The following is a 72,089-nucleotide window of genomic DNA, read 5'->3' as shown; positions in this document are numbered from 1 at the left end:
AAGTATTTTACCATAAAGTAAAAATAATATATTGATAATCTTCATTAGTTTAAGGAATTTCCTCTTAATTTCTATTCCACTACAAGCTTTTTTCTCTATCACCTGAATGGATATTAAATATTATCAAAAGATTTTTTGTACCAATGAATAATCTCATGATTAGTATTTTTTATTCTGATAATTACACTGAATGATTGTCAAATGTGAAAACTTTACATTTCTGAACTAAATTGAACTTGAGTATATGCATTTGGTTGATTTTATTTTACTTGAGATTTTTACATCTATGTTCCTGGGAGAGATTTCAAGATATAGTGTATGGTTTGGTGGTGGTTTAGTTGCAAAGTTATGTACAACTCTTGCAACTGCATGGACTGTAAACCACCAGGCTCCTTTGTCCATGGGATTTCTCAAGTGAGAATACTGGAGTGGGTTGCCTTTTCCTTTTCCAGGGGATCAAATCTGGGTCTCTTGCATTGCATGTGGATTTCTTACTGACTGAGCCACCAGGGAAGCCCCAGTATATGGTTTATACTAGCCAAAAAAAAAAAAAAAAAAAAAAAGGCTCAAGCTGGTTCTAGAAAAGGCAGAGGAACCAGAGATCAAATTGCCAACATCTGCTGGATCACAGAAAAAGCAAGAGAGTTCCAGAAAAATATCTATTTCTGCTTTATTGACTATGCCAAAGCCTTTGACTGTGTGGATCACAATAAACTGTGGAAAATTCTGAAAGAGATGGGAATACCAGACCATCCGACCTGTCTCTTAAGAAACCTATATGCAGGTCAGGAAGCAAAGGCTAGAACTAGACATTGAAAAACAGACTGGTTCCAAATAGGAAAAGGAGTATGTCAAGACTGTATATTGTCACCCTGCTTATTTAACTTATATGCAAAGTATATCATGAAAAACACTGGGCTGGGAGAAGCACAAGCTGGAATCAAGATTGCGGGGAGAAATATCAATAACCTCAGATATGCAGATGACACCACCCTTACTGCAGAAATTGAAGAACCTCTTGATGAAAGTGAAGGAGGAGAATGGAAAATTTGGCTTAAAGCTCAACATTCAGAAAACTAAGATCATGGCATCTGGTCCCATCACTTCATGGCAGATAGATGGGAAAACAGTGGAAACAGTGTCAGACTTTATTTTTGGGGGCTCCAAAATCACTGCAGATGGTGATCGCAGCCATGAAATTAAAAGACACTTACTCCTTTGAAGGAAAGTTACGACCAAACTAGATAGCATATTCAAAAGCAGAGACATTACTTTGCCAAAAAAGGTCCGTCTAGTCAAGGCTATGGTTTTTCCAGTGGTCATGTATGGATGTGAGAGTTGGACTGTGAAGAAAGCTGAGCACCAAAGAATTGATGCTTTTGAACTGTGGTGTTGGAGAAGACTCTTGAGAGTCCCTTGGACTGCAAGGAGATCCAACCAGTCCATCCTAAAGGAGATCAATCCTGGGTGTTCATTGGAAGTACTGATGCTGAAGCTGAAACTCAATACTTTGGCCACCTCATGGGAAGAGTTGACTCATTGGAAAAGACCCTAATGCTAGGAGGGATTGGGGACAGGAGGAGAAAGGGACTACAGAGGATGAGATGGCTGGATGGCATCACCGACTCGATGGACATGGGTTTGGGTAGACTCTGGGAGTTAGTGATAGACAAGGAGGCCTGGCGTGCTGTGGCCTGGCATGAGTCGGACATGACTGAGTGACTGAACTGAACTGAGCCCCCCCCCAAAAAAAAATGAGTTGAGGGTGTTTATTCTTATCTATTCCATGTAATCTCTTTGTGCAGTTTGGAGCAATTTCCACTTTAAGAGTTTGGCAGAATCTATCAGTGACATTAAAGGACCCAGATACTTAATGTGATAAGTATTGGGGAAGTTTGAAAATGGGTTGGAAAATAATTTCCAGACACAGAGTATTTCAGTAAGGAATCAGTTTATTAAGAACAAAGAATAGAGATAATGTGGGCACTGTGAGTCCAGTGGGTCAATACCTCCTGATAGACCAAGGAAAGCTGACACTTTTTGTGGGTTAGTATCCAACTTCCCTGATAGCTCAAGAATCCACCTGGTATGGTATTGGTAAAGAATCCACCTGCAATGTAGGAGACCTTGGTTTGATTCCTGGATTGGGAAGATTCACTTGAGAACGGATAGGCTACCCACTCCAGTATTCTTGGGCTTCCCTGGGGGCTTACCTGGTAAAGAATCCAACTGCAATGCCAATTTGTATAGCCTCAAGGCAAAGAAAGTTCCTGGTGGGAGACTGGCATTAGATGACTGGTTAGGGGACTATTGGGTGACTACTGGGGTGGGCACTTTTGCTAATTTGGAGTCAGGAAGCTTGCTGTTGATGATGAGGGTGTCTTTCGGCAACATTTACAGAGGCTGTCAGTCAGTTCCAGACATATTCCTTGGTTCTGGGCTCTACTTCTGTGACCTTGATGGAAGGCCTTGCACCTGTGGCCTTAGGGCAGAACTCAACAAGAAATGTTAATTAAAATTCATTTTCTTGAGAATTAAATAACTTTTTCTTCTTATGTCAGTTTTAGTATGTATTTTATAGGATTTTTCCCATTTTGTTTAAATTCTCAAATTATGTTATGAACATAACATAATTTACAGAATTCTCTTATCTTTAATGTCTGTCTGAGAAACATCCAGATTTCAATTCTTAAGATTGTTTGTATCTTGTTTTTATTTATTCATAAATTTCATCAAGGAATATTATTTTTCACAGTCTTTTGTGCTTAGCTATTACTAAATTTTAAAGATGAATGCTTATCTTATAAATATTCAGCCTATGAACATTTTAAATGCTATATATTTTGAATGCTATATATTTCATCCAAGCACTGAAAAGCTACATCCACAAGCTTTGACTTGAAGTATTTTTATTTCCTCCAGTTCAAATATTTTTTCTAATATTCACGGGATTTCTTGATTGATTTACTTTTTATTTAGAAATGTGTTTCTTGACTTCTAAACATTTAGATATTTTCTAGGTTTTAATTTTTAGGAATGGAACAAAAATGGGAGAAATACTACTAAAGCAATAAGCACAAATGTAAAGGGCAAATATTCTGCCTGCATGTGTATTACAAAAATAGTCCCAGGGAAGAAAACAGTCACAGCAATAGATAACCTGAGTTGGGGTAAGGGCATAATAATTTTCACCCATTATGTTACTTATCTTTAGAACATTCCCATAAATAATGTAGGTCAGAAACTATTCCAAAGGCTTTATATATTTTATATACACTGATCCTTAGTATAGTAATTGTATCCTTCATGAGAGGACATGTTAGCAGCAGAACTGAGAAAGGATTCAGAAAATTCTTAAGCTTGTATGTTGGGAATTTCACTAAGATTACTAAAAATCTCTCTGTGATATATAACCTATACAATATTTATTTTCCTCTAGGTAAAATAAGTGTTTGGTTCTGTGTATACCTTTTTACCTTCATTACCTATAGTCTGCCAAAATTAGTCAAAAACAGTTTTTTGTTGTCAAACCACAGGCATTTTTTTTAAGGTTAGCTGTTTAACGCCCTCTTCATAAAGAAAGTAGAGTTTATATTCAGCCTTTGACAGGTTCCCATAGACTTAGAACATATAGACTTTACTGTCCAATTTACTTATTTGAATCATTGTTCCAAAACATCCTGTGTAGTCAGAATCTAGTATCTAATTCCGATGGACACAATCATGAACAAAGTTATTAAAAATCATTAATAGTCAGTTTGGCATGGAACTTAACAAATATATATATTTACACATATTTGAATATTTATACATACTATATCTCATATCAGAAATGGTTTATATCCTGAAGGAACAAATCAGTTCCTTACAATATTACCTAGAAAAATTCTTCAACTTTTACATCTCTAGCTCTCTAAAAGCATTTCTTAGTGAAATGGTCAAAGGTTTTGCTTTTTTCTTTCCATAATCTTTCTTTCCTCATTGCATCAAAAGTGAAGTGCACCCAGAGATTCATTGATAGAAGCCTAAAATCTGCAAGGACAGAGAATAGAAGTCGTTGGACACCTTTCTTTCAGGCTAAGTAAGTGCTTGTCAGGGCGTAGGTCCCAGACTTAGTCACTTGATCCCCATTTGTCAACCTCTGGAAAAAGGTAAATGGTACAGATTTCACATGTCACAGGGTAAAAGCCTCCTGACTTACGAGAACATTCAGTTATGTATGTTCTCATAATCTTCCATAATCCAAGATTGCTTATTCAAGAAATGCATCTTTCCAAGGGCCTTTCTGAAAGCATTCTTCATGTCCTTATTCCTGAGGCTGAAAATGAGAGGGCTGAGGAAAGGGGTGACGACAGTGTAGGGAACTGCGATCACTGTGTCATCTCCCCCTGATGCTTCTGGCTTCAGATACACAATAGATGCAAAACCAAAGTGGATGATGACCACTGTGAGGTGGGAGGCACAGGTAGAAAAGGCCTTCTGCTTGCCCTCAGCTGACGGGATCTTGAGGACAGTGGAAAGAATGAAAATGTAAGTAAGGATAATGAGCAGAAAGGTGCCCATCAAGCCTGACACTGAGATTGCTGTTACAATGAATTCTGTGAGGTCACTGTCTAGACAGGACAGCCTCACAATAGCCCTCATATGACAGAAGAAGTGTTTGACAAGGTTGGGACTACAGAAAGAGCCCCTGAATATCAATGCAATCTCTGTCACAGAAATAAAGAAGCCAGCAGCCCAAGCAGAGACCACAAGTTTTCCACACGCCATATTGGTCATAAGCAAAGGATATCTGAGAGGGTTGCAGATGGCCAGGAAGCGATCATATCCCATCAAAGTGAGAAGGATACAGTGAGTGCCGCCAAGTCCCAAGAAGAAATACATCTGCAAGCCACAACCTATGACTGAAATGCTTCTTTTCTTGGCCAGGAGATCTGCCAGCATCCTGGGGATAATGGTCAGAGTGTAGCAGGTCTCAGAGAAAGAGAGTGCACTAAGGAAGAGGTACATGGGTGTGTGGAGACGTCTGTCCACCCAAGTTAGACCCATGATGGTCAGGTTACCTGTGAGGGTGAGAAGGTAGAGGCAAAAGAAAACCACAAAGAGGAATGTCTGTGCATGTGGGTAAACAGAAAAGCCAACAAAAATGAACTCTTTCAGGACGGTCTGATTGATCTTCATTGTTGAATTTTCTGAAATATGAAAGACAAATAAATATTAAACTTTCCTTTTGATATTTGGCAAAACTAATACAGTTATGTAAAGTTTAAAAATAAAATAAAATTAAAAAAAAACTTTCCTTTTTTTAAACTTTCCATTATTTTTTGAAATGTTGGTTTAAATAGATAAATAGTGAAATTTTCAATTTTTTAAAAAATCATTTTATTTGTTTATTTATGTTTGTTCGTGCTGGTTCATCGTTGTTGCACGTGGGATTTTTTTAGTTGCAGCGAGCAGCGACTGCTCTGGTTGCACGCATGGTTTCTCATTGTGGTGCCTTGTCTTGTTGAGGCATGCAGGATCTAGAGCATATGTTCAGTAGTTGTGGCACATGGGTTTATTTGCCCTGTGGCATGTGGAATCTTCCTGGACAAAGGATCAAACCATGTCTCCTGCATTGGCAGGTGGACTCCCAACCACTGGACCACCAGAGAAGTCCAAGTTTACAATTTCTGATAGATCATTTAGTTTGGCAATTCACCATGTGTATGTAGGTGATGTTTTTTCCAATATACTATTTGTTTCTGCAAACAAATACCCATTACTTTTTATGGCTCTTTCTTGCCCTTATTAATGATTTTAATGGCCCATAATACTAACAGGACAGAAAATATTCTAATTCATGTCCAGATGAAGGAAATTCAGATGAATTTGGTGACTCAGCTTTGGATTTGACTCTAAACCCTGAAAAAAACTATCAAGTAGTTAATAGACAGAGTCACTGTCTGACTCAGAAACTTCCTATGTATAATGTTGTCTAACTGTCTAAGGGGTGAAGGTTGATTGTTAACTTCCTAGCTATTTTGGGACTATATTTGGACAATGACTTACAACTATAAGAGAATCCCATTGTCATTATCCCTTCTTGGAGAAATTGGTTAAGACCTAAATATTAAAGAAAAGTGAAGACCATGTCCTTCTATTTATCTCTAAATCATTGTTAAGAATTCCTTCTACCTGTAGAGCCATTTATAAGCTGAGATTCTTAAATTCTCATGACTCTTTACAATAACTCTATAACAAAGGCAGTCTTATGGTTTGTAAACTAAGATTACATAGGTTCCCCAAAAGGAAAATATATTGGCAGAATAAGAAGTTGTTTTAATAGCTCCATGGTGTAAACCCAAGCTATTTCTAACTCACTACTTGCAGAACAGCCTGGCTTCACACAGTAGGCCATATTCCTTCCAAGACAGCCCCCCCATCAAATTTGTTTTCACAGACACAGTTAAATTCAGAAGAATTTTGATAATGCAAAGGATCAGTGATTCAAATTCAAAGTAGCCCCTTCCTTATCCAGTCCTTACTCAACTGTGTGGTAAATTACTACTTGGAGAATCATCCTCAGTAGAATAAGAATATTAGAATCTCCTACTTTTGGCATATTCTGGGTGTTTGTGTTTGTGAAGGGGATGAGGGTACTCTACCTCACCCTCAGTTCTCTCTGAAGTTATTGCTAAATCAAACTGTTTCAAAATTAGTTTGGAATATGGATCCACTGATAAAATAATACATTACTATTTAAAGTCAAAGAGAAATAGTAAATTTGAAGAAAATGTAGTGAATTGATCATGAAGAAAACAGTCAAACCATATCAAGAATAATTTCCTACCTTGTGTATTTTATCAGGGCTCCAAAGCCAATTCAGTGTCAGTTATATTCTTATATGATAGTCTTGACATTGTTGGAAAAATGTTTTGTTCATAACTCAAAAAAGGTAAAGATCAACTTACTATGAACATCATTGGTCAAAGACTCCAGATTTTTGACTTTATCATTGCTAGTTTAGTGACACTGGGAAAGTTCCTGTACATTCCAGTTTCAAATTTCCCCACCTGGCAAGTAAGGAAAGAGGTCCTGACTATGCCCCTTAGTTTTCTGTGGTTCCAGAGTTTCTGACACGAGGTGTAAAGTTAGGCCACATGTGCTGTGATCAGTTCCCAACACTCACTGAATTATAATGGCTTAGAGCCTTTCCTTCTAACACTTTAAAGATGTTATCTGCTAATCACCTGTTTGAAGTTCCTCAGCTCTAGAGGTTTGTTTCTGGTTAAGAGATCCTCAGAGATTTCTCTCTTCTTCATCAGAGAGAGGAAAAGAACTTTCTCACTCAACTTTGTAATTTGCTCTCATTAGTTACAGGGGTTTGTATAATATGTAACTTGTCTTCTGGGAGTCTCTGGGGATTTAAAACTTGCAGAGTCTATATTCTGCTCATAACCAAGGCTTCCTGCTACTCCCTTAGTTTTGTTTTGCTGAAGAGTGGAATAAACTGTATCCCTAATACTCATTCAATTTGTTCTTCCCCTCACCATAAACACACTTTGTCCCTTTAGTCCCAGAGTCCACTCCTGGTGTGAACAAAAAATATCGTCTGCCTTTTTTAGTAAATAAGGAATGTTTCTTGCCTTCAAATCATCAAGTCATGAACCACTGAATCTCACCCCACAAATGGTGCACCCGGAGGGGAATTCAAAATGAAGAAATTTAGGATACTGGCCCTTGATAGTTAAGATGAATACCAAAGGAATAATTTCATTGATCTCAGACTCTTACATCTTCCCATTTACAGAAAAACATTAAAATTGATTTCAGATGTCTGGGATTTCTTTGTGATTAGCAGTAATCTTTTGATTTTTCACCTACATTTTTTTTTTCTCAAAACTCCTACATATACTGGCTCCTCCCTTACCTCTTCAGAACAATATCTAAAAACTATCTGAAAAGCTGTAAACCTGGCTATTTTCCTCAGAAAGTTCACCAAATAAAGCATATTCTCAGCTTTTGGGTTGTGTATTTTTTCAGTCAACCCTGAGCATTTAAGAAAAGCTCACTGTATTTAAAGTGGGCGAAATCAGAAAAGTATGAGTAATAGTTTCTTCTTACAAGGATTAATATTTTGATGGAGGAGAGAAGATAGTACAGATGAAAAGGGGATTGCACTGTAGTGAGCTGAAGACCCAAACATTGATAGACAAGATAGAGGAACTGGATCAAAGGTCAGAGAAGATGCCATGGAGAAGAAGTATTCTCTCTACAAAAAAAAAAAAAAAAAAGGATTACAAGCAACTGTACCTTAAAAAATTAGATGATGCTATAGGGAGTAGGAAAACTGCAGTTCTGTTTTCATTTTTAGCCTAAAGTTGTGAGGAGATGCTAAATCTTAGAAAACATAGAAGGTTGTTTATCATGAGAAAATCAATAACAAGATCAGTCAACATATTAAGCTCAAAGAAGAGGCAGATATTGCAACAGAAATTTAGAAGTGTTGGCCTGGGTCTTAGGTCTGTCTTCAGATGATGAACCTTGTAGTCATAAAAATTTATAAATATAATGAGTGCAGATGTGATAGATTTCACTTGAGAAACATAATCTACCAAAATAGTGGACTATGAACAGGAAAAGCTTGAGAAATAGCCATTGGTGGACCAAAGAAAGAAAAGACCAAATGCTGGCCAAGAAAAGAATCACAAAAGTGCAGTGTTCTTGAGGGAGAACGACTAGATGGTTTCAGAAATGGGAGGGAGATGAGAAATTCAACAGAAAGAGATACCTCTGTACTTCTCCCTGGGGATGGAGAAAAATATGTCTAATTATCTTTTACTGAGCATTTTAATATACTGGACACATTATGAAAAGTTTTATAAATATATCATTTAATTATATTAACAATACAATATGGCTATAACCTTACTACCAAGACCACAAAATTAAAGTGGCTGAAATGAAACAGTATACTGTTCTCTCATAAAAGTGCAATGACAAGCAGTTTGTGATTAGCAGGGCTAGAAAGACAGTTAAACTTCACAAGGTTATATAAGTCACAGGTGGGAGAATTGGTTCTGCCATCTTCAAGTTAAGGTTATCATTGCTGAGTCCAAAGCTGATTTTTAAAAAATTTCAGTTATTGTAATTTTCAAGTCCAGCATTTCACTTAGTTTTTTTTTTAAATTTATTTTCTTTATTCATATTCTGTATTTATCATTTCATGATAGCTTCCTTTATTTCTTTAATCATTAATTTTAGGTATCTGAAAATATTTTTAATGGCTACTTTGAATTTTTGTCTTTTTTATTAAAATATAGTTGATTTACAATGTTGTGCTAGATCCTGGTATAAAGTTATTCCGATATATATATATTTTTTTTCTTTTTCATATAGTTTCAACTATGGGTTATTGTAAGATGTTGAATATTGTTCCCAGTGCTATACAGTAGGAACTTGTTTTTTATCATTTTATATATAGTAGTTTATATCTACTAATCCCAAACTCCTAATTTATCCTTCCCCCATTCCCCTTGGTAACCATAATTTTGTTAGTTTGTTTTCTTTGTCTCTGTGAAGCTGTTTTTGTTTTGTAAATAAGATCATTTGAATTATATTTTAGATTCCACATTTAAGTGATATCATATGATACTTGTCTTATTCAGTCTGATTTACTTCACTTAATATCATAATCTCTAGGTCCATCCATATTGCTGCAAATGACATTGTTTCTTTCTTTTTTGTGGCTGAGGATTCTCCTCCACTTCTTTATGCATTTAACTGGCAGTGAGCATTTAGGTTGTTTCCACGCCCTGGTTTTGTAAATACTGCTACAAAGAACATTGGGGTGTGTGTATATATCTTTTCAAATTAGAGTTTTTCTCTTGATATATGCCCAGGAGTGGGATTGCTGGATTATATGGTAACTCTGTTTTTAGTTTTTTAAATAAAGTTTTTGTCTTTTAAACACAGAATCTAGTCACACTCACAAGGTAGCTTCTGTTGCCTAATATTTTTTTCAGGTAGTTGGTAATATCTCCATGTTTCTGGTGATGGACAGGGAAGCCTGGCCTGCTGCTGTCCATGGGGTGTCAAAGTGTTGGACATGGCTGAACGACTGAACCATGTTTTTTTGCATGTTTTTCCCAATGAGTCAACTCTTTGCATGAGGTGACCGAAGTATTGGAGTTTCAGCTTTAGCATCAGTCCTTCCAATGAACACCCAGGACTGATCTCCTTTAGGATGGACTGGTTGGATCTCCTTGCAGTCCAAGGGACTCTCAAGAGTCTTCTCCAACACAACAATTCAAAAGCATCAATTCTTCAGTGCTCAGCTTTCTTCAGAGTCCAACTCTCACTAATTGTCTCTCTCTCCACAAGAAGAATGTGCATTTCTTGAAAGAACAAATTGCATTTGTTCCTTGAAGTTTTCATTACACATAGAGGGGAAAAATGAACATCTTTCCCATTTTGGAAGAAAACAGAAGCCACTGACCTCCTACTTTATTCCTTCATCGGTTCCATACTATATTTCTCATTGACAGGAATAAATAGCTTCTTCCCATTAAAAATTTTATTAGTAAAATAATTTAAAAAAATTGAAAGTAAAGGACTCAAACTTTTCAATGTGAAATATAATTAAAATTCAATTTCTTGACAATTAAATGTTTCACTTTTGTGTTTGTTTTAGCATGTATCTTATGTTGTATCTTATAGAATTTTCCAACTTTATGTAAATCCTCATATTTATATTCATGAAATCATTCACAGTATTCACTCATCTTTAATGTCTCTGTGACCTGAGAAATAACTCAATTCCATTCCCATAGTTGTTTATTTGTGTCATCTGTCTTTATTCCCTAGTCAATCTCATCAAAGAATAACATAATTTACCAATATTTTCAATACTCCAACCTCTGACTTTTTTGAACCACTGGTGGCTTCCCTGATGGCTCAGCAGTAAAGAATCTGCCTACAGTTCAGGAGACATGGGTTTGATCCCTGGGTCAGGAAGATACCCTAGAAAAGGAAATGGCAACCCACTTCAGTAGTCTTACCTGGGAAATCCCATGGAGAAAGGCATCTAGTGGGCTACAGTTCATGGGGATACAAAAGTCGGACATGGGTTAATGATTAGAAAGCAACAATCACATACTAATATATATTTAATCTCTGCCCTTATATTTATTTTTTCTTCACAGTCTTTCTGTGTTTAGCTATTCCTTTACTAAATTATTGAGACAAATGTTTATCTTACAAATTTGCTTTCTATATACTTTTCTAATATGCATTTTGAGCACTACATATTTCATCCAAACACTGAAAAGATATATCCAAAAGTTTTGTTCTGTAGTATTTTTAATTCTTACAATTCAAATCTTCTTTTCTAATAGCCACGGGATTTCTTATTTTGATTCACTGTTTATTTAGAAGTGTGTTTCTTGACTTCTAACCATATAGGTATTTCTAGATTCTATTTACTCAAATTGGCTTTTTCTAGCTTAACAATCTATGCTAAGTAGCACCTAGCAATCCCTGCCATGATCACCATGTCAGATGTATGCAGGTTAACTGGCCCAAATTCAAGTCAGGAACTTGAGTCTACACTTAACATTTTATCTTCTATACTCACTCTGAGTGAGCAGATTATTATATTTATGTCCAGGATGTATAACTTCTCTAGATTGACTAAGCAGTTCTCAAGGGTGGAACACTTTCATCACTGAAGCAGTGATCACAGATGAAGGAGGGGTAAATATTCTGCCTGCACATGTGTTACAAAAATGGTCTCAGGGAAGAAAGGAGAATCATGGTAAGAATTAACCTAATCAGTGCAAGTACATAATCATTTTTATCCATTATCTTACCTATCTTTACATGATCCCTATAAATAATCTAGGTTGGAAATTACTCCAGACTTTATATACATTTTATATATACAAACCATAAGTACAGTGGTTATAACCTTCATGAGAGGACATGAATTTGGTTAGTAGCAGAACTGAAAAAGGATTCAGCCCCAGGCTTGTATGCTGGAATTTTCCATAAGATCCCTTGCTAATTTTCTGTGATATGTAACTTCCACAGTATTTCTTACTTTCTTTTAGGTAATATAAAGATTTGATGCTGTGTTATCTAGTTTCCTTTATTACATATAAGATGTCTGTAAAAATTATTTCAAAACACTTTTTCATGTCACACTCATCAATACCATGAGAGTTTTTCAAACATTTGCTGTTTAGTGCCTTCATCTTAAAGAAAATGGAGGTTATTTCCAGCTGTCAACATAGATTCCCCCACTTCAGGGCAGTAGGCACTTCTGCCCTGTTGACTTATTTGAATCAACATTCCAACACATCCTGTAAATTCAGAAGCTAGCATCTGAAAATCATTAAGGAACACCATCATAAACAGTGTTATTAAAAATTTTTAATAATCAGTATGATATGGTACTTAACAAATATAGATGTCAATTCAGATATGCACAGATAAAGAGATTATGATTACTACATAGTGAACCTCCTATTAAAGTGGTTTATCTCCTGGGAGACACAATTCAGTGCCTCACAGCATTGCCTATATACATTATTCAAAATTCACATTTCTAGATATCTTTAAACATTTCTGAATATAGTGGTCACTCGTGGTATTTTTTCCTTCCACAATCGTTTTTATTCCACTTCATCAAAGGTGCAATAAACCCAGAGGTTGATTGGTAGAAGCCTAGTATCTTCAGAGACTGATATCAAAGTAGAATTAGAGAACTGATAGTACTAGTAAAAGTAGAGTTGAGTATAGTAGATGTAAAAGATGCAGAATGAAAAGAGATAGACAACTTCCTTAATAAGATAAATCAATTCTTGGGTCCTAGACTCAGTCACTTGATCTCAATATGCCAACCCCTGGAAAAAGGCAAATGGTACAGGCTTCTTAGATATCATAGGGTAAATCCCTTACTGACATCTAGGAATATTCAATCATGCAGCAATAAACCAAGATTATTTATTCAAGGAATTTGTTTTTCCGAGTACCTTTCTGAAAGCATTCTTCATGTCCTTATTCCTGAGGCTGAAAATGAGAGGGCTGAGGAAAGGAGTGACGACAGTGTAGGGGATTGCTATGAGTGTGTCATCTCCCCCTGATGCTTCTGGCTTCAGATAAACAATAGATGCAAAACCAAAGTGGATGATGACCACTGTGAGGTGGGAGGCACAGGTAGAAAATGCTTTCTGCTTGCCCTCAGCTGAAGGGATCCTAAGAACAGTAGAGAGAATGAACACATAAGTGAGTATGATAAGCAGGAAGGTGCCTATCAAGCCTGAAACTGAGATTGCTGTTACAATGAATTCTGTGAGTTTGCTGTCTAGACAGGACAGCCTCACAACAGCCCTCATATGACAGAAGAAGTGTTTGACAAGGTTGGGACTGCAGAAAGAGCCCCTGAATATCATTCCAGTCTCTGTCACAGAGATAAAGAAGCCTGCAACCCAAGCAGAGACCACAAGTTTTCCACATGCCATATTGGTCATAAGAAAAGGATATCTGAGAGGGTTGCAGATGGCCAAGAAGCGATCATATCCCATCAAAGTGAGAATGAAACAATTAGTGCCACCAAGTCCCAAGAAGAACAGTCTTATGGACTCTGTGGGAGAGGGAGAGGGTGGGAAGATTTGGGAGAATGGCATTGAAACATGTAAATATCATGTATGAAATGAGTTGCCAGTCCAGGTTCGATGCATGATACTGGATGCTTGGGGCTGGTGCACTGGGACGACCCAGAGGGATGGAATGGGGAGGGAGGAGGGAGGAGGGTTCAGGATGGGGAACACATGTAAACCTGTGGCGGATTCATTTTGATATTTGGCAAATCTAATACAGTTATGTAAAGTTTAAAAATAAAATAAAATTTAAAAAAAAAAAAAAAAAAAGAAGGAACTCATTTGTAAGCCACAACCTATGACTGAAATGCTTCTGTACTTGACGAGGAGATCTGCCAACATCTTGGGGATAATGGTCAGAGTGTAGCAGGTCTCAGAGAAAGAGAGTGCACTAAGGAAGAGGTACATGGGTGTGTGGAGACGTCTGTCCACCCAAGTTAGACCCATGATGGCCAGATTACCTGTGAGGGTGGGAAGGTAGAGGCAAAAGAAAACCACAAAGAGGAATGTCTGCGCATGTGGGTAGCCAGAAAAGCCAACAAGAATGAACTCTTCCAGGACTGTTTGGTTGATCTTCATTGTTTGGACATCTGAAATCTAAAAGAAACAACAAACAAATGTTATATTTTCCAGTATTAGTTGACATTTTTTTCTGTGAATAAGACAAATGTTTGATGTTAAAATTACAAACTGATTCTTTTTTTTAAATGGACATATAATTAATTTACAATGTTAGTTTTAAGTGTACAGCAAAATGATTCAGTTTTATATATTTGTATATTTATATAAACACATCTTAATCAGATTCTTTTCCATCATAGGTTATTATAAGACGTTGAGTATAATTCCCTGTGCTATAGAGTAGGTTGCTGTTCTTTACAATTTTACATATAATCATGAAAGTGAAAGTTACTCAGTTGTGTCCGACTCTTTGCAACCCCATGGACTATATAGTCCATGGAATTCTCCAGGCCAATGGGTAGCCTTTCCCTTCTCCAGGGGATCTTCCCAAGCCAGGGATTGAACCCAGGTCTCCCGCATTGCAGGCAAATTCTTTACCAGCTGAGCCAGAAAGGAAGCCCATGGGTGTATGTTAATCCCAGACTCAATTTATCTCTCTTCCCCACCCCTGCTATCCCTTTTGATAATCATAAGCTTGTTTTCTAAGTTTGTGAGTTTATTTTTTTGTAAATAAGTTAATTTGTATCACTTTCTAGAGTCCACATATAAGTCATGTTATGTTTGTCATTTCTGTCTGACTTACTTCACTTAATATGATCATCTCTGTCCATCCATGATGATGCAAATGGCATTATTTCACTTTTTTTATGGCTTAGTAATTCCATTGCATATATGTATGTGCTGTGTTCTGCTAAGCCACCTCACTCATATCTGACTCTTTTATCCTTTACTCTGCTGATGGAAATTTAAACTGCTTCTATGTCTTGGTTAATGTAATTAGTGCATGAATCTTTTCAAATTAACTTTTTCTCTGGATATATGCCCAGGAGAGGGCTTGCACGATCATATAGTAACTCTAATATTAGTTTCTTTAAAGAACCTCTATACTGTTCTCTGTAGTGGCTGCACTAATTTATTGGTTATTTATTGGTTTATTTAGTTTAGCAAAATAACTGTGTGTATGGACATAGTGTATTTTCATAATTTTCATTAACTTTTTTCTTCTTTGTTGAGCAACCAATTTCAATTACTTATTATGGCTTTTTCTGGCTTATTTTTAAATGGATTTTCTTATCTGATAACTTAAAAAGGACAGAAACTTCTATGATTCACGTGCATAAGGTGACTCAGAGTTGAATCAGATTCTGAACCCTGAAATCACTGCTCAGTAGTTAATAGAATCAGAGTCTAACACAATAAATTACACATATAATATTGTATATAAATATCTAATGAGTGAAGGTTGATATTTGACTTCTTAGGAATTTGTGGACTACATTTGGTTGATGGCTTATGATTGTAAGAGAAGTTCAAAGCTATTAGCAATTCTTGGAGAAGAGAGGCCTTTAAATGCTAAAAGTAAAGAACATGCTCCCTTCCTTCTACTCTGAAGAGAGGGAGGGAAGATAGAATACAAAAACCCTTACAATACTTTTGATTAATTAGAATATATGTATAATTGTCAGGTAACAATTGACATTTTACCCATGTCTTCAAAGCCAAGCTCAGTATATGAACAAGGTAAATGTTAATGAGTTTATGTGTTCTTTGATAATTCTGCTGCTGAGGCTGCTAAGTCGCTTCAGTCGTGTCCGACTCTGTGCAACCCCATAGACGGCAGCCCACCAGGCTTCCCCGTCTCTGGGATTCTCCTGGCAAGAACACTGGAGTGGGTTGCCATTTCCTTCTCCAATACTGAAAGTGAAAAGTGAAAGTGAAGTCGCTCAGTCGTGTCTGACTCTAGCGACCCCATGGACTGCAGCCTACCAGGCTCCTCCATCCATGGGATTTTTCCAGGCAAGAGTACTGGAGTGGGGTGCCATTGCCTTTTCCTTGATAATTCTACATCTTATTTAATATCATCCTTCTTGAACTTCCACAACATATTTTTCTTTATATTTAATACATCTCCTCATCTTTGTTTGTATTGACCTGTGATTTTCCCTTAACTACACATCAACATAATCAGTAACTCAATTGTATAGCACACATTTTGTGAATTCTTTCATATGTTCATTAAATTTATTCTTCACAGTACAAAATAAATAAAATAGGACAACTATGAAATGTATAGACCAGGTGTGATTATTTTATTCATTTTTAGAAATAAGATAATTGCATCTCTGAAGCATCGTATTTGTAACAGGAATCAAACTGTTTTGACTTAAATGGTACATTCTTTCTATTTCTCAATATTTTCTCCTTGAGGAAACAGACTATGAGTGAAATATATCTGTATTTCTAGGATAATAGCATTTTAAGAAGAAAATAATTTACAGTAATTGTTGAATAAGTAAGTTTTTTAAAGTTTTGAATATAAAAAATTTCTATTTCACTTTGTTATTCAGCAATATACAGTGTGTGATCTTGGTCATTAAGATGAATAGACTTTTCATTATTCATTAGATTTGGTTCAGGCTAAGATTAAGCATTCTCACAGGAGACTTCTCATTATAGTTTTGATTTGCTTTTCTCTATTAATTAGTGATGTAGAACATCTTTTCATGTGATTTTTGGCCATCTGTGTCTCATTTGGAGAACTGTCTATTTAAGCCTTCCACCCATTTTTTGATTGGATTTCTTGATTTTTGATATAGAGCTGTATGAGCTATCTGTGTATTTTGGAGGTTAATCCTTTGGCAGTTGCTCTGTTTGCAAATAGTTTCTCCCATTTTGTGGGTTGTATTTTCATTTTGTCTATGGGTTCCAGAGCTGCCTTTGTTTGAGTTTAACTAGGTCCCATTTGCTTATTTTGTTTTATTTTCATTCATCTAGAAAGTAGATCCAAAAAGATAGCATCTCACACTGATCCAAAAAGATCACCTCACATCATCAAAAAGTCTACAAATAGTAAATGCTGGAGAGCTTGTGGAGAAAAGGGAACCCTTCTACACTGCTGGTGGGAATGTAAATTTTTACAATCACTGTGGAAAACGGTATATATGTTATTTAAAACAACAGCAACAAAAAAAAGCTAAAAATAGAACTTCCATATGATCTAGCAGTCTCAGTCTTTGGCATATATCCAGAGAAAACCCTAATCTGAAAAGATACATACACCACAATGTTCATTAAAGCAATATTCACAATAGCCAAGACATTGAAGCAAATTAAATGTCTTTCAACAGAGAAATGGGTAAAGAAGATGTAGAGCACACACGTACATATGTTTATGTATATATATGTGGAATATTACTCAGTATTATTGAATATTATTAAATCTCAAAAAAGATTGAAATAATGTCATTTGTAACAAATGGATGGACCTAGAGATTATCAGAATGAGTGAGGTCATACCAAAAAAATACAAATATCATATGATATCACTTATATGTGGAATCTTAAAGAAATGATTCAAATGAACTTATTTACAAAATTAAACAGACTCACAGACTTTGAAAACAAACTTATGGTTAGCAAACAGGAAGCATGAAGGGGGAGGGATAAATCAGAAATTTTAGATTAACATATACTGACTATATAAAATAGATCATCAACAAGAGCCTACTAAATTGCACAGGAAATTCTACTCGGTATTTTATAATAACCATATAGGAAAAGAATCTGAAAAGGAATGGATTATATATAACAAATCACTTAGCTATACACCTGAAACTAACACAACATTGTAAATCAACTATACTCCATATAAAATTAAAAATTATGTTTTTTGCTTTTGTTTTAAACATTTTCATGGGAGAATCTCTCTGGTCACTAAGCGTGAGAAAAGGCAGTAGCACAATGGTCTAAATTACAAATGTTTCCATGAATAATTCACAACCTACGGACTCTACCTCATAGGTCCCTTGGACTCTTTTGTGCTTTTAGATCTGACAAGAATTTTATTATTTCATAGTCACACAGGAGTCACATAACCTAATCTTTTCTGTGAAGTCTTTTTCCATTCCTGTTTTCTTCTCTCATTGTATCCATACCTTCTTATCTGTGAGTAACTCTCTTCTGAAGAGAAGACTGGAGTATTTCTCTGACTTCTTTCCTAAGCATATATTAAGTTGAAGAACATTGAATTCATCCTTGGGCTACATCAATACAGCCTTTTAGGTAAGCCTCCTAGTATTCAAACACAGCATGAGTCTCCTTGGTGTACAAATCTTCACTTGCAAATAATTTTTCCTATAAATAGCTTTCTGAAGCATTCTGGACTGTTTCAAAAGAACTTATCTCTCTGTCAGAAAATGCCGCTTTCCTCTGTTTCTCCCTAAGCCGTTGTGAAAACTTCCATCAGTACAGCAATCTACATACAAAGGTTCTTAAATTCTCATGACTATTCACAGTAAATATGTAATAATGCAATTATTCAGATTATTTAGTTAATCACTAAAGGATTAACTAAGTACCACCAAGTGGGAAAATACATGCACACACACATGTAATATATATATATATAATTTGTGTATATATTTATATTTATTACATGTAATCATAAAAATAATTTTGTTGTTCAGTCACTCAGTCATGTCCTATTCTTTGCAACTCCATGGACTGTAGCATATCAAGCTTCCCTGTCCTTCACTATCTCCCAGAGTTTGCTCAAACTCATGTCCATTAAGACGGTGATGCTACCTAACCATCTAATCCTCTGCTGCCCTCTTCTGCTTTTACCTTTAATCTTTCCCATCATCAGAGTCTTTTCCAGTATGTACTTATGATATTGCATACACCTCATCCTACCCTCAGCTATCTCTGAAGTTGTCATTACATCAATTATTTTCTAATTTAATTTGGGATATGGATCCACTGACAAGAGAAATATGTGCTCTTTCCAAAGTTAAGAGAAATAATTTAGAGGAAATGTAGTGACAATTAATTATGATGAAAAGAGAGTCAAACCATCTAGAATAGTTTCCTACCTTGTTTATTTTATGAAACTTCCAAAGCCAATTCAGAGATACAGTTACATTCTTCTAAGATAGTCTCCACATTGATATAAACATGCTGTGTTCTTCACTCAAAAAGAAGCAAAGATCAACTTATTGTGAAAATCACTGGTCAAAGACTGGATTCTTGACTTTATCACTTATACTTTAGTGACCTCAGGAAAGTCCCTGTACCTTCTGAGTCTGAGTCTCCCCACCTAGGAGGTAAAAAAGGAGGTCCTGGTTTTGTGCACTTCAGCTCTCTATGATTCTGGAGTTTTTTGACAAGAGTTTTGAGGCTAGGCCATGATGCTATGATCAGTTTCCAACACTCACTAAATTGCAATAATTTAGAGCCTTTCTTTCTACCCCTTTGGAAATATTGTCTGATAATTATGAGGGCTTGAGGTTCCCCAGCTCTAGAGGTTTAATTCTGGTTAGGAGACCATGAGGGATTTTCTCTTCTTTCATCAGAGAGAGAGAAAAGTTTCTCTCTCAATTTTGTAATTTGCTCTCATTAGTTACAGGATTTGTATAACATGTGACTTAAGCTCTTCTAGGAATCTTTGGGGATTTAAAGTTTGCAGAGTTCATATTTTGTCCATAACCAAAGGTTCCTGCAACTTTATAAGTTTTGTTTTGGCAGGATGGAAGTAAACTGCATCCTTAATGCTCATTCAATTCACTTTTTCACTCACCATAATATTTTCCTTCTTTTTTGTTATGTAAACTTTTCATTTTGTATTTGGGTATATCCAGTTTACAATGTTGTGATAGTTTTGAGTGGACAGTGAGGGGATTCAGTCATACATTCTCCCCCAAACCCCACTCCCATTCAGTCTGTCACATAATATTGATCAGCGTTCCATGTGCTATACAGTAGGTACTTCTTGGCTAACCATTTTAAATATAACAGAGTGTACATGTCCATCCCAAATCAGTTCAGTCCAGTTGCTCAGTTGTGTCTGACTCTTTGTGACCCCAGGGACTTCATCATGCCAGGCTTCCCTGTCCTTCATCAACTCTCAGTCCTTGCTCAAACTCATGTCCATCAAGTCATAATACCATTCAACCATCTCATCCTCTGTCGTCCCCTTCTCCTATTGCCCTTAATCCTCCCAGCATCAGGGTCTTTTCTAATGAGTCAGTTCTTCACATCAAGTGGCCAAAGTATTGAAGCTTCAGCTTCAGCATCAGTACTTCCAATGAATATTCAGGGTTGCTTTTCTTTAGGATTAACTGATTTGATCTCCTTGATGTCCAAGGGACTCAAGAGTCTTCTCCAACACCATAGCTCAAAAATATCAGTTCTTCAGTGCTCAGCTTTCTTTATAGTCCAACTCTCACACATGACTACTGGAAAAACCATAGCTTTGACTAGACAGAACTTTTTTTTAATTTAAATTTATTTATTTTAACTGGAGGCTAATTACTTTACAATATTGTATTGGTTTTGCCATGATGTAGATGGAACTTTTTTGGCAAAATAATGTCTCTGCTTTTTCTTATGCTATGTCGGTCATAGCTTTTCTTCCAAGGAGCAAGTGTCTTTTAATTTCATGGCTGCAGTCACAATCTGCAGTGATTTTGGAGCCCAAGAAAACAAAGTCTGTCAGTGTTTCCTTTGTTTTCCCATCTGTTTGCCATGAAGTGATGGGACCAGATTCCATGATCTTCGTTTTTTCAAAGCTGAGTTTTAAGCCAGCTCTTTCACTCTCCTCTTACACTTTTATCAAGAGGCTCTTTAGTTCTTCTTCACTTTCTGCCATAAGGGTGGTGTCATCTGCATATCTGAGGTTATTGATATTTCTCCCAGCAATCTTAATCCCAACCTGTGCTTCATCAGTGTGGCATTTCACATGAGGTACTATGCATATAAAATAAGCAGGGTGACAATACACAGCCTTGACATACTCCTTTCCCAATTTGGAACCAGTCCATTGTTCCATGTCTAGTTCTAACTGTTGCTTCTTGACCTGCTTACAGATTTCTCAGGAGAGGGGTAAGGTGGTCTTGTATTCACATCTCTTGAAGAATTTTCCAGTTTGATGTGATCCACACAGTCAAAGGCTTTGGCATAGTCAATAAAACATAAGTAGGTGTTTTTTTTAATGTTTTCCTTCTAATCATTGACTTCTTCCTGGTGTATTGACTAAGAGCTTACAACTGTACTATAAAAGAAATTAGAAAAGTAGAAGGAATAGTATCTTCTTAGAGGGATTTATATCTTGGTGTAAGAAATGTTTTGGACCCAAATTGAATCTGCTTACCCATTCCCAGTAAAGCCAGTGTACTGACTTTTAGTGTGATGAAGGAAAGTGCAGCATTTATTGCAAGGCCAAGCAAGGAGCATGGGTAGCTGTGCTTAAAAACCTGAACTCCCCAAGGATTTCAGATAAGAATTTTTAAAGTCAAATTGAGGGAGAGGGTTGCAGAGTGTGTAATCAGCTCATGAACAATTCTCTTATTTTTTGATGGTGAGATGACAGGGTAGTATCACAAAGGTTAACATCATTAACCCTCAGTCTCCATTCAGTTTGGGAGTTACAAGCTTATGGTCATCATGCAATTAACTTCTTCCACATGGTGGGAGTTTCAATATTTGTAAAACAACTCAGGAATATATGTCAGACGCTGTTATTTATGCCCTTTAGGGAGCGAGTAAATATTCTCTGACTCTGCCATATGGCTAATATATTGTTTAAATTGTTTTGAGTTCTCCTGACAAAATTGTTATTTTTGGAACTACAAGTTCACATTATTCCAATTATTAACAATTGAGCCAACTCTTTTGTGACTCAGGGAAGCTTTTCTGCAAATAAGCAGTCAGAGTACATGCTGGGAGGGAAGACCCTATATGGTCCTGCTTGATTACAATCTTCCATTTTCTTTGATATTCCCCAGTCTTCATGGAAAACAAGTGCAGGGCAAGAAAGAGAATAACATTATGGATAAAGGTGTTAATATAAATTGACAGAGGAACTTGGTTTTAGGGGGATTCATTTTTAGAATGAAGGTAGAGCCAATATAAGTGTTCAAAAGCAGAGACATTACTTTGCCAACAAAGGTCCATCTAGTCAAGGCTATGGTTTTTCCTGTGGTCATATATGGATGTGAGAGTTGGACTGTGAAGAAAGCTGAGCTCTGAAGAATTGATGCTTTTGAACTGTGGTGTTGGAGAAGACTCTTGAGAGTCCCTTGGACTGCAAGGAGATCCAACCAGTCCATTCTGAAGGAGATCAGCCCTGGGTGTTCTTTGGAAGGAATGATGCTAACGCTGAAACTCCAGTACTTTGGCCACCTCATGCGAAGAGTTGACTCATCGGAAAAGACTCTGATGCTGGGAGGGATTGGGGGCAGGAGGAGAAGGGGACGACAGAGGATGAGATGGCTGGATGGCATCACTGACTCGATGGCCGTGAGTCTGAGTGAACTCCGGGAGATGGTGATGGACAGGGAGGCCTGGCATGCTGCGATTCATGGGGTCGCAAAGAGTTGGACACGACTGAGCGACTGAACTGAACTGAACTGAACTGACTGATGCTGCAGTATGCTGAGGACTCAGTGGTCAGACAAAATAAAACCAGAGTATGGACCAGAGTAATTGGAGAAGGTGCCATGGAGAAATGTTGGAAACACTTCTAAAATAAGAAATATTAGTATTTTAATTCATGATGGAATAAAATATATCTTTGTAGTCCAACACTTCCACTGATGTTATGACTACATAGTTGTATGGATATGTAGATACATTGATATAGTGAGACAGAGATTTTTAAAACCTTTAAAGAATATATATGGATGATCAAGAATCATTTGAAAATATGCTAAGCTTTATGAGATTTTAGAAAACACAAATTAAAAGCACATTGCTATTCTACTACAGAACTATTAGAATGTCTTTAAAAAATGTCTTTAAAATGTCTTTGAAAAAAAAGATTTGTCATACTAGTATTAGTGACGATTTGGAAAATCTATAACTTGACTTCTGTTGTCAATATAAAAATGACAAAATATACTGGAATTTTGGTGAACATCTTGACAAATTTTTTAAAAGTTCAGTTTACTCACAGTCTAGATTAAATGTTATGTATTTGTTTTCCCCTCTAAATACAGCCAAATAACTTGGGAATAATTCAACAGATAACTATAAATGATTCTGAAAAGTGAAAAGGAGAATATGAATTGGCTAGGGACTTCAAGACTTGAAGGTACCACAATGAGTTCCCAAATATTTTATTACTATTTTATCACCCACTAGTTCTATGTACAGAAACTAAGAGTAAAATTGATTCCCAACTTCATTATATATATAATATATATACATTATAATATATGTATATATATAATGCAATGCTTTTCAAAATTCTCAGAAAAGTTTTTTTTTGAGAGAAAGACAAAATTATTATATAATTCATATGGAACGTCATAAGTCCCTGAACATCTACAATAATCTTGAAAAAGAAGAATAAAATGAAAGTAATCACCCCATCCAATATTAACACCTACTGTACAGCTACTTAAGACACAATGCTATTGGCAGAATTAATTAAAGAGTCTGACTCCATATTTTGGATATTTTGGCTTTCTGGTGGTTCATAGCCTTTACATCCCTTCCTCTTCTCCTGCCACACTTCTGCCTCTTCCCTTCTCCTTCTGGGCAAGCTGATAAAAAAGTCCAGTGCCCCAACCATGAAAGCTTCTGCATGGATAATACTCACCTTGTATTCACCCCCAAGTTGTCATAAAACTGCCAAACCAGTCTCCTTTTCCCACTGTCTGAGGTCATTTAAAATATCTCTTTGGGAAATGCCCTTTATATTGAGAGCCGCCATTCTTTGTAAGAGGAGGTAAATAATCTCTCTATGTGATTTTTTTTTATATTACATATATTGATATTTTATGTACTTCTGTAGCTCATTTAAACATATTTAATGGAATTTGTTACCTTGCATTTTTACATTTAAAACTTATCTTTTATTTACTCTATGAACTTTATTGGTATATGTATATGTATAAACTATAAACATATTTATATTTTACATATGTACTTATAAGTTTTCAATTGATCATCATATCAAAGTTCTCTGCAAGAAAAATGTTTATAGGTTAATTTTTTTAAATGTTTTAATATATTTGGGGTAAGAGAGAAATGTTAATAAATGTAAATAAAAATTTGATATAAAAGTTATCCCTAAATAAAAGTGATGCTTTGAAAATTTACCTAACATATCCATGACTAATATTTCTTTTTGCTGAAACAAAATTGATTTGGATCATTTTCATTCCATTTTTATAAATAAAGATAGCTCAATGTTCTGAATTTCTTCTAAGCTATATTTCATTAGTAGCCTAATGGTTTATCATTAAATGTGATGTTTAACAGTTTATTGGCGAACAGTATCATTACTTCCTTTTTCTATTATTTTTAGAAACAATGACATGAAATTTACTGGGCTTGCAAAAAATTCATTGTCTATCATGAATATTCAACTTTTCAATTTCTGAGAAATACTATAATGATAGAATTTTCAATTATAATTATCAGTTATAAACATTTTATAAGCATCAGTTCTTCAGTGCTCTCCCTTCTTTATGGTCTACTTCTTACATCCATACATGACTACTGGAAAAACCATAGTTTTGACTATAATGACCCTTGTTGGCAAAGTGACATCTCTGCTTTTTACCATACTGTCTAGGTTTGTCATAGCTTTTATGTGTATGACTGTATGTCTGCGTCTGTATACACTATAGTGTGGTAACCACCAAAATTTTAATTTCTCTTCATCACCATGCAGTTCATCCCATTTACCCATTTTCCCTCCCCTTGGCTGCTACTTCCCATCTGGTAACTACTATTCTGTGTTTATTTTTGTTTGGACTGGTTTGTTCATTTATTTTACTTATTTATTTGTTCTCATATTTTATATCAAAAGGTTTCAAAATGAGAACATATGCAAAATGATAGTTGAGACACAACTGAGGTTATAATATAATGGGATTGTTTTATAGCACATATGTCATATTTTAGAAACTATCATATCAATTTTTATACTTAATTTAAACTACACTTGCCATAAAAAATGGAAATAAGTATTCAGTTAATAATAGTCATAAACAGAAAACCATGACTCACCAAACCATTGAACTTCATATTTCACTTAAAAAAATCATAAACCAATATAATTTTATAATGTATATTTTTTTCAAACAAATATTTCAAATGCTTTCTTCAATGTAAAGTCATTATCCAAGAAGATTTGTCATTTTACTATATGTAATTTTTATTATGAAATCAATATGTTTTTAAACATTGAGGTATCCTTTATGTTTAAAAAACTTTTTTTTATTTTTAAATTTTTTTGTTTGTGCTCTTTTCGTGACTGTATGAAGGCTTTTTCTAGTTCTGGTGAGCAGGGAGCTATTCTTCATTGCAGTGGCTTCTATTGTCACAGAGCACCGGCTTAGGTGCATGGTCTTCAGTAGTTGTGACACACAAGCTCAGTCATTGATGACTCGCAGGCTTTAAAGCTCAGGCTCAGTAGTTGTGGTGCAGGGGCTTAGTTGCTCCAGGGCATTTGGAATCTTCCTGGACCAGGGATCAAACCTATGTCCCCTGCATTAGCAAGTGGATTCTTATCCACTGTACCACCAGGGAAGTCCCAAGGTACTTTATATACAGCATAATGTACAGATCATGAGAGTAGATTTCTAGCTTTTTCATAAATAAAACACACACTTTTATTTGTTGTTATTAAAAATTTCAAACACATTCTAGTGTTTAAGGCTTTCTACTGCTGGTGGAGTCTGAAGGTTTGTGCAGAAAAACTGAGTACCTATTTTCTTTTCTTTCTTACTGTGTATATTTAGATATACAACTTAATGATTTGCTGTATGTATACATTATAAAATATTAATAATTACAACAACTAAGTCAATTAAATATCCATAACCTCACACAATTGCCATTACCATTTGTGCATGTGTCTGTGTGTGTGTGTTTGTGTATTAGTGAGAAAACTTAAGATATATCCCATTGGTAAGTTTCAAGTATGAAGTTCAGTATTTTCACCTACAGTCACTGTCCTATACATTAGATCTCCAGAATTTATCTTGTATAACTGAAACTTATACACCTTGATAACATCTCTCCATTTCTCCTTTGCCACATATCCTTATTATAACCACCATTCTATAGTCTGTTTCTATACATTTGATTATTTTGGATTCCAAATATAAGTGAGGTCATAAAGTATTTGTCTTTCTGTGCCTGGCTTATTTCACTTAGCATAGTGTCCTCCAAGTCCATTATGTTGTCACAAATAGTAGCATTTCCTTCTTTTCTAAGGATAAATAATATTCTATTGGATGTGTATACAGTTTCTTTGTAGGTTATTCTGTTGATGGACATTTATATCATATCATGTATAACTCAGATACATTCATATCTTAATTATTGTGAATAATGCCACAATGTACATAGGAGTGCAGGTATCTTTTCCACCATGGGATTTAAATTTCTTTATGTAAGTTTTATACGGAGGTATAATAGCTGGCTTATATGGTAGTTTTAATTTTTAGTATATTGAGGAAGTTTATTCAGTTTAGTTGCTCAGTCATGTCTGACTCTTTGTGACCCCCATGGACTGCAGCTCACCAGGCTTTCCTATCCATCACCAACTCCCAGAGCTTGCTCAAACTCATGTTCATCTAGTCGGTGATGCCATCCAACCATTTCATCCTCTGTCATCCCCTTCTCCTCCCACCCTCAATCTTTCCCAGCATCAGGGTCTTTTCCAATGAGTCAGTTCTTCGCATCAGGTGGCCAAAGTATTGGAGTTTCAGCTTCAGCATCAGTCTTTCCAATGAATAGTCAGGACTGATTTTCTTTAGGACTGACTGGTTTGATCTCCTTGCAGTCCAAGGGACTCTCAAGAGTCTTTTCCAACACCACAGTTCAAAAGCATCAATAAAAAGCTTGGGACTGGTGCACTGGGATGACCCAGAGGGATGGTATGAGGAGGGAGGTGGGAGGGGGGTTCAGGATAGGGAACACGTGTACACCCTTGGCAGATGCATGTTGATGTATGGCAAAACCAATACAATATTGTAAAGTAAAATAATAATAATAATAAAAAGAAGCTTATTACTGTTTTCTATAATGCTTGTATAAATTTACATTCCTGCCAACAGTATTTCAGAGTTAACATTTCTCATATCCTCACCAACACTTACTATTTTTGTGTTTTGATTAACAGCCATCCTAAGAGGTATCAGATAACATTTCATGTTGAGTTGTGTTTCCCTGAGGATTAGCGCTATTGAACACACTTTTATACCTTTGGTCATTTGTGTCTCCCTTTATTTTATTTGTTTGCTTTTTCTATGAGCTCTTTATATATTTTGGACAGTAATTCTTTATCAGAAATAAAGGTTGCAAATATTTTGTTTCCATGTACATGTTAGTCATTTGAATGTCTTATTTGAGAAAAAAAAATCTGTTCTGCTTGTCATTTTAAAATTAATTTGTGTGGGTTTTATTTATTTATATTTATGCTCTTGAGTTCTATGAGTTCTTATATTTTGCTCTTAACCCCTTATCAGATAAAAGGCTTCCAAATATTTTCTCCCATTTTTCATTAATGGGAGAAAAATTTTGATCTTTTCTGTGTGGAAGGCCTTTATTTTTAGATAGCCTCACTTGTTTGTTTTTCATTTTGTTCCTTCTGCTTTTGTTTTGTATCCAAAAAATTATTGCCAAAGTCAATCTGGAGGAAATTGTCCCTCATATTTTCTTCTAGATGTTTTATGGTTTTCTCTCTTTTATTTAAGTCTTTAATCCACTTAGGGTTAGTTTTTGTGAGTAGAATAAAGATAATGCTCCATTATAATTTTCTTGTACTTTAATAAACAATTTTCCCAGGACCATTTATATAAAAGATTGTCCTTTCTCCACTGAATATTCTTGGTTCTCCTGTCAAATATAAGTTGTCCATATATGTGTACGTTTATTTCTGGGCTCTGAATTCTGTCTTAGTGATCTATGTGCCTGTTTTTATGCTGTTGTGATTCTCATAGTTCTGTAATATAATTTGAAACCAAGAACTTTGGTGCCTTCAGCTTCACTCTTCCTAAGATTTCTTTGTTTTTGTTTTTTTTTTTTAATTTTATTTTATTTTTAAACTTTACATAATTGTATTAGTTTTGCCAAATATCAAAATGAATCCGCCACAGGTATACATGTGTTCCCCATCCTGAACCCTCCTCCCTCCTCCCTCCCCATTCCATCCCTCTGGGTCGTCCCAGTGCACCAGCCCCAAGCATCCAGTATCGCGCATCGAACCTGGACTGGCAACTCGTATTTCTTTGGATTTTCAAAGTCTTTTCAGGGTCCATGTAAATTTTAGGATTGTTTTTTCTATTTCTGTGAAAATGATATTTAAATTTTCATAGATATTTCATTGTATCTATAGATGGATGGATATTTTAACAGTATTATTTCTTGCAATCTGTGAATCAGAATACCTATTTACCAAGGTCTTCTTCAGTTTCTTTCATCAGTGTCTTATAGTTTTCAGTGTATCTTTCACCTCTTGTTTAAATTTATTCCTAAGTAAATATATTGGTTTTGATGCTATTGTAGTTGGAATGGTTTTCTTTATCACTTTTCAGATAATTCATTGTTACTTTATTGAAACAATATTGATTTTTCTCCTTCCAGTTTTATTGAGATATAATATACATATAGTACAATTTAAATTTAAGGTGAATAGTGATAATTTGATTTACATATATCATAAAGTTATTACCACAATAAATTTAGTTATTATTCATCATCTCATATAAAAACAAAATTAAAGGAATAGGAAAATTATTTTCTTTGTGATGTGGACCCTTATAACTTACTCTCTTAACAATTTTCATATGTAACATAGAGCAACATTAATCATATTTATCATGTTGTGTATTACATCCTTACTATTTATTTATCTTATAAATGGAAGATTGTACCTTTTGAAAGTCTTCACCCATCCCCAACTCCCACTTCTAAAAGCAACAAATCTTATCTATTTTTTTTTGAAACTGTTTGCCTGTCCAAGAATAATTGAGCTACAACACTATGTTAGTTCCTGAAGCACAATATAGTGTTTTGATATTTCTTTTTTTTAATTTATTATTTTTTTAAAATTTTAATTGCAGGCTAATTACTTTAGAATATTGTGGTGATTTTTGCCATACATTGACATGAATCAGCCACGGGTGTACATGTGTTCCCAATCCTGACCCTCCCTCCCACCTCTCTCCCCAGTGCACCAGCCCTGAAAACCCTGTCTTATGCATTGAGCCTGGACTGGCAATCTGTTCCACATATGATTATATACATGTTTCAATGCTATTCTCTCAAATCATCCCACCCTCACCTTCTTCAACAGAGTCCAAAGACTGTGCTTTACATCTCTGTCTCTTTTGCTGTCTCGCATATAGGATCATCGTTACCACCTTTTTAAATTCCATATATATGTGTTAATATACTGTATTGGCGTTTTTCTTTCTGACTTACTTCGCTCTGTATAATAGGCTCCAGTTTTATCCACCTCATTAGAACTGATTCAAATGCATTCTTTTTAATAGTTAAGTAATATTCCATTGTGTATATGCACCACAGCTTTCTTATCCATTCATCTGCTGATGGACATCTAGGTTGCTTCCATGTCCTGGCTATTGCAAACAGTGCTGCGATAAACATTGGGGTACACAGGTCTCTTTCAATTCTGGTTTCCTCGGTATGTATGCCCAGTAGTGGGATTGCTGGGTCATATGGCAGTGCTATTTCCAGTCTTTTAAGGAATCTCCACACTGTTCTCCATAGTGGCTGTACTACTTTGCATTCCCACCAACAGTGTAAGAAGGATCCTTTTTCTCCTCACCCTCTCCAGCATTTACTGTTTCTAGACTTTTTGACAGCAGCCATTCTGACCGCCATGAGATGGTACCTCATTGTGGTTTTGATTTGCATTTCTCTGATAATGAGTGATGTTGAGTATCTTTTCGTGTGTTTGTTAGCAATCTGTATGTCTTCTTTGGGGAAATGTCTGTTTAGTTCTCTGGCCCATTTTTTGATTGAGTCATTTATTTTTCTGGAATTGAGCTGCAGGAGTTGCTTGTATGTTTTTGAGATTAATTCTTTGTCAGTTGCTTCATTTGCTATTATTTTCTCTCATTCTAAAGGCTGTCTTTTTATCTTGCTATAGTTTCCTTCATTGTGCAAAAGCTTTTAAGTTTAATTAGGTCCCATTTGTTTATTTTTGCTTTTATTTCCATTACTCTGGGAGATGGGTCATAGAGAATCCTGCTATGATTTATGTCAGAGAGTGTTTTGCCTATGTTTTCCTCTAGGAGTCTTGTAGTTTCTTGTCTTCCATTTAGATCTTTAATTCATTTTGAGTCTATTTTTGTGTATGGTGTTAGAAAGTATTCTAGTTTCATTCTTTTAAAAGTGGTTGACCAGTTTTCCCAGCACCACTTGTTAAAGAGATTGTCTTTTCTCTCCTGTATATTCTTGCCTCTTTTGTCAAAGATAAAGTCTCCATAGGTGTGTGGATTTATCTCTGGGCTTTCTATTACATTCCATTGATCTATGTTTCTGTCTTTGTGCCAGGACCATACTGTCTTGATGACTGTTGCTTTGTAGTATAGCCTGAAGTCAGGTAGGTTGATTCCTCCAGTTCTGTTCTTCTTTCTCAAGATTGCATTGGCTATTCGAGGGTTTTTTTGTATTTCCATACAAATTGTGAAATTATTTGTTCTAATTCTCTGAAAAATACTATTGGTAGCTTGATAGGGATTGCATTGAATCTGTAGAAATATCAATAACCTCAGATATGCAGATGACACCACCCTTATGGCAGAAAGTGAAGAGGAATTAAAAAGCCTCTTGATGAAAGTGAAAGTGGAGAGTGAAAAAAGTTGCCTTAAAGCTCAACATTCAGAAAATGAAGATCATGGCATCTGGGCCCATCACTTCATGGGAAATAGAAAACAGTGTCAGACTTTATTTTTTTGAGCTCCAAAATCACTGAAGATGGTGACTGCAGCCATGAAATTAAAAGACGCTTACTCCTTGGAAGGAAAGTTGTGACCAACCTAGACAGCATATTGAAAAGCAGAGACATTACTTTGCCAACAAAGGTCCATCTAGTCAAGGCTATGGTTTTCCCTATGGTCATGTATAGATGTGAGAGTTGGACTGTGAAGAAGGCTGAGCCCAAAGAATTGATGCTTTTGAACTGTGGTGTTGGAGAAGACTCTTGAGAGTCCCTTGGACTGCAAGGAGATCCAACCAGTCCATCCCAAAGGAGATCAGCCCTGCGATTTCTTTGGAAGGAATGATGCTAAAGCTGAAACTCCAGTACTTTGGCCACATCATGCGAAGAGTTGACTCATTGGAAAAGACTGTGATGCTGGGAGGGATTGGGGGCAGGAGGAGAAGGGGATGACAGAGGATGAGATGGCTGGATGGCATCACTGACTCGATGGCCGTGAGTCTGAGTGAACTCCGGGAGATGGTGATGGACAGGGAGGCCTGGCATGCTGCGATTCATGGGGTCGCAAAAAGTCAGACACGACTGAGCGACTGAACTGAACTGACTGATAATAGATACTTGGAAGTTTTTTACTTTAAAATATAGTCATACTCATGGACAGTTTTTATTTTTTTCCTTATTTGTTTTTCTGATAATGGGCAATATCTTCTTATTTCTTTCCATGTCTCCTATTTTGTTGTTGTTGTTGATGAAAACTAAATATTTTAGGTAATACATCTTAGAAACTCTGTTTTTTTGTCCTCTTTCTTCAAACACACACAAACACTTCACCTTTTTTCTGTTATTCACTTTTATATCTGGTTAGTGACTGACTTGATTATTTTATCCAATTATAGCCCCCTCCTAATGTGTTAGGTCTCTGATGTTATTCTTCAGGGGCACAGCTTGATAAAGCTCATGATCACCTCAGATGAAAGTGATTTTAATAACACTCACTTTGAATGTCTTTTTCCTAGCCATATACACCTACTAACTTGATGACTGTTTTATTTTTCAACTTTACCCTGTAATATAATTTGCTCCATAAAAGAATAAAACAAATTCTGCCCCCTTTAGGGGAATAGATCCTGAGATCAGTGTTTGAGATTTATTCTGACCCAGGGAGGACTCCACCTGCCTGTCTCTTTCCCTTATATAGATAGCTCCTTGGATGAGGCTGAGACATTGAGGTAGAGCAGACTTATCTGGGGACATTGACCAACAATATGACTGAAACTTCTAGCAGTTTTTTTTCAGTTCAGAGTCTCCTCTGTGCTCTCATAGATCTGTGAAAAATTTAATCTGTGTTATATCATAATTGTCTGTCTCTACACAAGAAGAATGTGAGTTTCTTGAGAGTAAAATCTGTATATTTTGTGTTTTCATCATGGTACAGCACATTCTTGAACACTTAATTCTAAATATCTAGAGAAAAAAGAAATGGCCACTTTTCGCATTTGGGTGAATTATCTTCTGTTTTATACCTTTATTGATTCCTTATTTTAATACTTTATTGACAGGAGTATATATCTAACAGTTTCCCATTAAGGGACTTTCCTAGTAAGAAAAATTTGAAATGTCTAATTAGAAACAGTGCCAAAAAAAAAAAAAAAAAAAAAGTCTTTTAATCCTAACCTGTCTCTTAGGTTGTTGAAGGAACATATAATCTAAAGGGGAAAAGACGAGTGCCACATGTATTCTGAAGTATTGAGTTACAGTTATTCATTTAATTGCCATATGCTAATACTCTGTTTGAGGATTTTGCAATCTATCTATCTATTGCATTATTAGTGAATATTTGAGTAATTCTCAGCTTTGAATTATTGCAAATATTCCTTCTATGAACACTATAATACATGTCTCATGGTACACTTGTGCATACAATTACCTAGAAGGTATACCTAAGAGTAGAAAACTGGGCCATGAGGTAAGAGTATCTACAAAATAAGTGTGTAATAGCATAGTGCATTCTAAAGTACCTGGATCAGTATACCTTGTCACCAGAACCATAAAATAGTTCTTGTTAGTCCACAGCTTCATTCACTTGTGAATCCATTCTTTAAATTCAAAACAAATAAGAGGCTGTGTTGTGATATTTTATTGGGATTTTAACGTTCATTATCATCCTTACTAATGAGATTAAACACATTTTCACACGTTTATTGGACATTGCAGTATTTTCTTTTATGAAGGATCTATTTATAAGTCTTGACCATTTTTACTATTGACTGGATTGTTGATTGTTTAGCTAGTGATTTTTGTATACACTATGTAAGAGCCTTTTCCCAATAATAGATGAGGCATCCATTTTCTCTCATTCTATGGATTTCTTTATTTACATGTCATATTATAAAATAAAACATCAGTACAGAACATCAACCAAACAAATCCATATCTTAGTGAATTTTTGTGAGGCAAACATTTCTATAAATACAACTCAGAACAAGAAAAGAAATTTTCTAGCCAGGAATCCCTCCAGGTATCCCTCTGTATCACAGTCCCCCATCCTCCAAAAGTAACCACTATTCCCAATTTTATATTAATTAGTTTCTCAATTTTTTTTTTTAGTTTTATAAGTCTTATGTATCTTTTTGCTGAATGGCACTTTTTAGATTAACAAAATTTCTCAAGTTCAATGTAATTTCTTTCATTTCCAAATAAGAGTGCTTTTTGAGTTTAAGCAACTTTTTCTTAATCTAATGTTATTGTGAAGGTTTACTTTTACATCATCCTTTAAGAAATTCATTGTTTGCACTTGAAATTTAGGCTTTGATATTCAGAAATGATTTTTTGCTGTGTATGCATAGGCTTTCTTTTTTGCATATATATATTCTATTCTCCTAGAATTAGTTTTTGAAAAGTCTGCTGTTTACTCCTTGCTATACAAACTTATATTTGTTCAAGCAAGTTTTTAGGTGTGCATATGAGTTCAGCAGCTCTCTCTTCCTGTCTTTTGGTTTGTTTGTCACCTGGGTCAGTAGTTGCATAATTCTTGCTGTTCAGGCTGACTAAATCATGCCTGACTCTTTGCAACTTTGTGGACTGCAACATGCCAGGCTCCTCTGACCTCTACTATCATGCAGAGTTTGTTCAAAGTTAAATCCATTGAGTCGGTGATGCTATCTAACCATCTCATCCTCTGCCAACTCCTTCTCCTTTGCCTTCCTTTTTCCCAGGATTAGGATCCTTTCCAATGAATCGGCTGGCTCTTCACATCAGGTGGCCAAAGTATTGAACCTTCAGCTTCAGCATCAGTCCTTCCAATGAATATTTGGGGTTGATTACCCTTAGAATTGATTGGTTTGATCTCCCTACAGTCCACAGGAATCTCAAGAGTCTTCTCCAGCACCACAATTCAAAAGCATCAGTTCTTTGGTGCTCATCCTTCTTTATGGTTCAACTCTCACCTCTGTTAATGATTACTGAAAAAACCATAGCTTTGACTATAAGGGATCTTTGCCAGCACAATGATATCTCTACTTTTTAATAAGCTATCTAAGTTTGTCATCATTTTCTCTCCAAGGAGCAATTGTCTTTTAATTTCATTGCTGCAGTCACCATCTGCAGTGATTTTGGAGCCCAGGAAAATAATACCTGTCACTGCTTTCACCTTTTCCCCATCTATTTGCCATGAAGTAATGGGACAAGATGCCATGATTTTAGCTTTTTTAATGTTCAGTTTCAAGCCAGCTTTTTCATTATCCTCTTTCACCTCATCAAGAGGCTCTTTAGCTCTTTTTCACTTTATGCACTTAGGATGGTATAATCTGCATATGTGAGGTGAGTGATATTTCTCCTGGCAATCTTGAATCTTGTGATTCACCCAGCCTGGTATTTCACATGATGTAATCTGCATATAAGTTAAGTAAACAGTGACAATACATAGCTTTTTTGTAGTTCTTCTTCAAATGTTGAAACAGTCAGTTGTTCCATGTCTGTTTCTGTTGCTTCTTGGCCTGCATACAGGTTTCTCAGGAAACAGGTATGGTAGTCTGGTACTCCTATCTGTAAAGAATTTCCCAAAGTTTGTTGTGATCCATACAGTTAAAGTCTTTAGCATAGTCAGTGAAGTAGAAGCAGATTTTTTTTTTCTGGTATTCCCTTGACTTTTCTATGATCCAATGGATGTTGGTGATTTGATCTTGATTCCTCTGCCTCTTTGAAACCCAACTTGAACATCCGAAAGTTCTTGATTCACATATTATTGAAGCCTAGCTTGAAGAAGTTAAGCCATAACCTTGCTAGCATGTGAAATGAGTACAATTGTATGGTAGTTTGAGCATTCTTTGGCATTGTCCTTCTTTGGGATTGGAATGAAAACGGACCTTTTCAAGTCCTGTGGCCACTGTTGAGTTTTCCAAATTTGCTGGCATATTGAGTGCAGCACTTTCACAGCATCATCTTTCAGGATTTGAAATAATTCAGCTGGAATCCCATCATACTCATTAGCTTTGCTTGTAGCAATGCTTCCTAAGGGCCACTTGACTTCATACTCCAGGATGTCTAGCTCTAGGAGAATGACCACACCATAATAGTTATCCAAGTCATTAAAACCTTTTTTGTATAGTTCTTGTGTTTACTTGCTACCTCTTCTTAATCTCTTCTGCTTCTGTTAGATTCTTGCAGTTTCTGTCCTTTATTGTGCACATATTTGCATGAAATGTTCTCTTGGTATCTCTAATTTTCTTGAAGAGATCTCTAGTATGTCCATTCTACTGTTACCCTCTATTTCTTTGCATTGTTCACATAAGAAGGCTTTCTTCTCTCTCCTTGCTATTCTTAGGAAATATGCATTCAGTTGGATACATCTGTCCCTTTCTCCTTTGCCTTTTGCTTCTTTTCTTTTCTCAGCTATGTTAGGCTTCCTCAGACAACCACTTTGCCTTCTTGCATTTCTTTTTCTTGGTGATGGTTTTGGGCATATCCTCCTGTACAATGTTACAAACTTCTGCCCATAGTTCTTCAGGCACTCTGTCTACCAAATCTAATCCTTTGAGTTCATTTGTCACCTCCACTGTATAATCATAAGAGATTTGATTTAGGTCATACCTAAATCATAAAGTAGGTTTACCCAACTTTCTTCAATTTCAGCCTGAATTTTTCAATAATGAGCTGATTATCTGAGCCACAGTCAGCTTCAGGTCTTGTTTTTGCTGACTTGATGGAGTCAGAAGTATAGAGCTTCTCCATCTTGTTACAAAGAATATAATCAATCTGATTTCGGTATTGACCATCTGGTAATGTCCATGTGTACAGTCCTCTCTTGGGTTGTTTGTAAAGGGTGTGTGCTATGACCATTGTGTTCTCTTGACAAAACTGTTAGCCTTTACCCTATTTCATTTTATACTCCAAGGCCAAATTTGCCAGTTTATTGCTTGACTTCCTATGTAATTAGTTGTAAAATTAGTCTTGATATTTAGTAAAACAATTCATGTTAACTTGTTTTTCATGAATGTGTTGGCTATTTAAAATCCATATAAATTTGAAATTATTAATACCTCATAGTTTTCACATACCAAAAAGGAAACTATTGGAGTCTCCATTGGGATATTTTTGTAATATACACCTGTATGGAGAGAACTGATATCTGTACATTGTTGAGTCTTCTAGCCCATGATATTACATATGTCATACTTTCCATAGTATTTCTGATTTTCTTCTGGATAATACAAAAATTTGACATTGTTTTTATCTAGTTTCCTTCATTACACACTGTATATCTGCCAGAATTAATGCAAAACAACTTTTATTGCTGCATCCATCAATAGCATGACATGATTTGTTTCTTAAACATTTGTTATTTAATACTTTCATCTTACAGAAAAAAAGAGGTTATTTCTAGACCTGAATATGAATTTCCCCAGGAAAAGAACATGTAGGCTCTACTGTCCTACTTATTTGAATCAGTATTCCAAAATATCTTGTATATACATTCAGAAGCTAGCATCTGAGAATAATTGAAGAAAAATGTCATGAACAGTGTTATCAAAAACCTTTCATAATTGATATGGCATGGGAATAAAAAACATAGATTACCAATTCAGATATGCATAAATATAAGTTTTTGATTACTCCATAGTATATCTTCTATTAGAAATGGTTTATCTTGTGGGAGGTTCAAACCAGTGCCTCATAACATTACCTAGAAAAATTCTTCAACTTTTATATCTCTAGATATTTTGTACTATCTATTAGTGTAGTGATCATAGGTGTTGGCTTTGTCAATCTTGCTTTTCCTACTTTATCTAACATCAAAACACCTAGTGACTGATTGGCAGAATCCTAAAATCTGCAGGGACAGATAGCAGAAATCATTGGACAACTTCCTTAGCAAGCTAAGAAAGTGCTTGTCAAAGCTTATGTCCCAGACTCAGTCACATGATTCCCATATGTCAACCTCTGGAAAAGGCAGATGGTAAAGGCTTCTCTACATGTCACAGGGCAAATCCTTCTGTTACATATGGGGACATACAATTATGCAGCAATAATTCAAGGTTGTTTATTCAAGGAACTGGACTTTCCTCAAAGAAGGTCTCAAAGAAGGAGAGTGCAATAAGGAAGAGGTACAGGGGGGTGTGGGGACATCTGTCCACCCATGTTAGACCCATGATGGCCAGATTACCTGTGAAGGTGAGAAGGTAGAGGCAGAAGAAAACCACAAAGAGGAATGTCTGTGCATGTTTGAGTAAACTTCAGCAGTTGGTGATGGACAGGGAGGCCTGGCATGCTGCAATTCATGGGGTTGCAAAGAGTCGGACATGACTGAGCGATTTAAATGAATTGAAAATTAAGCATTCTCTGGTAGAATCGGTCTGGTCACTGAGAGAGAGGCAACAGGTAAATGGTCTAAATTAAAAATATTTCCTGGAATTAATCAACTTCAGACTCTGCCTTATAGGTCCATTGAAATCTGATGGATTCTCTTGTCCTCTTAGACCTGATGAAACCTTTATTCTTTCAGAGTTATACATGAATCACAAGACCTAACCTTGTCTATGAACCTTTTCATCTTTCCTGTTTCCCTTGCTCACTGTATCCACACTTTCTTATTTGTGAGCAATTTTCTCCCAAATAGAAGATTAGGGTATTTTTCTGCCTTTCTGCCTAATGATATATTATGAGGGACAATGTCCACATGATCTTCAGGCTTTCTCATGAGGCTTTAGGCAAGCTTCCTTAGTACTCAAACTCAATGTGTGTCTCCTAGTGATCCAATCCCAGACTTGTGGCTAATTTTAGCACTTTCCCCTATAAACAGCTTACTGAAGGACTCTGAACTGTTTCAGAAGACATCCTCTCCCAGTAAGAACACATTGAGTCCCAACATGCCCCTATTTATCCCTAAGTCACTGTGAAAAATCTAGAGAGCAATTCTTAAGATGGTTAATAGAAAATATATAATTAAGAAATTATATGGATTGTGAAACTAAAGGATTAATAAGTATCCAAAGGTGAAATATGTATTTTTATATTTATTACATATATATGCATTGCTAATATATGTACATTCTAATTACCTATTAATATTTATATATAAATTATTTATAGTTAATATATTTTGTATGCATGCATGTGTGCTAAGTCACATCATTGTGTCTGACTCTTTGCAACCCTATAGCTCCTCTGTCTATAGGATTCTTCCAGCAAGAATACTGGATTGTGTAGCCATGTTCTCCTCCAGGGGATCTTCCTGACCCAGTGATCAAACTCACATCTCTTGTGTCTCCTGCATTGGCAGGAGGATTGTTTAACAGTAGTGCCACCCGGGAAGCCCACATATTTTGCACACACACACACACACACACACATATATATATATATATATATATATATATATATATATATATATATATATTCAAAGCAATACCTGATATCCCAGCTGAAAAAAAAAATAATAACCAAACTTTTTCTAGTACATAATGTGAAAAACAGCAGGATTTCATACATTTGGCCATATTTCCTTCAAAATTGCCCAGAAAGCTTATTTTCCAAGCCATAGTAAAATTCAGAAGCATTTCGAAAATGTTATTAGTCAACAATTCAAATTCCAAGGCAAGCTCTTTATTTTCTTTCCATAATTCTGTGCAAAACACTTGATTTGTTTGCAGTGGTACAGTCTGAATGTCAGACCACTCCCCCTTCGGGCTTATTTTGAATATATATATTTGGGGGTGGTGGTGAGAACTCTATACTCTCCCTACCCTCAGTTATCTCTCAAGTTGTCTCTAAATTAACATCTCATATTTAATCTGCAATATGGATTTACTGACAAAAGTAATACATACCCTTTTGAAAGTCAAAGAGAAATGGTAATTTGGAGAAAATGTAGTGATTATTAATCACGAAGAAAGAGTCGAACCATCAAAAGTAGTTTCCTACCTCCTGTATTTTACCAGGGCTCCAAAGCCAATTTAGTGCTACAGGTATATTCTTCCAAGATAGCCTTCATATTGTTGGAAGCATGCTTTATTCTTTGGTCAAAGAGGCAAAGATCAACTTAGCATGAAAAAGCACTGGCCAAAGACACAAGATTCTTAACTTTTTCATTGCTACTTTAATAATCTTGGGAAAATACCTGTGCCTTTTGCATCCAAGTTTCCCCACCTGGGAAGTGAGGAAAACAATCCTGATTTTGTACATTTCAAATTTCTATGGCTCAGAGTTTTTTGGGTTTTTTTTGTTTTTTGTTTTTAATTTTATTTTATTTTTAAACTTTACATAACTCTATTAGTTTTGCCAAATATCAAAATGAATCCGCCACAGGTATACATGTGTTCCCCATCCTGAACCCTCCTCCCTCCTCCCTCCCCATTCCATCCCTCTGGGTCGTCCCAGTGCACCAGCCCCAAGCATCCAGTATCGTGCTTCAAACCTGGACTGGCAACTCGTTTCATACATGATATTTTACATGCTCAGAGTTTTTTGACATGAGATGTGAGGCTAGGCCACTTGTACTATTAAACAGGCACCAACACTCACTAGACAGCAATAGTTTAGAGCCTTTCCTTCTATCCCTTTAGATATATTGACTGATATTAATAATTATGAGGGCTTGAGGCTCCTCAGCTCTAGAGGTTTAATTCTGGTTAGGAGACCCTGAGGGATTTTCTCTTCTTTAATCAGAGGGAAAAAAATAACTTTCTCTCTCAACTTTGCAATTCTCATTAGTTGCAGAGCTTTGTGTAGCATGTGACTTGTAAAACTCTTCTGGGACTCTCTGGGAGTTTAAAACTTGCTAAGTTCATATTCTGCTCATAACCAAGGCTTCCTGCTACTTCTTAAGTTTTATTTTGGTAGGAAATAGAGTGAATTCCATCCCTAATGCTCATTCAATTCATTCTTCCACTCATCATAAACACTTTTCCCTTAATCATGTAATCTTTCCCTGGGTATTATTGAAGGGCTTACATTGTTTAAAGCCTGTACTACGGGAGAACTCAGAAAAGTATAATGAATGATTTCTTCTTGCAGGGATTTATACTTCAGTGGAAGATATGCGACCAAACCAAATTTTGGTCTGCTGGTCTGTGCACAGTAAAGCTAATTTACTGACACTAGGTTGTGATGAAGAAAAGCGCAGCATTTACTGCAAAGCTGAGCAATGACATGGGTTGCTAATGCTGAAAAATCTGATATCCCTGATAGATTCAAGGAAGACTTTTAAAAGGCAAGTTGAGAGAAAGGACTACAAGTTGTGCGATGGATTCATTCACCATTGTCTGACTGGATGTAACAGGATGATGTCACACGTATTAACATCATCAGTCCTCAGGCTCCAGCTAATGTGGGGCTGATTGTTCATGATCATCATACAATTAGCTTCTTCTACTTGGTGGGGGTTTTAGTATCTCAAAACAAATCAGAAATATGTGCCAAAAACTCTTATCTAATTCCTTCATGGAGGAGCTAAAGATTCTGTGACTCTGATATGTTACTGTTACATTTATTTATTTAAATTGTCACCAGTTCTCCCAGCCCAGGTGCTAATTTTTTCTTTCTGTATGTTCACTTTCTTCCAGTCATTAGCATTTGAGTCAGCCTTTTGTAACCCAGAAGAGGCTGATCAACTAATGTTTTTCTCAAAAAAAAAAAAAAAAAAAAAAAAAGAAGAAGAAGAAGAAAAAAGAAGCAGGCAGAAGACATTGAGGGGATGGTCTTTCCTTTAGGATATAGAGTCTTGCTTGCTTACAACCCGCTTTTCTGATATTCCCCAATCATAAGAAGGAACAAATGCACAATAAGAAAGGAAATAAAGTTATGGATAGAAAGGTTAATCATAAACTTGGCAATAGAACTTGGTTTTAGGGACACATGATTACAGAATAATGATAGTGCCACGGTAAAATGGATCATATTGTAGAGTGTTGAGGACTCAGCACTCAAGTAAGATAAGAGAAAATGGACCAGAATGGTCAGAGCAGATGTCATGGAGAAATGTTGTGAAGATTTCTAAAATAAGAGCTGGTGTATTCTAGTTCACAGTTAAGAAAAACTATTTTGTTGTAGCCCAATACTTCCAGTGATGTATTGACTGTGTAAAATTGGTTAAACATATTTTTAAAATATTATATCTAGGTAGATAGATATAATGACATTGAAATTTTTAAACATTTGAAGAAAATAAATGGATCTGTAATAAACACCTAGAAAGATGCTAAGAATTATGAGTCATTAGGAAATACAAATTAAAAGCACAATGTTATTGTACTACATAACTATTAGAATGTCTGAAAATTAAAGAAAAGAGATTGGTTGGTTAAAATTTAAAAGAACTATCACTAATACACTGCTCTGAAGATATAAAAATTATAAAAATATGTTGGCATTTTGGCAAACTGTCTGCTAACTTTTTAAAAATTTTAACCTATGCAATTTCCAAACCAAAAAAAAAAAAAAAAGTTATATATTCAATTGTCTCTGCTCTTCTCTCTAAATTAAAAAAAAAAAAAAAACTTTGAAGTAATTCAACACATAATCATGACTGTGAAAGGTGAAAAGGATAAGACGAATTGCTTAGGAATCTCAGGACTTGTAGAATGTTATGTATTATGTTACACAGAATGTTACACAGTGTGTTCCAAATACTTTATTTTATGTCTCATATACTGAATGGGGATGTGGAACATCCTGCAAACTTCACTCCAAGTTGTTCCTAAGAATAAGAAAAAAAAGGAAATAAAAGTAAAGGAAAAACAGAATTAAAAATCATTTGTTTCTGTACAAAAAGATAGGAAATCAACAGGAACTTAATCGGGAAACACAGAGCCATTGAGTGAGGACCCAAATCTACCTGCAGCTGTAGAATCAGCAGACCTGAGGTTCAAACTCAGTCTCACCTCATGCATGACAGCCAGGTCTGACTGCCTACGATAGCATTGCTAGCAGCACCTGGAGGATAACCCATCTACATCAAGATGAACAGTATCCTGTACCACAAGAAAAAGTTCAAGAACTTTAAAAGGATGGAAGTTGTGCAAAGGTTTTCACGGTTTTCCAAGCTGATGAATCAAGTTTGAAATCAATAGCAGAGACAACGGGAAAATACATAAGCAAGTGAAAATTAAACAATCAATTTCTAAATAATCCATGGGTCATAGAGGAGGTCTCAAACAAAGTAAAAATGTATATAGCTGAATGAAAGTAAAATTACAACTCATTAAACTTCTGGGGTACAGCTAAGCAGCTCTAAAAGGGACTTTAGAGAAGAGGGAAAGTCTCAAATAATCTAAATTCTAAGTTGAAATTAGAAAAAGAGGATGAAAATTTATTCAGAACTTCATTTTGTATTAAATGCAATGCCTTTAAAAATCCCAGAAAGGTTTCATGTGCTTGTTTTTTGTAGAAAAAGACAAGATTATTTTGTACTGTATATGGAAAGTCACAAGCCCTTGAAGAGCTACAATAATCTTGAAAAAGAAGAATAAAATGAAAGCAATTACTCTATCTAATACTAACACCTACTGTATGGCTACATTAATCAAGACAGGGTGCTATTGACAGAATTCATCACAGAATCTGACTTCATATTTTTCTTTTTTCTACAGTTTATAAGCCTTTACATCCCTTTCTCTTCTCCTTCTGCCACACAACTGGGTAACCAGATAAAAAAGGCCAGTGCTCCAACCATGAAAGCTTCTCAATGGAAAAATCTCACCCTGTATTAACTCCCTAGTCCTTATAGAAATGCCAAACCAACTCTTTTTTCCCACTGTCTCAGATTACTTAAGATCTCTTTTGGAAATATTCTTTATACTGGGAGTTTCTCATTCTTAGTAAGGGGGTTTAAATAATCTCTCCATGTGAAATATTCTTTACATTGCATATATTGATGTTTTTATATACTTCTCAAGGCATTTAAAAATATTCAATGGAATTTAAATGCAACAGTATTTTGTTACCTTACATCTTACAGTTAAAATATATCTTTTATTTTCTCTATGAACTTTGCTGATATATGCATATATACTTATAGGTTTTTAATGATCATCTTTTCATACTTCTGTGCAGCAAAAATGTTCATAGGTTTATTTTAAAAGTGTTTTAAATACATTTTTTATAAAGAGAAAATTTGGTTAAATGTAAAAATTAAAATTTGGGTATAAAATTATTACTGGATAAAACTGATGCTTAAAAATCTTACCTAATATGTCCATGAATAATATTTCTTTTTGCTAAACAGCATTGATCAGGATTACATTTATTCCAGTTTTTAAAAATAAATGCTGATCAATTTTCAGAATTTCTTCTGTTCTATAGCTTTCTAATGGTCTTTCACTGACAGTTACTTTTAATAATTTATTGTATAGCAATCTTATTATTTACTTTTTCTACTGTTTTCAAAAGAAATGATGTGAAATCTACTGAACATGTAGAAAAAGAATCTTTGCCTATCATTAACTTTCGACTTTGCAGTTTGTGAAAAATTTATCACAGTAGAATTTTCCAGTTATTATCAAATGATTGTCAATTATAATTGATTACTTATTGCTTAAATTGAAGAAAGTAAGGAAAACCACTAGACCATTCAAGTATGACCTAAATCAAATCCCTTATGATTATACAGTGGAAGTGAGAAATAGATTTAAGGGACTAGATCTCATAGTGTGCCTGCTGAACTATGGACTGAGATTCGTGACATTGTACAGGTGATAGGGATCAAGACCATCCCCATGGAAAAGAAATGCAAAAAAGCAAAATGGCTGTCTGGGGAGGCCTTACAAATAGCGGTGAAAAGAAGAGAAGTGAAAAGCAAAGGAGAAAAGGATAGATATAAGCATCTGAATGCAGAGTTCCAAAGAATAGCAAGAAGAGATAAGAAAGCCTTCCTCAGTGATCAACGCAAAGAAATAGAGGGAAACAACAGAATGGGAAAGACTAGAGATCTCTTCAAGAAAATTAGAGATACCAACAGAACATTTCATGCAAAGATGGGCTCGATAAAGGACAGAAATGGTATGGACCTAACAGAGGCAGAAGATATTAAAAAGAGGTGGCAAGAATACACAGAAGAACTGTACAAAAAAGATCTTCAAGACCAAGATAATCACAATGGTATGATAACTCACCTAGAGCCAGACATCTTGGAATGTGAAGTCAAGTGGGCCTTAGAAAGCATCACTACAAACAAAGCTAGTGGAGGTGATGGCATTCCAGTTGAGCTATTTCAAATCCTGAAAGATGATGCTGTGAAAGAGCTTCACTCAGTATGCCAGTAAATTTGGAAAACTCAGCAGTGGCCACAGGCCTGGAAAAGGTCAGTTTTCATTCCAATCCCAAAGAAAGGCAATCCCAAAGAATGCTCAAACTACTGCACAATTGCATTCATCTCACACACTAGTAAAGTAATGCTCAAAATTCTCCAAGCCAGGCTTCAGCAGTACATGAACCGTGAACTTCCAGATGTCCAAGCTGGTTTTAGAAAAGGCAGAGGAACCAGAGATCAAATTGCCAACATCCGCTGGATCATCAAAAAAGCAAGAGAGTTCCAGAAAAACATCTATTTCTGCTTTATTGACTATGCCAAAGCCTTTGACTGTGTGGATCACAATAAACTGTAGAAAATTCTGAAAGAGATGGGAATACCAGACCACCTGACCTGCCTCTTGAGAAACCTGTATGCAGGTCAGGAAGCAACAGTTAGAACAGGACATGGAACAACAGATTGGTTCCAAATAGGAAAAGGAGTACGTCAAGGCTGTATATTGTCACCCTGCTTATTTAACTTCTATGCAGAGTACATCATGAGAAACGCTGGGCTGGAAGAAGCACAAGCTGGAATCAAGATTGCCAGGAGAAATATCAATAACCTCAGATATGCAGATGACACCACCCTTAAGGCAGAAAGTGAAGAAGAACTAAAAAGCCTCTTGGTGAAAGTGAAAGTGGAGAGTGAAAAAGTTGGCTTAAAGCTTAACATTCAGAAAATGAAGATCATGGCATCCAGTCCCATCACTTCATGGCAAATAGATGGGGAAACAGTGGAAACAGTGTCAGACTTTATTTTTGAAGGGCTCCAAAATCACTGCAGATGGTGACTGCAGCCATGAAATTAAAAGATGCTTACTCCTTGGAAGAAAAGTCATGACCAACCTAGATAGCATATTGCAAAGCAGAGACATTAGTTTGCCAACAAAGGTCCATCTAGTCAAGGCTATGGTTTTTCCTGTGGTCATGTATGGATGTTAGAGTTGGACTGTGAAGAAAGCTGGGCACCGAAGAATTGATGCTTTTGAACTGTGGTGCTGGAGAAGACTCTTGAGAGTCCCTTGGACTGCAAGGAGATCCAACCAGTCCATTCTGAAGGAGATCTGCCCTGGGATTTCTTTGGAAGGAATGATGCTAAAGCTGAAACTCCAGTACTTTGGCCACTTCATACAAAGTGTTGACTCATTGGAAAACACTGTGATGCTGGGAGGGATTGGGGGCAGGAGGAGAAGGGGACGACAGAGGATGAGATGGTTGGATGGCATCACTAACTTGATGAACGTGAGTCTGAGTGAACTCCGGGAGTTGGTGATGGACAGGGAGACCTGGCCTGCTGGGATTCATGGGGTCACAAAGAGTCGGAAATGACTGTGCGACTGAATTGAACTGAACTGAACTGAACTTATTGCTTATAAATCCTTTGACTAACTTTCCATATTAAGAAATTTAGAAAAAATAAAAATAGTATTTATTTCAATCACCTTGTTCATATTTTTTTAAATTAAAATTCTATTAGCCTATAACATGCTTCAGCTGTCTATGTATCTATCCCTCTATTTACGTGACTTTGAAAAGATATGAAGATTACAGATTTCACTCATTCTGTTTAGGAAACTCTCTGTTATAAAATTTATTTGAGAAAAATAGGACCTATGCTGCCAGAAGATGAATTAAAAGTACCTTCCCCGCTTTCCTCCCACTTATTACGACTAAAGTGGGCATTGTGCACAAAACTTTTCAAAGAGGTGTCTAGGATCAACATAGATCCTCTCGCAAAAAAAAAAAAAAAAAAAAAAGAAAGAAAGAAAGAAAAAGAAAAAAATCAACAAAAACCCTGTTTTCTCTATTCAAAGCACAAGGAAAGAGGCAGCCTATCAAAAATGAAGAAAACTTTTAGAAAATAAACTTTTTAGTAAGTCTAAACACCACAGAAAATACTCTGACTCCACCTACTGCTGCTGCTGCTGCTAAGTCGCTTCAGTCCTGTCCGACTCTGTGCGACCCCATAGACGGCAGTCCACCAGGCTCCACCGTCCCTGGGATTCTCTAGGCAAGAACACTGGAGTGGGCTGCCATTTCCTTCTCCAATGCATGAAGGTGAAAAGTGAAAGGCAAGTTGCTCAGTTGTGTCTGACTCTTCGCGACCCCATGGACTGCAGCCCACCAGGCTCCTCCATCCATGGGACTTTCCAGGCAAGAATACTGGAGTGGGTTGCCATTGCCTTCTCCGACGCCACCTGCACTCTTGTCAAAAAAGACCAAGTGGGACACTTGAACTTTCATCCTTTTGATAAGATGTCCTTATGTCTTCTCTGGGATGATGTCAGGAAAAGATAAGTATGAGTCAGGATTCCTGAAGCCTGGTAGAGTTCCCCTCTTTGCTAAGTGAACAACAAACAGAAAAATCCAAAGAAATACACACAAAATATAAAGAGTAAAACTTCTGAAGACTAAAAACAAAGGAAAAATCTTGAAATTAGTGAGGAAAAACAAATTACATTTTATTTATGGGGGAAAAGCAATGTGAAGAGCAACAGATTTTTTTCATCAGAAACAGAAGGAAGTGTGTAGTGTAGAGAAATGAACATCTTTGCCAGTTGATGGGTGGCATGGGTTGTCAGGATTCCATAAACCTGAGCACTTAGCAGAAACACCTAAATTTTCAGAGTAAATATCTTCTGCTTAACATCATTTAATTGTACAAAAAGCAAATGCAAATGATCTAACACTAATAATCACCTTATTTCAAGTTTTTATTTTGAATGTTTTCAATTTACTTTTTAATGAGATAATGAGGAAACTTTGGTTTATAATGTATAATAATTTCATGTGCATAACATTATATGTCTAATTTTGTATATAGCACAGTGTGCTAACTACCCAAATTTTAGTTTCCATCTGTCACCATGTAACTGATCCTCTTCACCCATTTTGCCTTCTTCCCAACTGCTTCTCCTCTGGTAACTACTACTCTGTTTTAGGTATCTATATGCTTGGATTTGTCTGTTTCAGTTATTTTATTTGCTTAATTTTTTTCTTTTGTAATCCACATTATAAGCTTTTGAAGTTTTATTTTATCTATTTATTTGCTGGGTCTTGAATGCTGTGTGGCTTTTTTCTGGTTGCAGTGAGCAGGGGCTACTCTCTAGTGGTGGTACACGGGCTTCTCACTGAAGTGGCTTCTCTTGTCACAGGGTGTAGGCTCTAGGGCTCGCAGTCTTCAGTAGTTACAGCATGTGGGCTTGTAGTTGCAGTGCAGGCTCTAGAGTACAGACTCAATAGTTGTGGTGCAAGAGCTTAGATGCTCTGCGGCATGTGGGATCCTCCTGGATCAGGGATGGAATCTGTATCTCCTGCACTGGTAGGCAGACTCAATCACTGAGCCACCAGGGAAGTCCCTACATTACAAGCTTTTAAAATGAGAAATACCAGCTCATAGATAAAAATACAGTTGAGAATATAATGGCATTGTCTCAAATCCCACATCATATTTTAGAAACTGTAAATCCAATTTTGTATTTAATTTAGCCTATATTTACCATAAAGTGGAAATAAGCATTAATAGTGTAGTCATCAAAAGAGAGAACTCTGTCTCAAAACACATTGAACATAATATTTCATTTTTAAAAGCACTGTTAACCAATACAATTTTATGACATATATTTTCTCTAAACATAAAATAGTTTAAATTCTTTTTTCAATGTAAAGCCATTAGCCAAGAAGACTTGCCAAGATTTACTATCCTCAATTTTTTGCTTTTTCCTTTATTGAAATAAGGCTTATGTATAGTATTATATAAGTTTGTGTACAATATAGTGATTCACAATTTTTAAAGATTATGTTCTATTTATAGATATTATAAAATATTGTCTCTATTCCCTATGTTGTATATAAACTCCTTGTTGTTTATTTTATGCATAATAGTTTGTAAGTCTTAATTACCTAGAGTTAAACTGCCCCACTCCCCTTCTTCTCCCGACTGGTAAACACTCATTTGTTTCCTACAGTTGTGATTTATTTCTTTTTCATTATATTCATTAGTGTGTTTTATTAATTAGATTACACATTAAGGCAGTATTTCTCTTTCTCAAACTTATTTTACTTAGCAATCATAACATCCTGTAAGTTCATCCATGATTTTGCAAATGGGCAGGAATTCTGTTCTTTTTTTATGACTGAGTAGTATTCCATTGTATATTTATATACCACATCTTCTTTATCCCTACATTTGTTGATGGCTACTTCAGTTGCTTCCCTATCTTGACAAATGTAAATAATGCTGGAGTGCATGTATCTTTTTAGGTCAGTGTTTCTTTTTTTTTATACCCAGGAGTGGAATTGCTGGGTCATGTGACAACTTTATTTTATTTTATTTGTTTTTTTTTTCATTTTTTTTAATTTTATTTTTAAACTTTACATAATTGTATTAGTTTTGCCAAATATCAAAATGAATTTTGAGAAATCTCCATACTGTTTTCCACACTACCTGCACTAATTTACATCCCCATCAACAGTGTACAAGGTTCCCATTTGTTCATATCCTTGGCCAACATTTGTTATTTTTGTTCTTTTTGAGGATAGCCATTTGAACAGGTGTGTGGTGATGTCTCTTTGTGGTTTTGATTTATATTTCCCTGATGATTAAGGATACCGAGCATCTTATCATGTGCCTGTGGACCATCTGCATGTCCTCTTTGGGGAACTGATTATTTACAGGTAAAAGAATGAAAATAGAATACTAGTAAGACCTAAATTTTTATACAAAAATAAAAAAGATTAAAGACCTGAATGTAAGACTAGAAGAATGTAAGACTAGAAGCCAAAAAACTCCAAGAAGAAAATAAAGAACACTCTTTGACATAAACCATAGCAATATTTTGTTTTGGATTTGTCTCCCGAAGCAAAAGAGATAAAACTTAAAATAAGAAAATGAGAACTAATTAAACTTAAAAGTCTTTGCATGTCAAAGGAAATCATTGAAAAAAGGAGAAAACAGCCTACTGAATGGAAGACAATATTTGCAAATGCTAAGAATGATAAGGAGTTAATATCCAAATAAGTAAACAGCCCATACAACTCAACATCAAGAAAGCAAACAATCTGATTTAAAAATGAGCAGAAGATGTTTACTACATTTTATTTATATATACCAACCCATAATATACCATTTATATAAACCTTCCTGAGAGGGTATAGTAGCAACAGAACTGAGAAAAGATTCAGAAAAGTCTCTAGGTTTTATGCTGGAATTTTCAGTAAGATTAGTTGCTACTTATCTGTGATACATAAACTTTGTAGAATTTCTTATTTTCTTAAGATAATATTGATCTTCCATGTAGCTCAGGTGGTAAAGAATCTGCCTGAAATGCAGGAGACCCAGGTTTGATCCCCGGGTCAGAAAGATCCTCTGGAGAAAGGAATGGCAACCCACTCCAGTATTCTTGCCTGGACAATCCCATGAATAAGGAGGCTGGCGGGCCACAGTACATGGATTGCAAAGAGTCGGACATGCCTGAGCAACTAACACTACTTTAGGGGAGTCTAGGGCAATATATTGGAGAAGGCGATGGCACCCACTCCAGTACTCTCGCCTGGCAAATCCCATGGACGGAGGAGACTGGTGGGCTGCAGTTCATGGGGTCGCGAAGAGTCGGACGTAACTGAGCGATTTCACTTTCACTTTCATGCATTGGAGAAGGAAATGGGCAACCCACTTCAGTGTTCTTGCCTGGAGAATCCCAGGGACAGGGGAGCCTGGTGGGCTGCCGTCTATGGGGTCGCATGACTGAAAGACTTAGCAGCAGCAGCAGGGGAATATATAGAGACTTCCCTGGTGGTCAGATGGTATAGACCCAATGGTGTATTTCTTTCATTACTCATTGTATGTCTGCCAAAATGATTACAGAACAGCTTTTATTGTCAAAGCACTCAATACTATAAAATTTTATTTAAACATTAGCTCTTATTGCTTTCACATTAAAGAAAATGGGGGTTACTTACAGTCCTCATCCAACCTTCCTAAGCCACAGAACAAGTAGACACTACCGTCCTGTTTACTTATTTGAATCAATGTTCCAAAATATCCCATAAAATCAGAAGCTAGCATCTAGCAGTCATTGGAAGGACACTATCATGTGCAGTATTATTAAAAACTTTTAATAGTGTGGCATGACACTTAACTATATATCTATCTATATCAATCTATTTATCTATATCTAGAAATATATTGAAACATATTAGACTGCCAATGATTTCTATACAGTGTATACCTTACAAGAAACAAGTATCTCCCCTTAGCAGCACAACACAGTCCCTCACAATATAACCTAGAAAAAAATTTCAACCTTTACATCACTAGGAATTTAAAATCCTCTTTAATATAGTAAAGAAAGGCTTCCCTGGGCTTCCCTGGTGGCTCAGACGGTAAAGCGTCTGCCTGCAGTTCAGGAGACCCGGGTTCGATCCCTGGGTTTGGAAGAACCCCTGGAGAAGGAAAATTGGCAACCCACTCCAGTACTCTTGCAGGGAAAATTCCATGGACTAAGGAGCCTGGTAGACTACTGTCCATGGGTCACAAAGAGTCGGACACGACTGACGGACTTCACTTTGTTTCTTTCTTTGATATAGTAGTCATTGGTTTGGTGTTTCTTCTTCCATCATGCTTTTCACACTTCATCAAAGGTACAAAACACCTAGTGGATGTTTGGCAGTAGCATAGAATATACAGAGACAAATAGTGGAAGTAGTTGGAAAACTTCCCTTAACATGCTAAGTATATACCTGTCATGGCTCAGGTCCAAGTCTCAGACACTTAATCCCCCTATGTCAACCTCTGTGAAAAAGCTTCTCCAAATATTTCAGGGTAAATGCTTCACTGACATCTGTGAACACTCAGTTATGAAGCGATAATACAAGATTACTCAAGAAATTTCTTTCCAAGTACCTTTCTGAAAGCATTCTTCATGTCCTTATTCCTGAGGCTGAAAATGAGAGGGCTGAGGAAAGGGGTGACGACAGTGTAGGGAACTGCGATCACTGTGTCATCTCCCCCTGATGCTTCTGGCTTTAGATACACAATAGATGCAAAACCAAAGTGGATGATGACCACTGTGAGGTGGGAGGCACAGGTAGAAAAGGCCTACCCATTAATGTACATAACACCCAGTAAATCCAGCCATGCTTTTGCAAGTGGCAAAATTTCAATCTTTTTTATGACTTAGTAGTACTCAGTTGTATATTTATACATATCTCTTTATCCCAACATCTGTTGATGGATGTATAAGTTGCTTCCATATCTTGACAACTGTAAATAATGTGACTGTGAACATTGGAGTGCATGTATCTTTTTAATTAGTGTGTCTTTTTTTTCAGACGTATACTCAAAAGTGGAATCACTGGGCCATGTGACAGCTTTATTTTTAGTTTTTTGAGAAACTTCCATACACTTTTCCACATTGCCTGCACCAATTTACATTCCCAACAACAGTGTAAAAGAATTCCCATTTCTCCATATCCTTGCCAACATTTGTTATTTGTGTTCTTTTTGAATATAGCCATTCTGGCAGGTGTGTGGTGATGTCTCTGCATGGTTTTGATTTATATTTCCCTGATGATTAGAGATATTCTAGAGCATCTTTTCATTTGCCTATGGACTAACTGTGTGTCCTTTCCTCTTTGGAGAACCGAATATCTACATGTAAAGGAATGAAATTAGGACATTACTAACACTATTACTAATACTAATTACTACAAAAATAAACTCAAAAAGAATTAGGAACCTAAATGTAAAACTAGAAGCCATAAAACTGCAAGAAGAAAAAAAGAGCACTCTTTGACATAAACTGTATCTATTTTTTTTTGGGGGGGGGGGCAGGGGATGGGATTTGGCTCCTGAAGCAAAAAAGATAAAACTTAAAATAAGCAAATGAGAACTAATTAAACTTAAAAGCATATCAAAGGAAATCATTTAAAAAAAGGAGAAAATGGCTTACCGAATGGAAGAAAATATTTGCAAATAACATGAATGATAAGGAGTTAATATCCAAATAAGTAAACAGCCCATACAACTCAATATCAAAAAAGCAAGCAACATGATTTGAAAATGAGCAGAAGAGTTTTAATACATTTTATTTATATATCAGTTCAGTTCAGTTCAGTTCACTCAGTCGTGTCTGACTCTTTACGACCCCATGAATTGCAGCACGCCAGGCCTCCCTATCCATCACCAACTCCCGGAGTTCACTCAAACTCACGTCCATCAAGTCCATGATGCCATCCAACCATCTCATCCTCTGTCGTCCCCTTCTCCTCCTGCCCCCAATCCCTCCCAGCATCACAGTCTTTTCCAATGAGTCAACTCCTTGCATGAGGTGGCCAAAGCATCGGAGTTTCAGCTTTAACATCATTCTTTCCAAAGAAATCCCAGGGCTGATCTCCTTCAGAATGGACTGGTTGGATCTCCTTGCAGTCCAAGGGACTCTCAAGACTCTTCTCCAACACCACAGTTCAAAAGCATCAATTCTTTGGTGCTCAGCTTTCTTTACAGTCCAACTCTCACATCCATACATGACCACTGGAAAAACCATAGCCTTGACTAGACAGACCTTTGCTGGCAAAGTAATGTCTCTGCTTTTGAGTATGCTATCTAGGTTGGTCATAACTTTCCTTCCAAGAAGTAAGTGCCTTTTAATTTCATTGCTGCAGTCCAATGAGTATACCAACCCATAATACAGTATTTATGTCCTTCATGAGAGGACATAGTGTCAACAGAACTGAGAAAAAGATTCAGAAAAGTCTCTAGGTTTTATGTTGGAATTATCAGTAAGATTAGTTGCTACTTATTTGTGATATTTAACCTTTATAGTTATTTCTTAATTTTTTAGGGTAATATATAGAGCCAATGCTATGTTTCCTTCATTACTCACTATGTGTCTGCCAAAATTATTACAAAACACCTTTTATTGTTAAAGCACTCAATACTGTAAAATTGTATTTAAAGTTAGCTCTTATTGCTTTCATATTAAAGAAAAGGGGGCTATTTGCAGTCCTCATCCAGGATTCCCTCAGTCACAGAACATGTAGGCACTACCGTCCTGTTTACTGATTTGAATCAGCTTTCCAAAATACCCCATTTAATCAGAAGCTAGCATTTAGCAGTCATTGGAAGGACACCACTGAATACAGTGCATTAAAATTTTTAAATAGTATGGCATGAGTCTTAATTATATATCTAATCTATCTATTTATCTATATCTAGAAACATATTGAAAAACACTTGACTGTGATTTCTATAGTGTATCTCTTATAGGAAATAATTCTCTCCTCTTAGCAGCACCACATAGTCCCTCACAACATTACCTAGAAATTTTTTTGAACATTTACATCTTTAGGAATTTAAAATCATCTTTTAGTATAGTAGTCATAGGTGTTGCTGCTTCTTCTTCCATCTTGCTTTTCTTACTTCATCAAAGGCACAAAACACATCTAGTGGACGATTGGCAGTAGCATAGAATATGCAGAGACAAATAGTGGAAGTAGTTGGAAAACTTCCTTAACATCCTAACTAAATGCCTGTCAGGGATCAGGTCCAAGTCTCAGACACTTGATCCCCGTATGTCAACTTCTGGGAAAAGGCTTCTCGAGATATTTCAGGGTAGATGCTTCCTGACATCTGTGAACACTCAGTTATGCAGTGATAGTACAAGATTATTCAAGAAATTTCTTTCCAAGTATCTTTCTGAAAGCATTCTTCATGTCCTTATTCCTGAGGCTGAAAATGAGAGGGCTGAGGAAAGGGGTGACGACAGTGTAGGGAACTGCGATCACTGTGTCATCTCCCCCTGATGCTTCTGGCTTCAGATACACAATAGATGCAAAACCAAAGTGGATGATGACCACTGTGAGGTGGGAGGCACAGGTAGAAAAGGCCTTCCGCTTGCCCTCAGCTGAAGGGATTTTGAGGACAGTGGAAAGAATGAACACATAAGTGAGGATGATGATGAGAAAGGTGCCCATCAAACCTGACACTGACATCACTGTTACAGTGAATTCTGTGAGGTCACTGTCTAGACAGGACAGCCTCACAACTGCCCTCATATGACAAAAGAAGTGTTTGACAAGATTGGAGTTGCAGAAAGAGCCCCTGAATATTAATGCAGTCTCTATCACAGAGATAAAGAAGCCAACAACCCAAGCAGAGGCCACAAGCTTTCCACACATGATGTTGGTCATAAGCAAAGGGTATCTGAGAGGGTTGCAGATGGCCAAGAAGCGATCATATCCCATCCAAGTAAGAATCATACAATTAGTGCCACCAAGTCCCAAGAAAAAACACATTTGCAAGCCACAACCTATGGATGAAATGCTTCTGTCCTTGGCCAGGAGATCTGCCAGCATCTTGGGGATAATGGTCAGTGTGTAGCAGGTCTCAGAGAAAGAGAGTGCACTAAGGAAGAGGTACATGGGTGTGTGGAGACGTCTGTCCACCCAAGTTAGACCCATGATGGCCAGATTACCTGTGAGGGTGGGAAGGTAGAGGCAGAAGAAAACCACAAAGAGGAATGTCTGTGCATGTGGGTAAACAGAAAAGCCAACAAGGATGAACTCTTTCAGGACTGTCTGGTTGATCTTCATCATGTGAAGTTCTGAAATCCAAGGAAACAAAAAATTCAATTTTCCATTATTCTCTGCAGTTTTGGTGTGAATAAAACAGATGATCAAATTTGCAGTTACCAATTGATTGTATATTTTTTTGGCAAAACAAGATGTGTATGTAGGCAATATTTTTCCTAATTGTCCCTTCATGTGTTTCTTCTTTATTAAGCCACCATGACTAATTACTTATTATGACTTTTTCTGCCTTATTTTTTAAAGGAGTTTAATGGTTGATAGTAAAAAAAAGAACAAAAAATACTCTAATTGCTCTCCAGATGAAAGAAATTCATGTGCATAAGGTGAGTTACATTTGGATCTGATTCTAAGCCATGAAAAAATTACCAAGTAGTTAATGGACAGAATCAGGACCTGACATAGCAACTTCTACTTATAATATTGTCTGTAAGCAGCTAATAAGTGAAATTTGGTAGTTGTTTGGAATTTGGGGACTGTATTTGAACAATGGCTTACAGTTACAACAGAAGATCAAGGTCATTACCTCTTCTTGACGAAGACAATTTGGTCCTGAAATACTAAGGGAACAGAAATAGAAAGCTCCCTTTCCTCTCCTCTAAAGGACCCTTAGGATAAATTTGGCTTAATAGTTTGTGGATGGTGTTACTAAGCAGACATTTTATGCAACTATAGTTCAAGTGGCAAGAGACATTTTCTTCATTTCGTCAATGTAAAGCTCAGCATAAGCAAAAAAGAAAAATTCTGGTGATTCTGAATATTTCCTGATAATTCTATGTCAGATTTAATCTCATCCTCTTTACAATTTCATGTTTGTCCTTATAGTTGAATAATCCCTTATGTTTATATGACCTTGAACTATGTTTTTTCTTAACCACATGCTAACATATTTAATAACTCATTTATGGAGCCTGTATTTTGCCAAATTTGTTTGCATATTGATTCAGTTTACCTTTCAAACTGTATAGGTGACGTGCCTAGGAGAAATATACAATGTGTAGGGCAGCTGTAATTATTTTAAAAATTTACATTTTAAATTTATAAATTTAAATTTTATAATTTAAAAATTTTTTTTAAAAATACCTACTTTAAAAATAAGACTACCGTATCTATGAAGTGTCACAACTGTAACCAGAATCAAGCTGTTTTAACCTTAGCAGGATAGGATTTTCATTTATCAATGCTTTCACCTTGAAGAAAGACTACGAGTCACATAAGTCTGTAGTTCTCAGAGTGATAATATATATGGAGCATTTTAAGAAGATGTTGATTTCCAATAAATCTTCAATGAGCAGGTTATTTTAAAAGTGTTGAATCTCAAAACAATGTTTTACTTTGTTATTCAGCACTGTATCTTCGGCAGAGATGGAGACTTTCCATTGTTCCTTAGATTTGGTTCAGGCAAAGATTAAGCATTTTCAGGATGGAATCTTTTTGGTCACTGAGAGTCAGAAGAGGCAGTAGGAAAATGGCCTAAATTACAAATGTTTTCATAAATAGTTCACAATATATGGACTCTACCTTAAAGATCCCTTGGATGCTTTTGTTCTCGTGGACCTGACAAGATCTTCATTCTTTCATAGTCACACATGAGTCCCCTGACCTAATCTTGTCTATGAACCCTTTCATCTTTCTTGTTTCTCTCTCTCACTGTATCTACACTTTATCTGTGAGCGATTATCTCCAAAAAGGTAGACTATTTTTCTGTCTTCTTGCCTAAGAACTTATTATGAGGGACAGTGTCTAAATGTCCCTTCGGTTTGTTCATGAGACCTTTAAGTAACCCTCTTCAGTACCCAAACTCCATGTGAGTGTCCTTCCAATCCAATTCCACACTTGCAGATCATTGTTTCATTTCTCTCTATTAGCATCTTTCTGAAGGATTCTAGCTGTTTAAGAACAAAATCTCCCCCAGTTAGAAAATACTTGGTCTTTCTGATGATTCCTAACATATCATGAAAAATTCTTTCCACTAAAAGAGCTATTTACACACTAAGGTTCTAAATTCACATGACTCTTCACAATAACTCTATAAGAAAGGCGATTATATGGATTGTGGAATTAAAAGATTCACTAAGTTCCCCAACGGGAAAAAGCATACTAGCAAAATAAGAAGTTGTTTTAGTAGGTGATCTCCTTGGTGCAAAGCCCAAAAGTTTTTCTGTCATACTACCTGCAAAACAGTGTGATTTCATACAATAGGCCATATTCCCTCCAAGACAGCCCAGAAAGGTTGTTTTCAAAGTTTAAAGTTCAGAAGCATTTTGAAAATACAAAGAACAATTGATACAAATTCCAGGCCAGGTCCTTTCTTATCTAGGTTTTACCCAATTGTGTAGTAAATATCTACTTAGCTAACCATCAGGAGTAAAATATGAATGTCAATCTCCTTCTACTTTTGGCATATTCTGAACGTGTGTGTCTATGTGTGAATGCGGGATATTACCATATCCCATCCAATTCTCAGCTCTCTGTGAAGTTATTGCTAAATCAACCTGTCTCAAATTTAGTTTGCCATATAGAGCCACACTGACAAAAGAAATACATATCCTTTTCAAAGTCAAAGAGAAATGGTAATTTGAGGAAAATGGTAGTGACGATTAGTCATCAAGAAAAGAGAGTCAAACCATCTAGAGTAATTTCCCACCTTGTGTATTTTACAATGGCTCCAATGCCAAGTCAGTATTGTAGTTATATTCTTCAAGAACGTCTTCACGTTGTCAGAAGTATGCTTTGTTCTTCACTCAAAAGAGGCAAAGATCAATTTAGTATGCAAATGACTTGTCAAAGCCTCGGGACTCTTAACTTTGTCACTGTTAGTTAAGTGACCTTGGGAAAGCCCTTGCATCTTCTGAGTTTCCCCACCTGGGAAGTGATAAAAGTGGTCCTGACTTGGGGTACATCAGTTTTCTATGGCTCCAGAGTTTTTGACATGACATGTGAGGTTAGGCCACATTTGCAATGATCAGTTCCCAACACTTACTAAATTGTAGTGGCTTAGAGCCTTTACTTTTAACAATTTAGAGATATTACCAGGGCTGGAGGTTCCTGAGCTCTAGAGATTTGTTAGGTTCTGCTTAAGAGACTCTCAGGGATTTCTTTCTTCTTTCATCAGGAGGAGGAAAAGAAATTTCTCACTCAACTTTTTAATATGTTCTTATTAGTTACAGGACTTTGTGTAACATGTGACTAGTAAAACTCTTCTGGGAATCTCTGGGGATTTAAAATGTTCAGAGTTCATATTCTACCCATAACCAAGGCTTCCCGCTACTTCATTAGTTTTGTTTTATCAGAGAGGGAAGTCAGCTGCATCCCTAGTACTCATTCCATTCACTTTTCCACTCTCCATAAAAGGTTCCTTCCCTCTATTCATCAACTCCCTTCCTCTGTGGACAAAAACTATTACCTTCCATTTCTGTAAACAAAGAATATTGTCTGCTTTTCTGATAAACAAGGAATGTTGCTAGCCATCATACATTCAAGCTATTAGCCACTGAACTGCACCCTAAGGGAAATGCAAAATGGTGAAAGACAGGATGCTGGTCCTTCCCATAGATAGAAAGACACTAAAATAATTGATTTTAGATGTCCTGTATATTTGTGATTAACAGTATTTTTTTTATGTTCAACTACATGCTTTCTATAGCAAAAAATCTTTTACATATCCTGGCTTCTTCTTTACCTTTTGGGAAGTTCCACAGAGCTATCTGAAAAATCGTATCCTGGCCTATCACCTTTAGAAAGTCTACTGAATAAAAAATTAAAAAACTTAATCAGAATTTATTTCTCTCATACAACAGTCTTGTGACAAGCAATCCACAATTTGCAATGTTGATATGGTAACTTAGCATCACAAGGTTATACAAACCCTTGAGAACTGTTGAACTGGTTCTGCCATCCTTAAGATAAGCCTTTCATTGCTGAGCCCATAGTAGCTAGTTTTCTGTTCATCAGTTCAGTTCAGTTGCTCAGTCAAGTCCAACTCTTTGCAACCCCATGAATTTCAGCACACAAGGCCTCCCTGTCCATCACCAACTCCCGGAGTTTGCTCAAAATCATGTCCATCGAGTCGGTGGTGGCATCCAGCCATCTCATCCTCTGTCGTCCCCTTCTCCTCCTGCCCCCAATCGTCCCAGAATCAGAGACTTTTCCAATGACTATACCAACCCATAATACAGTATTTATGTCCTTCATGAGAGGACATAGTGTCAGCAGAACTGAGAAAAAGATTCAGAAAAGTCTCTAGGTTTTATGTTGGAATTATCAGTAAGATTAGTTGCTACTTATTTGTGATATTTAACCTTTATAGTTATTTCTTAATTTTTTAGGGTAATATATAGAGTCAATGCTATGTTTCCTTCATTACTCACTATGTGTCTGCCAAAATTATTACACAACACCTTTTATTGTTAAAGCACTCAATACTGTAAAATTGTATTTAAACGTTAGCTCTTATTGCTTTCATATTAAAGAAAAAGGGGCTATTTGCAGTCCTCATCCAAGGATTCCCTCAGTCACAGAACATGTAGGCTCTACCGTCCTGTTTACTGATTTGAATCAGCATTTCAAAGTACCCCATATAATCAGAAGCTAGCAGTTAGCAGTCATTGGAAGGACACCACTGAAAACAGTGCATTAAAATTTTTAAATAGTATGGCATGAGTCTTAATTATATGTCTAACCTATCTATTTATCTATATCTAGAAACGTATTGAAAAACATTTGACTGTGATTTCTATAGTATATCTCTTATAGGAAATAATTATCTCCCATCACCAGCACCACATGGTCCCTCATAACATTACCTAGACATTTTTTTGAACATTTACATCTTTAGGAATTTAAAATCATCTTTTAGTATAGTAGTCATAGGTGTTGTTGCTTCTTCTTCCATCTTGCTTTTCTTACTTCATCAAAGGTATGAAAAACATCTAGTGGATGATCAGCAGTCGCATAGAATACACAGAGAAAAATACTGAAAGTAGTTGGAAAACTTCCTTAACATCCTAACTAAATGCCTGTCAGGGATCAGGTCCAAGTCTCAGACACTTGATCCCCGTATGTCAACTTCTGGGAAAAGGCTTCTCGAGATATTTCAGGGTAGATGCTTCCTGACATCTGTGAACACTCAGTTATGTAGTGATAGTACAAGATTATTCAAGAAATTTCTTTCCAAGTACCTTTCTGAAAGCATTCTTCATGTCCTTATTCCTGAGGCTGAAAATGAGAGGGCTGAGGAAAGGGGTGACGACAGTGTAGGGAACTGCGATCACTGTGTCATCTCCCCCTGATGCTTCTGGCTTCAGATACACAATAGATGCAAAACCAAAGTGGATGATGACCACTGTGAGGTGGGAGGCACAGGTAGAAAAGGCCTTCTGCTTGCCCTCAGCCGAAGGGATTTTGAGGACAGTGGAAAGAATGAACACATAAGTGAGGATGATGATGAGAAAGGTGCCCATCAAACCTGACACTGACATCACTGTTACAGTGAATTCTGTGAGGTCACTGTCTAGACAGGACAGCCTCACAACTGCCCTCATATGACAAAAGAAGTGTTTGACAAGGTTGGGGTTGCAGAAAGGGCCCCTGAATATCAATGCAGTCTCTATCACAGAGACAAAGAAGCCTGCAATCCAAGCAGAGGCCACAAGCTTTCCACACACCATGTTGGTCATAAGCACAGGATATCTGAGAGGGTTGCAGATGGCCAAGAAGCGATCATATCCCATCCAAGTAAGAATGGCACAATTAGCGCCACCAAGTCCCAAGAAGAAACACATTTGCAAGCCACAACCTATGGATGAAATGCTTCTGTCCTTGGCCAGAAGATCTGCCAGCATCTTGGGGATAATGGTCAGAGTGTAGCAGGTCTCAGAGAAAGAGAGTGCACTAAGGAAGAGGTACATGGGTGTGTGGAGACGTCTGTCCACCCAAGTTAGACCCATGATGGCCAGATTACCTGTGAGGGTGGGAAGGTAGAGGCAGAAGAAAACCACAAAGAGGAATGTCTGTGCATGTGGGTAACCAGAAAAGCCAACAAGGATGAACTCTTTCAGGACTGTCTGGTTGATCTTCATCATGTGAAATTCTGAAATCCAAGGAAACAAAAAATTCAATTTTCCATTATTCTCTGCAGTTTTGGTGTGAATAAAACAGACGATCAAATTTGCAGTTACCAATTGATTGTTTATTTTATTTGGCAAAACAAGATGTGTATGTAGGTAATACTTTTCCTAATTGTCCCTTCATGTGTTTCTTCTTTATTAAGCCACCATTACTAATTACTTATTATGACTTTTTCTGCCCTATTTTTTAAAGGAGTTTAATGGCTGATAGTAAAAAAAGAACAAAAAATACTCTAATTGCTGTCCAGATGAAGGAAATTCATGTGCATAAGGTGAGTTACATTTGGATCTGATTCTAAGCCATGAAAAAATTATCAAGTAGTTAATGGACAGAATCAGGATCTGATATAGCAACTTCTACTTATAATATTGTCTGTAAGCAGCTAATAAGTGAAGTTTGATAGTTGTTTGGAATTTGGGGACTGTATTCGAACAATGGCTTACAGTTACAACAGAAGATCAAAGTCATTACCTCTTCTTGAAGAAGACAGTTAGGTCCTAAAATACTAAAGGAAAAGAAATAGCAAGCTCCCTTTCCTCTCCTCTAAAGGACACTTAGGATAAATTTGGCTTAAATAGTTTGTGGATGATGTTACTAAGCAGACATTTTATGCAACTATAGTTCAAGTGGCAAGAGACATTTTCTTCATTTCGTCAATATAAAGCTCAGCATAAGCAAAAAAGACAAATTCTGGTGATTCTGTATATTTCCTGATAATTCTATGTCAGGTTTAATCTCATCCTCTTTACAATTTCATGTTTGTCCTTATAGTTGAATAATCCCTTATGTTTATATGACCTTGAACTATGTTTTTTCTTAACCACATGCTAACATATTTAATAACTCATTTATAGAGCCTGTATTTTGCCAAATTTGTTTGCATATTGATTCAGTTTACCTTTCAAACTGTATAGGTGACGTGCCTAGGAGAAATATACAATGTGTAGGGCAGCTGTAATTATTTTTAAAATTAACATTTACATTTATAAATTTAAAAATTTAAAAATTATTTTTTAAAAATACCTACTTTAAAAATAAGACTACCGTATCTATGAAGTGTCACAACTGTAACCAGAATCAAGCTGTTTTAACCTTAGCAGGATAGGATTTTCATTTATCAATGCTTTCACCTTGAAGAAAGACTACGAGTCACATAAGTCTGTAGTTCTCAGAGTGATAATATATATGGAGCATTTTAAGAAGATATTGATTTCCAATAAATCTTCAATGAGCAGGTTATTTTAAAAGTGTTGAATCTCAAAACAATGTTTTACTTTGTTATTCAGCACTGTATCTTCGGCAGAGATGGAGACGTTCCATTGTTCCTTAGATTTGGTTCAGGCAAAGATTAAGCATTTTCAGGATGGAATCTTTTTGGTCACTGAGAGTCAGAAGTGGCAGTAGGAAAATGGCCTAAATTACAAATGTTTTCATAAATAGTTCACAATATATGAACTCTACCTTAAAGATCCCTTGGATGCTTTTGTTCTCGTGGACCTGACAAGATCTTCATTCTTTCATAGTCACACATGAGTCCCCTGACCTAATCTTGTCTATGAACCCTTTCATCTTTCTTGTTTCTCTCTCTCACTGTATCTACACTTTATCTGTGAGCGATTATCTCCAAAAAGGTAGACTATTTTTCTGTCTTCTTGCCTAAGAACTTATTATGAGGGACAGTGTCTAAATGTCCCTTCGGTTTGTTCATGAGACCTTTAAGTAACCCTCTTCAGTACCCAAACTCCATGTGAGTGTCCTTCCAATCCAATTCCACACTTGCAGATCATTGTTTCATTTCTCTCTATTAGCATCTTTCTGAAGGATTCTAGCTGTTTAAGAACAAAATCTCCCCCAGTTAGAAAATACTTGGTCTTTCTGATGATTCCTAACATATCATGAAAAATTCTTTCCACTAAAAGAGCTATTTACACACTAAGGTTCTAAATTCACATGACTCTTCACAATAACTCTATAAGAAAGGCGATTATATGGATTGTGGAATTAAAAGATTCACTAAGTTCCCCAACGGGAAAAAGCATACTAGCAAAATAAGAAGTTGTTTCAGTAGGTGATCTCCGTGGTGCAAAGCCCAAAAGTTTTTCTGTCATACTACCTGCAAAACAGTGTGATTTCATACAATAGGCCATATTCCCTCCAAGACAGCCCAGAAAGGTTGTTTTCAAAGTTTAAAGTTCAGAAGCATTTTGAAAATACAAAGAACAATTGATACAAATTCCAGGCCAGGTCCTTTCTTATCTAGATTTTATCCAATTGTGTAGTAAATATCTACTTAGCTAACCATCAGGAGTAAAATATGAATGTCAATCTCCTTCTACTTTTGGCATATTCTGAACATGTGTGTCTATGTGTGAATGCGGGATATTACCATATCCCATCCAATTCTCAGTTCTCTGTGAAGTTATTGCTAAATCAACCTGTCTCAAATTTAGTTTGTCATATAGAGCCACACTGACAAAAGAAATACATATCCTTTTCAAAGTCAAAGAGAAATGGTAATTTGAGGAAAATGGTAGTGACGATTAGTCATCAAGAAAAGAGAGTCAAACCATCTAGAGTAATTTCCCACCTTGTGTATTTTACAATGGCTCCAATGCCAAGTCAGTATTGTAGTTATATTCTTCAAGAACGTCTTCACGTTGTCAGAAATATGCTTTGTTCTTCACTCAAAAGAGGCAAAGATCAATTTAGTATGCAAATGACTGGTCAAAGACTCGGGACTCTTAACTTTGTCACTGTTAGTTAAGTGACCTTGGGAAAGCCCTTGCATCTTCTGAGTTTCCCCACCTGGGAAGTGATAAAAGTGGTCCTGACTTTGGGTACATCAGTTTTCTATGGCTCCAGAGTTTTTGACATGACATGTGAGGTTAGGCCACATTTGCAATGATCAGTTCCCGACACTTACTAAATTGTAGTGGCTTAGAGCCTTTACTTTTAACAATTTAGAGATATTACCAGGGCTGGAGGTTCCTGAGCTCTAGAGGTTTGTTAGGTTCTGCTTAAGAGACTCTCAGGGATTTCTTTCTTCTTTCATCAGGAGGAGGAAAAGAACTTTCTCACTCAACTTTTTAATTTGCTCTTATTAGTTGCAGGACTTTGTGTAACATGTGACTAGTAAAACTCTTCTGGGAATCTCTGGGGATTTAAAATGTTCAGAGTTCATATTCTACCCATAACCAAGGCTTCCCACTACTTCATTAGTTTTTTCAGAGAGGGAAGTCAGCTGCATCTCTAGTACTTATTCCATTCACTTTTCCACTCTCCATAAAAGGTTCCTTCCCTCTATTCATCAACTCCTTCCTCTGTGGACAAAAACTATTGCCTGCGATTTCAGTAAACAAAGAATATTGTCTGCCTTTCTGATAAAGAAGGAATGTTGCTAGCCATCATACCTTCAAGCTTCATTCCTTCATTAGCCACTGAACTGTACCCTAAGGGGAATGCAAAATAGTGAAAGGCAGGATGCTGGTCCTTCCCATAGATAAAAAGACACTAAAATAATTGATTTTAGATGTCTTGTATTTTTGTGATTTGCAGTAATTTTTTTATATTTTTATATTCAACTACATGTTTTATATTCAACTACATCATAGCAAAAAAAAAAAAAACTCTTATATATCCTGGATTCTTCCTTACCTTTTGGGAAGTTCCATAGAGCTATCTGAAAAATTGTATCCTGGCCTATCACCTTTAGAAAGTCCACTGAATAAAAAATTAATGTACTTAAATCAGAATTTATTTCTCTCATACAACAGTCTTGTGACAAGCAATCCACAATTTGCAAAGTGGATATGGTAACTTTGCTTCACAAAGTTATACAAGCCCTTGAAAACTGCTGAATTGTTTCTGCCATCCTTAAGATAAGGCTTCCATTGCTGAGTCCATAGTATCTGGTTTTCTGTTCATCAGATCAGATCAGTCGCTCAGTCGTGTCTGACTCTTTGCGACCCCATGAATCACAGCACGCCAGGCCTCCTTGTCCATCACCAACTCCCGGAGTTCACTGAGACTCACGTCCATCGAGTCAGTGATGCCATCCAGCCATCTCATCCTCTGTCATCCCCTTCTCCTCCTGCCCCCAATCCGTCCCAGCATCAGAGTCTTTTCCAATGAGTCAACTCCTCTCATGAGGTGGCCACAGTACTGCAGTTTCAGCTTCAGCATCATTCCCTCCAAAGAAATCCCAGGGCTGATCTCCTTCAGAAAGGACTGGTTGGATCTCCTTGCAGTCCAAGGGACTCTCAAGACTCTTCTCCAACACCACAGTTCAAAAGCATCAATTCTTCGGCGCTCAGCCATCTTCACAGTCCAACTCTCACATCCATACATGACCACAGGAAAAACCATAGCCTTGACTAGATGAACCTTTGTTGGCAATGTCTCTGCTTTTGAATATGCTATCTAGGTTGGTCATAACTTTCCTTCCAAGAGGTAAGCGTCTTTTAATTTCATGGCTGCAATCACCATCTGTAGTGATTTTGGAGCCCAGAAAAATAAAGTCTGACACTGTTTCCACTGTTTCCCCATCTATTTCCCATGAAGTGGTGGGACCGGATGCCATGATCTTCGTTTTCTGAATGTTGAGCTTTAAGCCAACTTTTTCAGTCTCCACTTTCACTTTCATCAAGAGGCTTTTGAGTTCCTTTTCATTTTCTGCCATAAGGATGGTGTCATCTGCATATCTGAGGTTTTTGATATTTCTCCCGGCAATCTTGATTCCAGCTTGTGTTTCTTCCAGTCCAGCATTTCTCATGATGTACTCTACATAGAAGTTAAATAAACAGGGTGACAATATACAGCCTTGACATACTCCTTTTCCTATTTGGAACCAATCTGTTGTTCCATGTCCATTTCTAACTGTTGCTTCCTGACCTGCATAGAAATTTCTCAAGAGGCAGATCAGGTGGTCTGGTATTCCCATATCTTTCAGAATTTTCTACAGTTTATTGTGATCCACACAGTCAAAGGCTTTGGCATAGTCAATAAAGCAGAAATAGATATTTTTCTGTCATAGCCATCAGTAAATCAGAAAGAAAGACATCATTCTTAAGGGACAAACCTAGAAGTTACACCTATCATTTAAGCTTATATTTTATTGGTCAGAACTTAATAGCTTTGCCAAGCTTGGCAACAAAGGAGGCTAAGAATATAGAAACTACTGTATTTGACCATCTGTGTACTCTGCTATAATTTCAGAGGTTTCTATTATTAAAAATATTGAGAGAATACTTTCAATCACTTGCTATAGGTCTACTCAGCTGACAGTTCCTTTTTGTGGTAGTTTTGGAATTTTTTGTCTTTTTAGGAGTCTGTCTATATCATCTAACTTATTTATTAGTCTGCAAATGTTCATGATATTTACTTATAATTCTTCTTATTTCTGGAAGTTCAATAACAATATCATTTCTGAGTCCCATAATTTAAATTATCTGAGGTTTTTTTTTTTGGTCTTGATCAATTGAGCAAATGTTTATCAATTTTGTTGATCTTTTTGATCTCTTGTTAAAAATCAAAAGAAGCAGCTTTTGGTTTCATTGACTTAAAAGGTTTTCTTTTATCCTACTATTTAAATTTTTTTTCTTTAAATTTTACTCCCCGCCGCCCACCTCTCCCCCCACCACCACCTTCTATTTGCTTTAGGTTTACTTTGCTGTTCTCACAATGTCTTATGGTATAAGATTATGTTGCTTATTTGCCATCTTTCCAAATCCTGAAAGATGATGCTGTGAAAGTGCTACATTCAATATGCCAGCAAATTTGGAAAACTCAGCAGTGGCCACAGGCCTGGAAAAGGTCAGTTTTCATTCCAATCCCAAAGAAAGGCAATGCCAAAGAATGCTCAAACTACCGCACAAATGCACTCATCTCACACTCTAGTAAAGTAATGCTGAAAATTCTCCAAGCCAGGCTTCAGCAATATGTGAACCATGAACTTCCTGATGTTCAAGCTGGTTTTAGAAAAGGCAGAGGAACCAGAGATCAAATTGCCAACATCTGTTGGATCATGGAAAAAGCAAGAGAGTTCCAGAAAAACATCTATTTCTGCTTTATTGACTATGCCAAAGCCTTTGACTGTGTGGATCACATTAAACTGTGGAAAATTCTGAAAGAAATGGGAATACCAGAACACCTGATCTGCCTCTTGAGAAATTTCTATGCAGGTCAGGAAGCAACAGTTAGAACCGGACATGGAACAACAGACTGGTTCCAAATAGGAAAAGGAGTACATCAAGGCTGTATATTGTCACCCTGTTATTTTAACTTATATGCAGAGTACATCATGAGACACGCTGGACTGGAAGAAACACAGGCTGGAATCAAGATTGCCAGGAGAAATATCAAAAACCTCAGATATGCAGATGACACCACCCTTATGGCAGAAAGTGAAGAGGAACTCAAAAGCCTCTTGAAGAAAGTGAAAGTGGAGACTGAAAAAGTTGGCTTAAAGCTCAACATTCAGAAAATGAAGATCATGGCATCCGGTCCCACCACTTCATGGGAAATAGATGGGGAAACAGTGGAAACAGTGTCAGACTTTATTTTTCTGGGCTCCAAAATCACTACAGATGGTGATTGCAGCCATGAAATTAAAAGACGCTTACCTCTTAGAAGGAAAGTTATGACCAACCTAGATAGCCTATTCAAAAGCAGAGACATTACTTTGCCAACAAAGGTTCATCTAGTCAAGGCTATGGTTTTTCCTGTGGTCATGTATGGATATGAGAGTTGGACTGTAAAGAAGGCTGAGTGCCGAAGAATTGATGCTTCTGAGCTATGGTGTTGGAGAAGAGTCTTGAGAGTCCCTTGGACTGCAAGGAGATCCAACCAGTCTATTCTGAAGGAGATCAGCCCTGGGATATCTTTGGAAGGAATGATGCTAAAGCTGAAATTGCAGTACTTTGGCCACCTCATGCGAAGAGTTGACTCATTGGAAAAGACTCTGATGCTGGGAGGGATTGGGAGCAGGAGGAGAAGGGGACGACAGAGGATGAGATGGCTGGATGATATCACGGATTCGATGGACGTGAGTCTGAGGAACTCCGGGAGTTAGTGATGGACAGGGAGGCCTGGCGTGCTGTGATTCATGGGGTCGCAAAGAGTCGGACACGACTGAGCGACTGATCTGATCTGTTCTGATATATCATTGTAAAATTCCTTCTAAGCACTGCTTTAGCTGAATCCCATAAGTTTTATTATGTCGTGTCCTTATTTTTGCTCATCTCAAAGTTTTTTCTAATTTCTCCTATGATTTCTTTTCAGAACTGTTAGTCATTTAAGATTGTGTTTCTTACTTTTCACATATTTGTGAATTTCCCTATTTAGTTGTTATTGATTTCTAAATTTCACTCCATTGTAATTCTAATTTATCTCCATTCACTCTATTTCTAATTTTCACTCCAAAATCCTACAGACTTTATAGATTTGTATCCTTTTAACTTTATAGACTTGTTCTATGCCCTGTCATATGGTCTATCTAAGTCCCACATACCCTCAACGAGAATGTCTTCTCTGCTCTTATTGGTTATATCTGTTGGTAGATCTCTTTACATTTACACTGGGCTTCCCTGATGGCTCAGTTGGTAAAAGACTCTGCCTGCAATGCACGATACTTGGGTTCAACCCCTGGGTCAGGAAAATCCCTTTAGAAGGAAATGCCTACACACTCCAGTATTCTTGCCTGGAGAATTCAATGGATTGAGAAGTCTCGTGGGCTATAGTCCATAGGGTTGCAAAAATCGGACACAACTGAGCAACTAACACACTTTCACATTTACCTTACTTGAGTTTGTTGAGCTTCTTGGATGTGTAGGTTTATTTTTCCATAAATTTAGGCAGTTTTCAGCCACTATTTCTTTAATTTTTTTTCTCTTCCTTTCTCTTTTATCTTTCCGGTACTCATTTAAATTTTGGTAAATTTAATGGTGTCACACATTTCTCTGAGTATACTTTTCTTCATTCTTTTTTCTCTCTAATCTTTGAATTACATAATCATTATTAATCTAACTTCAGGTTCACTATTTTTTTCTTCAACCAGTTTAAATATATATTTTTTTTTCTTTGAAGAAATTATTTATTTTAATTGGAGGCTAATTACTTTACAATATTGTAGTGGTTTTTGCCATACATTGACATGAATCAGCCATGGGTTGAGCATATCTCAAACAATTTTTTTTTAAATGTTTACTGAAGTGTAGCTGATTTACAATGTTATGTTAGCTTCAGGTGTACAGCAATGTGAATCAGTAATACATATACATATATCCACTCTTAGATTATTTTCCCATATAGGGCATTACAGGGTATTGAGTAAATTTTCTTGTGCTATAGAGCAGGTTCTTATTAGTTAATCTATTTTAAATATGGTAGCTTATATATGTCAATCCCAATCTCCCAATTTATCCCTCTCCCATATGCTTGTAACCATACATTTTTTTCCTATTATACATCTGTGACTCTACTTCTGTTTAGTAAATAAGTTCATTTACACCTTTTTTTTTTTAGATTCCATATATAAGCAATGCATATTTGTGTTTTTTTTTTAATCTAACTTCCTTTCCTCAGTATGACAGTCTCTACATACATCCGTGTTGCTGCAAATGGCATTATTTTTTGTGGCTGAGCAATATTCCATTGTACATATGTATCACATCTTCTTTATCTATTTCTTTGCTGTTGGACATTCAGGTTGCTTCCATATCCTGGATATTGTAAATAGTGCTGCAATGAACATTGTGAAGTTTACATCTTCTTAAAGTATGGTTTTCTCCAGGTGCATGCTCAGGAATGGAATTGCTAATAATATTGTAGCTCTATTTTTTTTTTTTTAAGGAAATTCTGTACTGTACTGCTCTTCATAGTGGCCACCATAAGAAATTCTTTAAGAAAATCTGTTACCGTACTTTTTAAATCAAGTATTTCCATTTGGGCAATCTTAAATTTCTATTTTATTTATTGGTATTATATTTGATTAATATTATTATGATATCTTTCTTTACTTCTTTTTTTTTAGTCTTTAAATATTTTTATTCAATAAAATGATGACTTTGAAGGTTTTGACCTTTCAGTATGTCATCTAGTCACACTCACCCGAATTTCTTGTTGCCTGATTTCTTTTCTGGTAATATGTGACACATTTCTGCTGCTTTCCATGTATCTTACTTTTGTTGTTGTTTAAAACTGGATATTTTAGATAATATATTGAAGAAACTTTGTTTATTGCCCCACCCCCTTACACATACCTGGGCCTTATATTTGTTATTTTTTAAATATTTGTTTAGTGACTACCTTGATTATTTTAGTGAAATTTCTCCTTCCCAGCCTTATACAGTGTTAGTTCTCTGATGTCGCCCATCAGGGGCAGAGTCTTAGTTATGCCCACATTCACTCTGGGATGAATGGCTTGGTTAACAGTCACTTTGGATGTCCTTTTCTTGGCCTTATGCACCTGTTAGCCTACTGAATGCTCTATTGTTTTCAACCCTGCCGTAGAACATAAATTGTTCCACGGAAGAATGAAACAAAATTCAGTCCCCTATGAAGGAATGGGCTTCCTTGGTGGGCCTGATGGTAAAGAATCTGCCTGCAATGGAAAACACCTGGCTTGGATCCCTGTGGGAAGATTCCCTGGAGAAGGAAATAGCTACCCACTCCAGTATTCTTGCCTGGAGAATTTCATGGACAGAGGAGCATGAAGGAATAGTTTCTGAGGTCAGTGTTAAAGATTTGCTGTTTCAGGGAGGACTGTTAGTTATCCTTTCCCCTTTGTTTAAAGAGCTTTTTAAATGAGGCTGAGATATTGAAGTAGAGACATCTTGTCTGGGGACATTCAGCAACAATATGACTGAACCCTCTAGAAATCCTTTATGGGAAGGGAGTCACTTGAATATGTAGACAAAGAATGTCTCTTGTCAATTAATTAAACAGAGGATGTTGTAGTCACCAAGCCATCAACCTCTGATGGTGCACCCTAATGGAATTCAGGAAGGAGAAAAACAGAATACCGGCCCTAGATACTTAAGGTGCATATCAAATGAATAGTTTCCATGAGACTAAACTCTTTCATCTTCTCATACATAGAAACATTATAAATTCGTTTACTTGAGGTGCCTTTTTTTCTCTAACTAACAGAAATCTTTGGATACTCCAACTCCCTTTTTTGCATAAAATTCTATATATCCTGAGTATTCCCCTACCTCTTCAGAACAGGTAGAATAGCTACCTGAGAGCCTGTCTCTAAGGATTAAATCCTCTGTATGTCTGCCAAATAAAACATACTTCTCAACTTTTAGGTAATGCATTTTTTTTTGTGTGTGTATTTGACAAGT

General features: G+C 36.3%; 4 protein-coding genes across 4 annotated transcripts; all 4 read right to left on the bottom strand.

Annotated features, from left to right (window-relative positions):
- Positions 1-4,209: 4,209 nt before the first annotated feature.
- On the bottom strand, positions 4,210-5,181 carry LOC129655880 (olfactory receptor 10X1-like). Its single transcript, XM_055586687.1, has one exon. It carries the CDS (start codon positions 5,179-5,181, stop codon positions 4,210-4,212), a length of 972 nt encoding a protein of 323 aa, XP_055442662.1.
- A 7,802-nt stretch (positions 5,182-12,983) lies between these two features.
- LOC129655965 (olfactory receptor 10X1-like) lies at positions 12,984-14,249 on the bottom strand. Its single transcript, XM_055586763.1, has 2 exons — positions 13,922-14,249; positions 12,984-13,627 (listed from the first exon to the last, which is right to left on the bottom strand). Exons 1-2 carry the CDS (start codon positions 14,220-14,222, stop codon positions 12,984-12,986), a joined length of 945 nt encoding a protein of 314 aa, XP_055442738.1. The 5' UTR covers positions 14,223-14,249.
- Positions 14,250-54,696: 40,447 nt separating this feature from the next.
- LOC129655964 (olfactory receptor 10X1-like) lies at positions 54,697-55,635 on the bottom strand. The gene has a single exon (XM_055586762.1). It carries the CDS (start codon positions 55,624-55,626, stop codon positions 54,697-54,699), a length of 930 nt encoding a protein of 309 aa, XP_055442737.1. The 5' UTR covers positions 55,627-55,635.
- A 5,135-nt stretch (positions 55,636-60,770) lies between these two features.
- On the bottom strand, positions 60,771-61,700 carry LOC129655963 (olfactory receptor 10X1-like). Its single transcript, XM_055586760.1, has one exon. It carries the CDS (start codon positions 61,698-61,700, stop codon positions 60,771-60,773), a length of 930 nt encoding a protein of 309 aa, XP_055442735.1.
- Between the last annotated feature and the right edge of the window lie 10,389 nt (positions 61,701-72,089).

This window comes from Bubalus kerabau, chromosome 6 (genome assembly GCF_029407905.1).
Source record: "Bubalus kerabau isolate K-KA32 ecotype Philippines breed swamp buffalo chromosome 6, PCC_UOA_SB_1v2, whole genome shotgun sequence".
In the NCBI taxonomy this organism is placed as follows: Eukaryota; Metazoa; Chordata; class Mammalia; order Artiodactyla; family Bovidae; genus Bubalus; species Bubalus kerabau.
This window is presented reverse-complemented; position numbering and strand designations above follow the sequence as displayed.

What these genes read in the sequence shown, in the direction of transcription:
- LOC129655965 (XM_055586763.1), bottom strand. Translation starts at nt 14,222, where the DNA reads ATGAAGATCAACCAAACAGTCCTGGAAGAGTTCATTCTTGTTGGCTTT. An exon ending in AGGTTGTGGCTTACAAATGA is followed by an intron (nt 13,628 to 13,921) that starts GTTCCTTCTTTT and finishes CCTCTCCCACAG; the next exon opens with AGTCCATAAGACTGTTCTTC.
- LOC129655963 (XM_055586760.1), bottom strand. Translation starts at nt 61,700, where the DNA reads ATGATGAAGATCAACCAGACAGTCCTGAAAGAGTTCATCCTTGTTGGC.
- LOC129655880 (XM_055586687.1), bottom strand. Translation starts at nt 5,181, where the DNA reads ATGAAGATCAATCAGACCGTCCTGAAAGAGTTCATTTTTGTTGGCTTT.
- LOC129655964 (XM_055586762.1), bottom strand. Translation starts at nt 55,626, where the DNA reads ATGATGAAGATCAACCAGACAGTCCTGAAAGAGTTCATCCTTGTTGGC.